General features: G+C 46.0%; 5 protein-coding genes and 1 non-coding gene across 8 annotated transcripts; 2 read left to right on the forward strand and 4 right to left on the reverse strand.

Moving 5' to 3' along the window:
* Positions 1 to 4,848: 4,848 nt before the first annotated feature.
* On the reverse strand, positions 4,849 to 4,920 carry TRNAG-UCC (transfer RNA glycine (anticodon UCC)). The gene has a single exon. It is a non-coding gene; the product is annotated as a tRNA-Gly (tRNA).
* Positions 4,921 to 6,738: 1,818 nt separating this feature from the next.
* On the reverse strand, positions 6,739 to 9,112 carry LOC127779137 (uncharacterized). The gene is made up of 2 exons (XM_052305840.1): positions 7,189 to 9,112; positions 6,739 to 7,102 (listed from the first exon to the last, which is right to left on the reverse strand). Exons 1-2 carry the CDS (start codon positions 8,832 to 8,834, stop codon positions 6,985 to 6,987), a joined length of 1,764 nt encoding a protein of 587 aa, XP_052161800.1. The 5' UTR covers positions 8,835 to 9,112; the 3' UTR covers positions 6,739 to 6,984.
* Positions 9,113 to 21,149: 12,037 nt separating this feature from the next.
* Positions 21,150 to 23,417, reverse strand: LOC127779139 (uncharacterized). Of its 2 annotated transcripts, none has more exons than XM_052305842.1 (2): positions 22,723 to 23,417; positions 21,150 to 22,279 (listed from the first exon to the last, which is right to left on the reverse strand). In XM_052305842.1, the coding sequence occupies exon 1, from the start codon at positions 23,406 to 23,408 to the stop codon at positions 22,767 to 22,769; it is 642 nt and encodes a 213-aa protein (XP_052161802.1). In that variant the 5' UTR covers positions 23,409 to 23,417; the 3' UTR covers positions 21,150 to 22,279; positions 22,723 to 22,766. The 2 variants fall into 2 exon arrangements, 1 of the variants encoding a protein (XP_052161802.1); XR_008018625.1 differs by having other exon boundaries at positions 21,716 to 22,279; positions 22,465 to 23,417.
* A 21,353-nt stretch (positions 23,418 to 44,770) lies between these two features.
* Positions 44,771 to 46,647, reverse strand: LOC127779140 (F-box protein At4g05010-like). Its single transcript, XM_052305843.1, has 4 exons — positions 46,384 to 46,647; positions 45,597 to 45,915; positions 45,407 to 45,481; positions 44,771 to 45,288 (listed from the first exon to the last, which is right to left on the reverse strand). The coding sequence occupies exons 2-4, from the start codon at positions 45,819 to 45,821 to the stop codon at positions 45,079 to 45,081; spliced, it is 510 nt and encodes a 169-aa protein (XP_052161803.1). The 5' UTR covers positions 45,822 to 45,915; positions 46,384 to 46,647; the 3' UTR covers positions 44,771 to 45,078.
* A 3,017-nt stretch (positions 46,648 to 49,664) lies between these two features.
* LOC127779138 (NADPH-dependent aldehyde reductase-like protein, chloroplastic) lies at positions 49,665 to 50,722 on the forward strand. Its single transcript, XM_052305841.1, has one exon. It carries the CDS (start codon positions 49,836 to 49,838, stop codon positions 50,631 to 50,633), a length of 798 nt encoding a protein of 265 aa, XP_052161801.1. The 5' UTR covers positions 49,665 to 49,835; the 3' UTR covers positions 50,634 to 50,722.
* Positions 50,723 to 60,195: 9,473 nt separating this feature from the next.
* On the forward strand, positions 60,196 to 62,988 carry LOC127778937 (organic cation/carnitine transporter 2-like). Of its 2 annotated transcripts, XR_008018582.1 has the most exons (2): positions 60,196 to 61,953; positions 62,860 to 62,988. XR_008018582.1 is itself a non-coding variant. In XM_052305588.1 (1 exon), the coding sequence occupies exon 1, from the start codon at positions 60,277 to 60,279 to the stop codon at positions 61,873 to 61,875; it is 1,599 nt and encodes a 532-aa protein (XP_052161548.1). In that variant the 5' UTR covers positions 60,196 to 60,276; the 3' UTR covers positions 61,876 to 61,999. The 2 variants fall into 2 exon arrangements, 1 of the variants encoding a protein (XP_052161548.1); XM_052305588.1 differs by lacking the exon at positions 62,860 to 62,988 and having other exon boundaries at positions 60,196 to 61,999.
* Positions 62,989 to 70,972: the final 7,984 nt, after the last annotated feature.

Below are 70,972 nucleotides of genomic sequence, written 5' to 3' on the forward strand. Positions count from 1 at the left end.
GACAAGGAAACAATGCATCACCGTCAACCACAAAAGTGCACGTGCTTTCCCTCTTTTATAATTTGAACCATCGAAAGCATGTGGTTTTAGTGATGCAGCAAAGCCAACTACCGAAAAAGACTTATCAAGTTTTTGGATTTGTTGGAAATTTGGTCATAATTCGGCATATTTTAATCCAAAATATTAAGACAATAAACATGACATTTGCAATATGAGTAGATCTAGTGACAGTGCTAGATGTATACAACTTGAGTATGCTTAATATGAAATAAGCATCAACATTTACATAGTAACGCAATGCTGCCATTGCGAAGAGTATTAACAAAGAAACATCTAATAGAATCGGGAGAATGAAAGTATACCCCGAAAATGTCCCACCGCTGGATTTTGAGGCAGTATTGCCTCCGTTGATGTCGTTCATCTTCTTGTCTCCAATCTCCATTGACATCTTGGTGAAGGCGCCGATGCAGCAGCAGTAGCCGCGAAGAACAAGAGCAGTCGCGCTTGAAGCAGTACCCAAAAACTTGATCGCCCGCCTACCCGTGCAAGTTCTCAAGCGGACGGAGTTCCGGAGGCACCTGCTCGTCCCGTACACCTGTGCGCGCAGGTGAACAGAACCGGGGAAGGATTCTGCAGCTCAGGAACAGAGGAGGAGGAACTCAAAGTGCAAGAGTCGTGAAGAACTTCTCCGTCCTTCTGGTCGCTGCGGAGTATATATATGCGAGTGCGAGAGTAATGTTCGGAGTCATCAACCGCGGTGTTTAATTTCGTAACCGACACGCTCGTTAATACGGAATTAATTCACGGCGTTTAATTCCGTAACCGACGCGCTCATTGATACGAAATTAATTATCTATTGTTTATTACCGACTCCGTCCTTCTGGTCGCTGCGGAGTATATATATGCGAGTGCGAGAGTAATGTTCGAAGTCATCAACCGCGGTGTTTAATTTCGTAACCGACACGCTCGTTAATACGGAATTAATTCACGGCGTTTAATTCCGTAACCGACGCGTTCATTGATACGAAATCAATTATCTGTTGTTTATTACCGACGTTTAATTCCGTAACCGACGCGTTCATTGATACGAAATCAATTCTCTCCGTCCTTCTGGTCGCTGCGGAGTATATATATGCGAGCGTGAGAGTAACGTTCGGAGTCATCAACCGCGGTGTTTAATTTCGTAACCGACGCGCTCGTTAATACGGAATCAATTTCACAGCGTTTAATTCCGTAACCGACGGAATCAATTCACGACGTTTAATTCCTCCGTTGTTTATTACCGACGTGTTCATTGATACGAAATCAATTCTCCGTTGTTTATTACCGTCCGTTACAAAACGAGAGCGTAGCAGCGGCTGTCTACCTCGCCTCGCCCCGCCTGGTTGTCCGCGCACCATCTCAACCGGTCAACTGAGACTCTCCACTAGCTACATATTTAAGTTGAGACCTCTTCACTTAGATTTCCAATGTGGTATTATTACCCATAGCACTTAATGTGGGCCAATAAAATTTATTAGGATTTAATTGGGCCTAGTCTATTAATCTAACATTATTTGCGTGGTCAAGTGGCAAGAAAGTTGTACGTAGCTCGGTAGCTGTACTTTCTTTTGAGGCGTGAACCGTGTTTACCCTTTTGTATAGTCCCAATGGAATTTAAACTAACCTTATCCATTCACGAAATGTTTACTCCAGTCTTCGTTCGTCCCAGCAGAGTCGTCCCAGTCAACATTCCCGCTTCAAAATATCCTTCAAGTCAGTTGTTCAGATAAATGAAGAAGCAAAGACCACATCTACCTGACAGCAGTGTAAATTTTCTTCCTTCAGAGTTCAAAAAGAACAAGTCAAGAGGAATTCGTGCACTTCCAGCTGTTAAACTGTCATTTTTTGTACTGTCGTACTCATGCAGAGACACCACAGCTAGCTATGGCTACCGCCAAGTAAAGAATATCCACCGTAAGAAGAGATTATACTAATACCACTAGTTATCGCGCGCGTGCATATCTCTGTCACTCGCGTCGCTCCAAAAACCTAACAAAAATCACAGCCAACGAGAGAGCTAGCCCTCGTGTGGCTGGAGGTTGGAAAAGACGATTGAGTCAAGCAGATTCCATTCTGATCACATCAAGGAGAGTGACCCCGACCAGTGAAGCGCGCAGCAGCATGCAGTAAGATAAAATAAAGCAAAAGGTAAGGAGAATATAGTGGAGTAAACATTATTGTTAATATTGGCTAGAAATTGACATGTGCAGAGCAGGGCACTGAGAGCAAGTTTAATAGTATAGCCCACTATTGGCTCCAATTCATCTATAACTAATGTAATAGCCAATTCATACAATAGTTGCTTACTATATTATTAATATCTGGTCTCACATGTCATACATACATTACGTCTTGAAGTCTGTGCTGCAGCTGGCTATAGATCTGTAGCCCGCTGCTCTTATCTCTTTTTCTTTATTTATTTAAAATATGTTTATAGCTGGCTTATAGCCTGCTATTGTACCTGCTCTCATGGAGAGAGATGTAGTAATTAAAACACTTCCATCTTCTTAATTTGAGTTGGGGCCTTGTGGGTTGGTAAATAACCATGTTCTGTGGCTGATTCCTCCCACAGTCCCCAGCCAGAATTATTAGTTTCTAATTATTTTTCAGTGCATTCCTAGTCATAATCATGTTTATGTAGAATCCTGCCTTGTCATAATCATGTTTATGTAGAATCCTGCCAGGGTTTATTTGAGAATGACGTGAATTCCTAATCTTCATGATTACGAGAATGACATACATTTTGTACATGCAAAGAGGGCATTGGACGAGGAAGCAAGGCCACCAACTGACGACCACGGGTACATACATGTAGTGCTATAGTGGCTGGTCAGTTATCACCATTTCGCGTTCTGAGAGAAAAACGTTTGTCACTAGGTAGGTATAGTACTTTCATCGTCTCTCCGAGTGAATAGGAATATGGGATTCCATTTGAGTGGTTAGGCCACCTGCAAATCTTGCCAATATTGCATTTTTGTGGGAGTGGGACATGATATGCAAGATGCATGGAATGACCTTGAGGTGATCATGTCATTTTAGCATCAAACTTTTGCCCAGTCTTGCTGGTACTGGTAGCAGTGATGTGTATATAAACACATGAGTTTGTATTATGTTTTTGTCAAAAAAAAAGTATAGTAAGAAGAAGGCTACAGCCCCATCGTTTGGTTTATTCGAGCGGCATATTTGCAATTGGATAGTTGATAATGAGCTGACAAAAAGAAAGAAATGAGAGCAGAAGAAGCCGAGACGTTTGAGAGCCCCAGAAGAGGAAGACCAGACATTGCACGATTTTGCCATTTTGGGCTTTGGCCCATCTCAACTGACCAGATGTGAACTACTCAGGGAAAAAGTACACGCAAGGTCCCTCAACTTGTTAGCCAGATACATCCCTCAACCACAAAACCGGACATCCGGTGTCCCCCAACTTACAAAACGGTCACAATAGGACCCTCGGCGGTTTTGACCCTGGTTTTGTCCCACGTGACGGCTGACTCAGCGTGGGACCCACATGGACCCCACATGTTATGGAGACCACGTCAGCACCCTCTCTCTCTCTTTCTCTTTTTCTCTCCTTCCTCTCGCTCTTTGCTCTCGCAAAGTCGGCGGCGCGCGCGGCCGAAGGGTGGTGCAGCCAGCGACGGCGGCTCCTGGGTGGCGGCACACGGGCTTAGCGCGGTGCGAGCTCGCCGGCCTCCCCGTCCCCCTCGTGCGGTCGGCGACGGCGGCGCGCGGCTGCGGCCATCATAACTGATGCGGAGAGGAGGGCCGATGCGGCAGCGGCAGCAGCGGCGTCACTGACGCAGTGCGGAAGAGGGTCGGTGGCATCATCGACGCGGTGTGGAAGAGGGTCGGCACGGCCGATGGGGAAGGAGCGGCGGAGAGGAGATCGACCGGCCGGCTTTTCTTGAGGTAGCGCCCGATACGGCTGACGGGCAACTGGAGCCCGGCCTTGACGGAGCGCGTCACCGCCTTCTTCCTTGGCCCGCCGGCCTTCCTCCCGCCCGCCGCCTTCTTCACCTTCCCACCGCCAACGTCGTCCATCTCAACTCAAATGGTGCTCTCTCACTATCTCAAATCTCAATTCGATTTGGATGCAGCGCGGGAGTGGGGGAGAGCCGACCGCATTGGCGGGAGAGGTGGGAGAGGAGGCCGGAGGGAGACGGGGAGATGAGGAGGGCGAGTCGTCGTCATCGCCGCCCAGTCCGCACCCGTTGTGCGGGGAGTAGGAGGCAAAGCCAGAGGAGGGCGGCCGCCCACACCCACAAGTCGTTGCGCCCCCAGTGATGCGGCGCGCACGGAGTGACCTGGAGCTCGCCCGCCGCCCGCCCATCGCCGCTCTCGCCCGCAGCCCGGCGTCGTCTCCGCGTGGAGTTGTCCGGAGAACCACGTCTTGAGCTCGCACGTCGCCTCTCCTGTCTTGCCCCGGCGAGCTCTGGGCCGGCCACCGCCCTTCACCGCCGGAGTCGCGACCACCGTCGCCTCGCCGTGCCGAGCAACAGATTGAAGAGAGAGACGAGAAAAGAGGGGACATAGAGAAGATGACATGTCATACTGACATGTGGGGGCCCACGCTGAGTCAACCGCCACGTGGGACAAAACCGCCGAGGGGCCTACTGTGACCGGTTTTGTAAGTTGGGGGACACCGATATCCGGTTTTGCGGTTGAGGGACGATTTTGTATCTGGCTAATAAGTTGAGGGACCTAGCGTGTACTTTTTCCAACTACTCAGTCCTAGTTTGAATGGGCTGAAATCCCGGCCCATTTTGCAGAAAGGAAAATGGTTTTAGCCCATTCCGCCAAAAAATTTGCGTTTGCCGGGAGTCGAACCCGGGTCTATTGCTTGGAAGGCAATTATCCTAACCGTTGGACTACAAACGCTTTCGCTGATATTGGGAATCGTAATTTTTTAAAATTTTATAATTACGGCGCGTTGCACAACAGTACAAGTCCTTCTCTAAGGTGAAACACCTGGTTGATTTTTCCAAGCCCAAATGCCAAACTACCGCTGACTTTTATATTATCCTAGTTTTGGTCTTCGTTGAGGTCGTCAAGCGACTAAAGCAGACATAAACAGAAGACAAGAAAAGAAAAATAAACACTCCAGCAAATAACCTTGTCAATGAGGTAGGCAACCTAACTCAACAATCATCTCACTGTCTTCCATGACATCTTTTTTGTGGTTAATCTATACATAAAACACATACAGAATCCTGCATTGACGTTTTAAACAAAACAATATTGGTTGCTTCAGAAAAAGGCCCCTCAAATGCAACTTCCTTGGGAGACATCTTGCTTATCATCAGGACCAAAGCCACAATGCAACTGACGAGGCAATGGAAAAGTACAAGACAGTCTAGTTTACCATTAGCATTCACCAAGGATGTTCCCATTGTTACTACACTAAACCTCTTTGTTTTGCTTAGTAATGGCTGCATAAAAAAAAGGTAGCGCGCTTTGTGTTATCTGCTTGAAAAGGTAGCTCATCTGACTGATGACCAACGAACAAACTAACCACAGTCAAAAAAGAAGAAAAAAAAGAGTCTTGGCTACACAAATATGCCATGTATCTTTGCTTCATTTGTCCATCACTCTACCACTATAATGTCAGAAGCGATGTGATAAAAGTTTAAAGAGGTTGGGCAGCTGCTATCTCGGCTCACATCCGTCATGCTGAATGATCTTGTCCGAAGCTTGAAGCAAGTGAATGCCACTACAGTGTTTTTAGTTGACTTGTTGGGTTCAGAGGGGGACAGGATCCGGGAAATGCAGCGATCATACTAATGAGATGGTCTAGTACGTGCTTAACTGTGTCTCATCCGTTCAGTTAGTCCCTGACAGCGAACTACGAGCAACTCAAGAAAAAAAAGGATTGGTTACTTCAGCGAATCGATAAATGCTGGAAGCCTGGAACAGTTCGGATTCTGAAGAGAAACTGACGACAAGATCTTTCACTTCACCGCGTCAGTTTCCTTCCCTGCCTTTTGCCAGCATAAAGGAACAATAGAAAATGACTCATCAAGCCTTGCAGAATTGCAGGCTTGCAGCATCTTCCAAGATCAGGCAGGGAATCTGGAATCTGCAACCTGCCTTCCTTTGACCAGAAATGCAGTAGCACAACACACTCGATTACGGTTACATTTAAGCTGTGTTTTTCAGCGCAAACTTTGGATTTTGGTTAAAATTGGAGATGATGTGACTGAAAAGTTGTGTGTGTATGACAGGTTGTTGTGATGGAAAATGACTGAAGTTTGGATCCAAACTTTGAATCTAAACACAGCCTTAACAAGCTGCAGTTCAGCCTTCAGGAGCATATGGCAACGGAGTTCGTCAGAGAAAAGAAGGCCAGATGCCGATCGATGAAGCGTGCAATAAGTATATCTGCATGTTGGGTGAAGAAAGCGGCCAAGTTATTGAGATCATAACGCATCGGCACTGTGCCCAGTGGTACTGCAAAAAAGATCATAACGCCGAGTCGACCCTACAACTGCAATTGTGCAAGCTCTGAATGAATGATCGATCGAGTTCGCCATCCTACATCCACAGTGTTTTGGTTTTCCCATCATCAATCGAGCTCATGACGACCCATCCTGCCCCCTCCTCAAATCATACTGCAGGGAATATGCTCAGGAAAATCATCATCTTATGCATAATGAGAAATTACTTTCTTGAATTGCAGATGCCATTCACAGCATGAAATTGCTTTCTCGAATGGATTTTTTTTTTGTACTTTTATTTGACACGGATGAGATGAGCTAGTATACACAGAGGATGAGTGATGAGTTCTCTGAGTATCAAGAATTCATCATCGAGTGGAGTAGTAGAATACACTTGGGATTGATTCGTCCATTCACGGTTACAAAAAAACATGAGGCGAACATGTGTGTTAGCTAAGGCCATACGAGCAGTAGTATAGTACTAGCGGTGAGCTGGTTCTTGTCGTCGTCAAGCTTTCTGCAGGCTCCAGATGCCATGGAAGATGTTCCTGAGCTTGCTCCCGCCAAGCTTCTTCACGATCTTCTTGGCGTCCGTCACGTTCGTCTCTGCTAGCCTCTCGAGATTCCTGCCATTTTCGGACCCAATTTGATGACCATTAGTGTTTGAAAACGAGGAATTTGGCGAGAATTTGTTTGAGGATTTGTTGGTTGCCTGAGATGCTCCGATGACATGATCTTCCGGCGGCCGGAGGTGCTGTCGCTGAGGTGCATCAGGGTGGAGAGCAAGAAGCGCTTCGCCGGCGAGAGCTTCTCGTCGTCGGGGCCGAGCAGCTGCAGTACCTGCGCCACGTTGCGGTCTTCCTGGACGAACCGCTTCCGGTTGCGGTGCACGGACACCATGGCGCAGAGCGCCTCCGCCGCCATGTCCCGCGCCTCGAGCGACTTGGCGGCGTGGAGGATGCTCACGAGCTCCGGCATGAACCCGGCGTCGCCCATGGCCTTCTTGGTGTCCTCCGAGGCGTGGCACAGCCGGTGCGCCGCCTTCAGGGCGCAGTGCTGCAGCGTGGCGTCGCCGCTGCGGAGGAAAACGAGGACGCGGTCGAGGAAGCCGGCGGCGACGAGCCGGGATGTCGAGGGTGGGGAGGAGAGGCAGAGCGCGTCGATGGCGCGGAGCGCGACCTCCCGCGCCTTGGAGGAGCGCGGGGAGGCCGGGTCGAGCACGCTGACCAGGGACTCGACGGCGCCTTCCTGGAGCACGGCCTCCCTGACGGAGCTGTCGCCGGAGGCGATGGCGGCGAGGAGCTCCATCGCCTGGATTTGCGCCGCCTCGTCCGCGGCGCCCCGGCAGAGCGACACGAGCACCGGCGCCGCGCCGGCCTCGGCCACCATGTACTTTCTGATCTCGTCGACGCCGGCGAGGCTCCTCAGCACACGGCAAGCCGCGCACACGAGCTCGCCGCCGCTGGCGGTGTAGTCGGCGCAGACGTTGAGCAATGCCGTGACGCCGCCGTGCGCGGCGACGGCCCACGCGTTGTCGGAGTTCTCGGTGAGCTTGCACAGCAACCGCGCCGCCCGCTCCTTCGCCGAGGGCCTGCCCCCGGCGCTGTCGAGGACACGGATCACCGGAGCGATGACGCCGCCGACGACAAGGTCGCCTCTGTAAGCCTCAAACCCGGCGATCACGGAGACGGCCTCCAGGACCTCCTCCTGGACGCAGGCGTCGGGGCACTCGAGCAGCCAGACGAGGACGCCGACGCCGTCGGCGACGTCGGACACGACGACGCGGACGCACTTCTCGTCGTCGTGCAGCACCTCGGCGAGCGCGGCGGCGGCCTCCCCCCGCATCTCGGCGCCGCCCACCCTGAGCCTCGCGAACAGGTCCCGCACGTAGAACCGCACGTCGTCGCGGCTGGCGCCGGCGCAGGGCCTCGACACGACGAGCGCCCGCGCCCGCGTCAGCGCGCCCGACGCGTACACCTCGTCCACCCGCGCCACGAGCGCGTCGAGCGTGCCCGCCACGACGTCGAGGTCGCTCCGCAGCCGCAGCTTCCCTCCCCCGTAGTGCCTCCCCTGGCTCCTCGGCACCAGCTCCGACGCCTCCCTCGCCGTCTCCACCACCGCCCCAAGAACCCCCGCCAACGCCCCATGCCCCTCGCCGCCTTCACCGCCGCCGGTGGCTATGTCGGCGAGGCCGGCGTGGAGCCGGTTGAGCCTGTCCCTGATGAGCTGCCACTTGTACGGGAAGAGCGAAGCGGCCAAGGAGGCAGACACCAAACCGGTAATGGCGTCGAGCGCCGCCGTGACACTCCCCTGCTCATCTCGCTCCGCCGCCGCCGCCGTCGCCGCCTCTTCTCCCATGCCTCCGACCACCTCACCCGCTAAGCTCAACGACGCATTCTTGCAAATGCGCGAAATGGGAGGGAAGAGGAAGAAGCGGCGGAGGTATAAGTACGTGTGATAGCTGTAACTGGCAATGGTGGTGGTGGTGGGTTAATGGAGGTGGGCGGTGGCGCCCACCGTCGTGGGGAGATGCGCCAGCGTGCGAGTGGAGTGAGGACGAAGGAGGAGGAGGCTGACCTGGGGATCGGCGAGGTTTGGTTCGGTGCGGGCGCCGGGCGCGGGAGAAGAAGGAAGCGCGCCACGAGGGAATGAAACAGTGGGGTGGCGTGGCGGGACGCGCGCTGTGCTTGGCGTGGCTCGCCGCCTCGGGTACGGATCGCGTGACACACCCGAAAAAATGCTGCGCGTACGCAGATTGTGTCGTGTGGTGCCAAAGCCATGGGTGTTATGAACGGACGGTGGTAAAATGATCCGAAGGATTGATTTTGGTGGTAGTACTGTGATAGTACTATATACTCCCTCCGTTTCAAAATGTTTGACACCGTTAACTTTTTAGTACGTGTTTGACCATTCGTCTTATTTAAAAAATTGAAGTAATTATTTTTTCTTTTCATATCATTTGATTTATTGTTAAATATACTTTCATGTATACATATAGTTTTGCATATTTCTTAATTTTTTTTTGAATAAGACGAACGGTCAAACATGTGTTAAAAAGTCAACGGTGTAAATATTTTGAAACGGAGGGAGTACGTACTTGTTTGGTAATTGGCAGGTGAAAAAGCACAAAAATAGTTGTCTATATTAATGTCACAACGCTAATATTCTGTCTTAGCGCCGATCAGCACAGTAGCCTTGTTATGGGGAGATTTGTTTTTTATAAAAAGACAGTGGTATCATACTTATATTTCTTATATACTCATAACATATCTAATACTCCCTCCGTCCTATAATATAGCAATCTAATATAAGATTTCATCATAGGACTACGAATCTAAACATGAGACATGTCAGATTCGTAGTCCTAGGATAGGTCTAATCACATCCTATAGTCCTAGGATCTCATCCTATACATTATGGGACGGAGGGAGTATATATTCTATTTGCCTTGTAACGTATAGTTTTTATTGCATAACAAATGATTGATCAATTTACTATGAAGGCAATATTAGCAGTATGAAAAGTTAAGTATTTTACTTTTCTTTTGTTAATTTCAAGCTCCCCAACTTTATCAAAATAGTCAACATTCTCCGGATGAACAGGTTTTTTTGCCACCAATTTTACCGCGCTATGTGATAAATATGTTTATTTGCTATATACCATGGCTTAAAAATAGTTTCATGATACATGTAAAGTTAAATGTGTAATTTAAATTTAAAGTATCATGGCTTATAGTCTATAGTTTTATGATAGTTTTGTCAAGATATTTATAGTTTTTTCTTAAATTACTCTAAGTCTTCATCTCACATTTGCATCTATCTACCTTTCTTTGGCAAAAAAAAAGAGAGAAAGAAATGGGTGTACACACATGTACTGTGTTAGGTCCCTAGTACGTTGTCCCAAACTTTTTTTATCCAATACAGGTCATTTACTCATCTTGCTTGTGTACATAGTACTCTAAGTTACTTTACCCCCACTAACTTTAATTAACAAGAGTCGTTTATATTTCAGAGTTCGAATTTGAATTCTAGCATGGTGTATACATTTCAACATGCTACAATGCTAAGAGGTTTCAAGTTTAATTTGAATTCCAACTTAGAAATCTAAACACGGAAAATTATTATAGCCACCAATCGTACGTTGTTCTAAGGCCTGAGCGAGCCCATGCTCACAGATAATTGGAAGAGTATGTTGAAGTGTGAATTATTATCTTTTATCGTCAGTCAAAACATGTAAAAATGAAATAGACATACTTTAAATGATAAATTTGAAGACTCCTGACCCTACGGCTGTGCTGAGAGAGTTACGGGGAACCAAGGCCCAACTAATCCTTTGCTTCAAAGATCTAGTGCAATAACACCTGCAGGAATACAATGCTGGAGATACCTTAAATTTGTACTTAACCTTTGCTTAAAAACTTGAATTAATCCGATCTAGGACATGGCTTCTCCAATGAGCACTAGTAGCAAGTACGAATGCAAATTCAGCCAAACAATGACATTTTTTTTGAGGGACCATCATTATTATGGTATGGTATTTGACATAAAACCCGACTAAAAATCTTCGAATTTTGAACCATCGAATGATTTAAAGATTCGTGCAATACACATTAAACCTAAGCCTACCCCTCCTCGCTTCAGCTATCCAGCATGGCCACGATGAATTGGGATCGAGTGCTACTTGCTAGATACCCTCGGCTGCCGTCACCATCGCCCCACCATGCCGCCTCTCGGTTGGCCAGAGCCTGGAGGGTATCAACGGCACTAGTGAGCACCCTTCCCCCTATCCATCCTCCCTTCCTCAAGACATGTGAATCCCCATTACCCGATCCGCCTCCTCATCACAAGATTTGCTTTGCCCCACCACCAACGGTGCCCTGCCGCCCTTTTACATCCCTGAGGCTTCGGCACCATCGCCGATGCCTTGCCACCCGTCCATATCCATCACCCGCCGCTGGGCCGTCGCCTCCCACGGTCATCCCTCTAAGCCTAGCCCCTATCTCCCTCCCCCACCCCAACCCGAGACCCTAAACCCTAACTCATCGTCAGAATTGGAGGAGGAGCAGAGGTCGCCGATGCACAAAACGTGAAGCAATTATAAGGTCAGAAATTTACAAGATTTTCTGTAAAATGCTATTTAGCAATTCCTTTTTTAATAGATAAACGACGAGACAATGGAGAAAGCTGGCGATAGAGAAAACTCTTCACATGAGCCGAACCTACTGTAAGATCCACTTGTAAGTAATAGTTCAGTTGATTTATTTTAGTCAAGTGATGTATAATAACACAATCCACCCCCTACAATCATTCTCCCATGTGTCAACAAACAACTAAAAAAAACCAAACCCTGCATGCAAGATCACGGGAAAAAGCGTAACATCATTACAATTTACAACTTGGATGTAGTAATTTCAGATGCAGCTAGCAAGTAGGGCACAGGTTCATCCAGTTTACTCACCACCGAATGGGCATCATGGCAAAGGCGATCAAATAGTGTCACAGGTCAACAGGAGCACAGCCCAGGCCTCAGTCACAGGAATCATGAGCCACTGAGCAAGCATGCAAATGTGCACTGAAAATCTGAAACTTCTGAAGCCTGAAGCTGCATGCCACTCGATGCCAAAGAGGCCAAGTGACTGGAGGATTCATCGGTGAGCTTGCAAACATATATTCTAGAACAACATTTCATATCAATCTCCTCATCTCGGCGTTGGGAATCCATCAGGGTGGTAGCTTAGCTTGTCCTTTTTGGCGCCCATGTGAGCTCTTCATTTGGCTGCACCTCCCATGGGGGCTAGCTGTGCTGTCTCTCACGAGAGAAGCTAACTTTAGTATACTTTAGGTAGCATGGATAGGGTGGATTTGAAGGAAGAAAGAGAGTAGAAGAAGAAAAGATGAACAAAAATTTGCTCATTTGCATGGCAAAGATCACACGAAGCACACAGGAGGCTTGCCCTTGCTGAGAAGAAAAAGGCCCTTTCTTTTTCTTCTTTCTGAAGATCTGAAGAATTTTCAGTCATGTGAGGCAAATAACTAGTAGCTAGCCAATTGGTTTCAGTTCAGTGTTCATGCATCACGCATGCCCAGGTCACTGTGATTTCTGAAGCTGTAGCGAACTGAAGATCAAAACATTCCATCAGAGAGCAGAAATGAGTCCAGCTCGTCATGATTTTGCACTGTCACAGTCGATTCTTCTTGTTGGATTCTATGAGCCCATACAAGCTGGGGTTCTCCCCTCTTCCACATGACTGCAACTGTAGACATGCAGAATATTAGTGATAAAATCAATAATTGTTTCTTCCAATTGCAATTGTAGTGGTCACGTATGCTTGAAATGATATACTAGTACTGTTCTGCCCTTTAGAAGGATAAGAGGCCATATCTCCATATAGAAAAATAAATCAAGTTCAGAATGGGACCACTGGAAATTGGCCAGGAAACAGAAGACCATCAAATTCTAGCCGACACTGTTTTATCTTCAGAATCTTGGATTAATACTTCTACAAATACGTAGTACTACCATTACATGGTTTGGACAAATGGACAAGGCAGTGTAAGGTGGAGTGGAAAAGAGAGTGATTTACTTGCAACACGTGATTGCTGAATTTACTCTTCAATTCTCATCATAGCTAGTGGCTTACAAAGTGCACACCTAAAGTTTTTTGGTCCCAAGAAAAGTAGTTGCATGTGACAAAGTACCAATGTCGCTAGTAAATTAATGTTTAGGAAGAAGAAAAGAAGATCAAGAAAAAGAAAAAGGCTAAGTCATACTAGAATGCAGTATCAAAAGTTTGTTCATGAACAAGAAAAGGCTCCACTTTCTTGAGAAGAATAAAGTTTGTAAGCCAATATCTCCTGCTGAATTGCTGGAATGCATTGACTTGAATTGACATGGATCATCGGAAAAGATTTTGGCCTCTAATTGTCAAACCTAGGGCCTGCTTCTGTAGGTGCTTTGAGTGGCTCAATGCTTTTGTCACAACACTGCTAGAAATGTCTAAAGATGTAATGCAGTTAATGCTGAAACAACCATGATTAGAAAGGACAAACTTTGACAGTTGATGCCATCCAATGGTCCCTATTAATTACTCAAGAATAGGTTAAGAAAAAGGCATGTAATCCAAAGTAACACAAGGGTGTTACTCAAATCTGATCCTTGCATTGCTTTTACCATCTTTAGTAAGATTGTGTGGTAGCTGCCTTTCACTATGAAAAACCAAGAGAGACAGATCGACATAGTTGGGCCAGTACTGCTGAAGTTTAGCAAAAACATTATTGGCAAACTTATGGAGAGTGTTTGTTAGCTTCATTTAACCAACTGAAAGCAAACAGCCACCAACCATTGATCCATCATGCATTCATACATACTTGAGTTGTCGCAGATTGTCCCTGGCTGCTTCATGATCCAATGAACCATGCGTCTTTCGAACCAATGGATTATGAACCATCTTTAGTGTTCATTAGCAGTTTAGCACTCTATCCAACTTTTCATTAGTGTTGCTAGTTCAAGTTAAGGATCGGAGACTTGTGCCTTATCGAGGATTGTCAAGCGAGTACTACTACAGGTAGAAATGGTAGTAGAATTGATCGGAATTCACAAGGGTCCATTTACTACTAGTAATTGAGTTGGCTGTTTATATATCATCAATCAGAGTAAAGAGAAAAAAAAGAGACCGCTATAAAAGACATGAATATTAGGGAAGGACTTAATATCAAATAATTAGAAGGGGTGAGGCTTCGAACCCAGATCATCTAGCACACCACCTTGTGGAGTTAGCCAGAAGACCCCTTGACGTTTCTCAAAACAAAGAAAAAAGAGACCGCTATAGCAATGTCATTCCATCCGGACATGATGATCCTATATACGTGTCATATCTGGTACTCATCGATGCCAGATCTGGTACTTGTTAGTACCAAGCCGATCAATCGGTACCAACTGATACCCATCGGTGTCAGACCTGAGTTAAGAGGGGGAGAGGAGATAGGGCAGCTTGAGGTCCACCACCTCGGCACGTAGAAGGACCTCTTCGTGACATCTGCTCCCATACCACCGTCACTTGTGCCGTTCCTGGTGCGAACAAGCTCGTTATCGGGGAGGAGTGTTGGCTGCGCGCCTCGCGCAGTTACGCATACCACGCGTGGTCACAGGGACTAGCTCCATCCTTTAGTGTTTTCCAAAAATAAAAGATCTATATTATTTCTTCACATGAGTATTAATATTTTTTTAGAAGCTCTAACTAGCATATCTTATATTGATAAAGTCGCCATAGGTGTCTTGATGTCAATGGGTACATTGTCTTCTTTGAAAGAATAATTAGCTTTAAATATAAAATATAAGCACCCATGCATGTCAGCTTAGGACTTGAATCCGGATGAGTAGGTTCTATCACAAGGAAGTGAAGGAATCTAATTAATTGAGTTACGCTCGGTTCACGGGTTGTTTATTGCTATATAGTTGTTTCAAACATATTGTTGTACAATTCTATAACAATAACTACCTCCATTATAAAATAAGTTTACTTTTGTATATGAAGTAACTGAGTTACTATAATTTATAATAAATCAATATAATGCGGCTATGAGTGCTGCCACAATCAACCATGTTGATATTTTTCTTTTCCTCCAATTAACATGATAATTTCTAAAGATTTTCTTATCTGTTGCTAAATACGTAGATAATACTGTAATACGTAGATAAATGTCAATAACTTTTTTAATTCAGATTGCTTGTTTAGCTATTACTTTATTGCAGTTGAAAAAAAGATAATATTCTTGGTGACAACATGCCAGATCATGAAGCAAGATCATGGAATAGAATGAATAATCGAGATCCGAAATTGATGAAACCTAGGCCACACTGTTCTTAGAACAATATTAATTGTGCACAGGATCTTTGGGGTCCAAGTGATGCTACCGTGAACTATAAGCAGGGTTATATAAGTTTTAAATAAACTGTAGTGGGCTGTTTTGATGATTTCTTCACAGCCAATAAACAGCCCAAGGAGTTCAATCAAGTACCTGGTACATTTGGCAATAGAAAAGTGATTAACTTGTTGCATCAAGGCCATTTCACATGCTCTGCTTCAATCCCAACACAAGATCGGTATGCACTCAAGAAAGCGAGGCAGACGAATGGATGAAGCCAAGAATATTTTTTAGGTTTGAGAGTACAAATCATCTAGCAGAAAAGATTAGACAGAAAAATTGGCAATGCCTTACAATGTCCTGATGCAATTGCTTGTTCAGACAAAAACAAAGAAAGATACACATGAGACAATTCTGAATTCAAGTGCACATGCATAGAGAGAATCACAACTCAAAACACATACTACCTCCGTCTCTTGTCCAGAACCATTCCCACAAGTCGTTTTTTTTTTAACGACGGAGATAAATAAGAATATATATACATGCTACAATTTTGGAGGTGAATAGTGAATTTCCATTCCTTAAGGGATATCTCTTCATTTTGCACCTGTTATTTAAACTAGAATGGTAGCCCGCGCAGATGCGCGGGCACCTTCTTATATAATGTGAGAGAAATTTTATTACGAATATTTTTGTGCATGTGGAAACTAAAATTAAACTTATTTTGTGTGCTTTGGACACTGGTTATTCTTTTTATAATTATCCTTGCTATATATAAATTCTAAAATAAAATTACTTGAGATCATGCGGTTTTGAATTGATGAGAAAATATTGTGTCGAAACATTGGAGGTGATTTCTATGAGAAAATTTAGGGTATTTTAACTCGTCAGAAGGATATCTTACAACCCCAAAAGAAATCGAATAATATTTTTTTGTTTGATTGTATTTTAAAATTATATTTTTTTTTCATTCTCACGGTCCTTGTAAAATGTTTGAATTTTTTTATTAAATATGGGTTTTAAATCCAGCGACATTTGTTCAATTTTCAATTTATTTTATGTCCATTTTTATTTTTTATTTTGGATACTTTCATTCTATGAATTATCCTTGAAATGATTTGATCTTTCCAATTTGGGACGAAAATATTAGTGCATATTACTTGGCATGGGGGTAAAGACATACGTTCTAAATTTTCTCTCATGAAATATTGAAGTAATGGTCATAGTATATTTAGCTAATCAAAGTGGATTGTCTTATAACAAATATATGTTTCTAGATTGTTCTACGTCAAAACTTTACAATGTACTGCAGCAAGTTTAACAAAAAAATAAAAAAAATGGACATGGTCTTTAATTCCTATAAGGAACTGACTTGATTTATTGCTAAGGCCGGTTGTTTCGCTGTTAAGATTTCTAGGTACAACCTACATGCTATGTTCAACCAACCACACTTTCCAACATGTTGTCTATATTGCTAGATAAATACCTACTATGATTAGTGACTTCATAGATCATATGTGTAATTCGGATACTATGATCATCTCTCTTAAAAGTATTTATTTATCTCCTAAAAAGACTATTTTAAAAGTATCAAGGTCAATTTGTATAGGTTCGTAGCCTTCATATGCATGTTAAGAGAAATTAATTAAGTTGGTACAAAGTGGTTAGATGCCTAACGGGATATAAGTAATAGATGGAGGTCCATTTGTGTTTTTTTGGCCCATATGGATAATTTTAATTGTCAAGGAGATAAAAATAGAGAGAAGAATGGTGCACGTTGTACACAGGTAGGGAGGGAGGGAGGTTTGGGATGTTTTTCTAAATGATTAATGTAACAACCTAAAATAATGTGTCAGATGTTTATGTCGAAACCGATGGTTGGATGTTTTGTTTTCTTAAGAGCATATAGAAGATGTGTAATGAACTTTTAACACCGTATGCTGAAAAGAAGGAGGGAGCGAAGGAGGTTTAGGGTGTTCTTTTTAAAAAAATATATCTAATGACCTAAAATTATGTGTCCATCGATTTATGTCAAATCCGATTGTTGGAATATTTTTTTCCCCAAAATTTCTAAGATTTTTCTTTAATTTAAGAACGTCATATAGCAGATTAGAAGCATTTATAAGATGTTTAATAGATTTTAACACCGCATGGGGATGGGAGGGAGGGAGGAAGGTTTGGGTTGTCTTCTTATTAGAAAATTAACAAATCGATACAGAATGCTTTGTGTGTTTTTAGGATTTTCTAGTATTTTCTTTAATTTAGTAGTACCATGCAGCAGCTTAGTAGCATTCGTAGTATGTTTAGAGTGACAAAGCGAGAGCTGCTAGACCTAATCGGTGGAGCTCTATTTGTGGTTTTCTTAATGTAAAAATAATTTTGATTTTAATTTGTCATGAAGATAGCTTGTTGGGACCTTCGTGATGGGGAGGTTCCGGATGTGTGCTTTTTTTTTTTCAGAAAAAAATCTAACCTTCTAAAATAAAATAATGGATCACTGATTTAAATAAAAAAACGATGGTCAAATTAGAGTGCCACTTGATAACTTAGGAGCGTTTGTAAGGTGCCACTTGGTGGCTTAGGAGTATTTATAGGATATTTAATGAACTTTTAGTATATAATAGTCTTTTTCTGAAATTTCTAAGATTTTATTTAATTTAAGTATGTTAAATATAGTAGTTAAAGGTGTTTATAAAATGTGTAATGGTTTTTAACACTGCAAGGGGGTGGAGAGAGAGGTTTGGGATTTTTTATTAAAAAAATCTAACAACCTAAATCCATCAATTTAAGTAGAAATTGGATGTTGGCTTCTTTGTATTTTTTAAGATTTTTTAATACTTTCTCTAATTTAATAGCACCATGTAGCGATTTAAAAGCGTTCGTAGGATATTTAAAGTGACGGAGGGAGGACTGCTAGACCTAGTAGTTGGTCTAATTGTAATTTTTTTTGCCTATAAGAATAATTTTGATTTTAGTTTCTCATAAAATAGAAAATAACAAAGGAAAGACAGAAGGGAAGTACGTACAGTACAGTAGATGCGTACGTTTGTACGTTGGTACCGTATATGTTGGTTTCAGATGTTTTTTTTTTTACAAAATAGATCTAACCATCCAAACAATAGATGGTTGGATTTTTATTTATTAGAGTGCCATTTGACAACTTGAGAGCGTGTATAGGGTGCCACTTGGCGGTATGAGAGTGTTTATAGGAAGTTTAATGGACTTTTAGTATATAATAGATAGTCTAAAAAATCTAAAAAGAATAATAAGATGGACCAATATATAACATAAATTCAATATATACAAGTTGTACGAAAACAAATACATGCTTATTTTTTATAATTTATAAATATCAAATTTGAACTTGTTTGCTGTGAAGCGATATATTACATATTAATCTACTCCCTCCGTCAAAAAAAAGACAAACCCTGGTTTCCGTGCCCAACGTTTGACCGTCCGTCTTATTTAAAAAAATTGTGAAAAAAAATTAAAAAGACAAGTCACACATAAAATATTAATCATATTTTATCATCTAACGACAATGAAAATACGAATTATAAAAAAATTTCATATAAGACGGACAGTCAAAGTTGAATACAGAAATCCAGGGTTTGCCTTTTTTTTGGACGGAGGGAGTATGTTGTAAAAATAATTCATATTTTTTATTTTACTTTATTTTATTTTATAGCATGGAAAAACAAGAGTATTTTCTCTTTAAGAGATGGAATTATTTCCCCTTCAACTTTCGTAAGAATCCTTCATCCTTGTATCTGACGCAACCCAACATTTTGCAAAGAAAGGGCAGATCCTCTTTCCACGTGAATTGTAGTTGATGCGATGAAAAGCTGAAAATTCGAAGGGGAAATAACTCCCATCTTCCTCAAAGGGAATTCAGTTTGGATGCTGCTAAAAAGTTGTCGAGGATTTGTTCTGAAAATGACATCCTGCCACGGCATGATAATTTGGCCGTAATATGCAAGAAGTACACCATATCTGACTCCGCCATGAACGATCAAGCGATCAACTCCAGTTTCTGGTAGCACTTCCTCTGAGCTTTGAGACACACTATCGCCTGGTTTAGTTCTCAACTTTTTTTTCAAACTTTCAACTTTTTCATCACATCAAAACTTTTCTACACACATAAACTTCTAATTTTAGTCAAACTTCTAATTTTAGCGTAGAACTAAATACAGCTTAAGTCTTTGTTTAGTTCCACGCCAAAATTGAAAGTTTGACGAAATTGGAACGATGTGACGGAAAAGTTATAAGTTTATATGTGTAGAAAAGTTTAATGTGATGAAAAAGTTGAAAGTTTGAAGATAAAAGTTAGAAACTAAGAAAAGGCCTAACACAAGGTTCAGGATAGACCCATGCTAGAATTAGGGGGTGTTTGGGTGAGAGGGGCGGCTAAATATAAGTCCCTCCCCCTAAGACTTACGATCCTCTCTCCCAAACACCCCCTGTTCTAGACTTCAGACTTGTCAGTGCAGAACGGCGACAAAAAATGCAGTAAAAGCAAACGAGACAAAACTGTCGGCTGTGCAAAGCTGACAGCGTCAGCCGCTCGACGACGCGGCGCACGATATTCACACCGGGCCACCGCCGCTGGCCACCAACGCCGGTGCGCCACCGTGCTGTACAGCCGAAGCCGACGACGACGCTTCTGCAGCTCATCACTGCACCGTGCTCTGCTCTTCTCCCGTGTGATGGAAATGCGAACCGAAGATTCTGAACCCCGTGGCATTGAAGAGTCTGCTGGAAATAGGTGCAGATATTCAGACATGGCCTCTAAAATCTGTCATACAAAACCTTTCAAATAAAAAGAACGAAAAACTGTAATATAACCAGAGTGACTGACAGTCTCATACAGTACAATTCAGGGGTAGAATAATACAGGCTCAAGGATGATAAATTCAGTCATCAGTACAGTACTAGATTGGAAACTAAACTTTTGGTAAAGTAGTACGTGGCCGCCTGGGCGGGCGCGACCCTCTAGGATGAGCACGCGGATGCCGAAGCGGAGCAGCTGGCGGGAGGTGCGGCGAGGCTGGCGCCGACGACGAGCACGGATGCGGCGAGGCGCTACAGCGCATTGGAGGAGAGAGAGAAGGGAGAGAGGCAGGAGGAAGAAGGAAGGAGACAGGGGAGGTCCCATATGTCAGTAGGCTCAATTTTTTATTGTGTGAATGACTAATGGGTCCCACGTATTTTTTTAATTCTAATGCCACATAATTGCCACGTGGAACAAAGACTCAGTCAATATCGCTATGTAGGCGCCACGTCAGTAAAATCACCCTCCAAAACCGCTGAGGGAGTCAAATTTCACCGGTTTTAACAGTTTAGGGGTTTAGGGTTATGAATTAGATTCGGGTCACATTTAAGGGAGTCAAAGTGAACTTATTCCTTAATGTAGTAGTAGCATCCAACACCAACAATGGGCTGAATGCCTGAACCCACCAACCGAGGCAAAACATCTCATGGGCCAAAACCTGACATGGATGCCCAATCTCCGAATCAGGCGAAGCAGTTCGGTGGACGGTGGACCTAACCACGGACCACCCAACCTCCAACCGGGGCCAAGCTGCAAGCTCACTGCCATGTTCCAATCTCACTTTTTCCATTCTCTTTTTCTGCACAGGTCATTGTGAAAGTCTATAATGCATGTACTCGTACTCCCTCCGATCCACACTATAAGAGATTTTGATCCCTTCATCCCTCATATAAATTTATTAACATCCGTATAAATTTAAACATATATATAAATTTATCCATGCATAAATATATTCAGAAAAAAACATCTTATAATATAAAAGAGAGGAAGTACTCGACAAGAGGACGCTGTTTATGCAGTCAGTGACAAGAATCCAGTTAGGTGTGACACAGGATATGCGCAGCTGCTCTACCTACGAAATTCTATGCGGATATGCTGCCAAAAGAAATATCTGAATTTTTGGATGCCGTCGAGATCAAGGGTCGCTGAATCGATGCAGTGCATGCTCATGTGCGGCTTGACAGGGACGGCGCTTGATCTTTAGCTGTCGGTTCGGTATGCTTGAGCTTCAGATTCTTCCACAAAAACAGCGCATCAAAGCAATGCATCCTGTGCTAGGTTGTGAGGATGCTAGATACAACGAAAGAGAAAGACCTGTTTGACTCAAATTTACTTCGAATTCACCACAGAAATGACAGAAAGCAGAAACTTCAAGTTCACAGCAGAACAACAGAAAGCTGAAACTATGCGAAATGGCAATATTTTACTTCCTCCGTCCTAAAATATAGCCATTTTTAAGGTTGACAAAAGTAAGTAAAAATGATTAGAGAAATTATGTGACTGGTTGAAAAGAGAAAGTAGGTGAAGAAGAATGGTTGTGATTGGTTAAGAGAAGAAGGTAGGTGAAGAAATAGCTTTATTTTGGAACAAGACACTGTGCTAGAAATAGCTATATTTTAGAATGGAGGTAGTACAGCAGTATTAAGTAGAAGCCAAAAATAAACTGAAAAACAAAAATTACTATGCAACCAACTGCTTGTCTGCTTTTGTGCCTGTTTGGAGAGCTTCTGGTAGAAGCAAATTCTTTCATAATCAAAAGCTTCTCCAATCAGGCAATTAGTGCAGCTAGATTCTAAGAAGCTACAGATACAATCTAGAAAATGAACCTAGAATTCAGAAGCCGAATTCCCATCAGCTGCTTCTCGAGCTGGATTCTGCAGAAGGGGCATGCACATACTCCTGCTAGTAGGTCGATGACTGTGTAGCATTGGGTTATGAAGTCTGAACAAATGTGGCAAGCCAACTTCCACGCCAATACATCCACCTACCAAGTAGGCTACCACAAATGCAATCAGTCACGAATAATTTCTGGGGCTCTTTTTCTCCAGATGGGATCGACGCAGCATCATCAAGACTCCGAACAATTGCAAAATCAGTCCATAAATTTGCTGCAGACATTACAACTTTCTCAGAGAAAAAGGGATTCCAATCTTGTAATGTTAAGTGGGACTCAAAGATTGCATCATGAAAAAAAAAATGGGTCACAGTGCTTGGTTTCACAGATAAAATGGGGGACAAATGCAATCATCAAGACTTGATTTCAAGTGACGAACATAGCACAAGAAGTACTTACTGAAGTAGGATCTGAATTCTGAAGTTATCATAATCTCAGATGAACCAAACAAACATTTTTTTTTTCTTCCCACTCTCAGTATCTCGCCATCCTATATGTACATTGCAGCAATCCAGTAATTCAAGCCGTCTAATTAACTTCAAGAACTCCAATTCACACGCCGAATCAGCACACTTTTTTTAATTTGTTTGTCAGAAATCAAATTACCAAACCCAAAGGACCAAGAAATACCCAAGGAAAAAAAAAAGAGAAGAAGACCTGATAATAAGATTGTCCGGGCAAAATAGGTAGGCAATCCATCATCACCGGCACTTGGAGATGTCGATCTCGATGAGGTTGTCCTCCTCCAGCTCGATCTCGATCATCCCGTCGCCGTCGCCGTCGCGGTAGTCGTCGACGTCGTCGTCGTCGCTGCCGCTGTAGCTGTCCGAGTCGGAGTCGGAGGTCCACGTGAGGCCCATCTCCTCCGGGCCCCACTCCGCCTCGAACTCCTCGTGGATCACCTCCAGCGCGCGCCCTTTCGCCGCCCACGACGACGCGAACTCCGTCTCCACGAACACGCTCGGGAGCTCGGGCGGCGTCGCCGTCGGCGCCGTCGGCGGCGGTGGGGGAGGAGGAGTATCGGCGGCCTCCGGGACGGCTCGCTCCCGCGGAGAAGGCGGAGGAGGAGGGGTGGCCTCCGCGGGGGGAGGCGGCGGGGAGCCGAGGCGGAGGAGGGAGAGGAGGACGAGGAGGGAGGAGAGGGAGGCGGGGGAGAGGAGGAGCGGGAGGAGCGGCCGCGGGAGGTAGAGGAAAGCGAGGAGGGAGGCGGCGGCGGCAGCCGCGAGGAGCGGGTGGTGGTGCTGCTGCTGCTGCGGCCGCCGCTGCTCGCCGCCGGCGCCGGCGAGCTCCTGCGGCGGCGGCGGAGGGGGAGACGAGGAGGTGGAGGAGGAGGTGGTGGCCATTTATGGCGGGAGAAGTGGGCAGTTAAAGCCACGCCCCGCCAAGCCGGGTTTTTATATAGAAATCATAGAGAAGAACGGAAGAAGAGAGAATCAGACAAGCCACACGCAATGGAGTAGACTAGGAGTACTCACAAGAAGCTGATACGGTGAGTACTCATTTTGTTGCAATCTATAGAAAGTGACAATTCACTCTCATTTTTAGCGTTATAGTCCTAAAAACAGGGTTCACAGTTCGAATTCCGCGAAATTTTGAGGTTTCGACGAGACTCGAAGTAGAAGTCATATGAGATTTCGATAAGTTTCTTTTAAATTTAAATTTGAATCGATAAAAAAGGAAAAAAAATCAAATCAAAACTTACAAATAGTATGATATTCTTAGAACCTATTGGATATAAATTTTCGAAAAAATTGATGTATTCCGTGTATTTACTGAAATTTAAAGTAGGAAAGAAAAGAATAACAAATTAAAAAAGGGAAAAAAATTTAGCTTACCTCGCTCAGAATTTCGCCAAAGCTGACCGGTTTTCGCGAGTTTATCGGTAAACTCAGGGAATTTGTATTCAAATTTTGGTTTATGAAATTTGTTCGAAATCTACCGGATTTCACGAAACCATCGTTCCGCTAGTGCCCGAAACGAAAACCAATCTCGGAATCGTAAACCTTGCCTAAAACATGAGAACTTAAAATAAGACGAGACATATTTGCGAGATTTATAGTTTTGAAAAATATCATATCTGATAATATTTTTTTATATTTTAGACAAAAGGAGTAGTTAGGTCCATCGTCTATAATATAGTATTCTAAAATTAGATAGCGCATATCGTAGTATAACTAATCTAAATAGGAGACGTATTTAATTTGGTCATAACTTGCTATATTATCGAGCGAAGGGAGTATTAACTAGGGTTCATCAAACCATTTTGGGTAAGATTACCATCACCACACAGTAAGATGGTTATCGTGATAACCACACGGTTAGTGTGGTTTCAACAACTAAGAAAGTTACCACACGCGATAGCCGTATGATTTTGTAAAGCTAGATACTAACTAGCCATTGAAGTATTTGAACTCTGAACTCCCCATTTCATAGTACTTTTCTCTCTCTTGTGAAGTGCGACCGTGTGAGATGCCTTGCGATCAATCATTTTCCATCATCCGAGGCAGTAATTAACCCCCTTGATAAGTTGATATCATGGACCAATGTCAAAGAGCCCCAAAGGCAACAGGTCAAACGGCGTGGGCAGGGCAGCGGAGCTCGATGGCCGTACTAGCCGGCGTGCGGCGCGCGGCCACAGGAAAACGGAGCACCGGCCGGCAAAATCGCCCGGTACGAAAGGCTGCACCGCCGGTTGCGTTGCGCGCGCGGAAAAGCGAAAAAAAACGGGGCAAAGCAGCGGGTGGGCGAGGCACAGAGGCAAGGGGGGGTCCGAATCCGCTGCAACGGCAAAGCTCTTCCTTCTTCCTACTTCTGCCATATGCATGTTCGTGTGTCGGGGTAGGCATGGCATGCTACCGTCTCCTTTTGAGTCATTTCTTGCTTTCCTCGCTTGCTTTTCCTAGCGTCTAGGGGATCTCTCGGTCCCAAAGAGAGATTAATATATACCTTCCGCTTAATTGAAGGTTAGGATGACAATGACATGGCTATAGTGCTACAAACACTTGCCCACATTTTAATTTTTTTTCCCCCCGAACGAACCAGCTAGTAGTAGCTAGGATGGTCACACACACGCCACTTGAAGCTGGTTGCATGTGCATTTTTCATGTATCACACGCTGCACAACTTGTTATGGAATTGAGGAGCTAGCTGGCTGTTTGTTGTTACTCTGGCCCAAACTATACCTAAGATCCTAGCTCTTCCTTCGACAAAAGATTAGGTTCCTGATTCTTGTATGTAGCCGGAGCCTACAGTGAGGGGGTTTATTGTGCATTGGAGTTTGCAGGAAAATGGAAGCTTTCGAGTGAATTCAGGCCAAAATTGAAAGTTTGAAGAAAAAAATTGGAAGTTTATGTGTATATGAAAGTTTTGATGTGATGGAAAAGTTGGAAATTTGAAGAAAAAGTTAGGAACTAAACAAGGGCTAACACCGAACTGCACGAACGCCGTGTTTAGTTCTAAAATATTTCTTCAAACTTTCAACTTTTCCAACACATCAAAACTTTCCTACACACATAAACTTCCAACTTTTCCATCACATCGTTTTAATTTCAACCAAACTTTTAATTTTGGTGTGAATTAAACACAGCCGAAGTTTTGCTTTTCTTGTCGAATCGTATACAAATTCTTAAAACTTGATATCATTTTACCGGTACCAGTTAGAGTTACTCAGATGCCTTAATACTGGCACGGTACTAAAAACCTGCATGTTTATATGTACCGGTGGTACGGGCTGCGAGTGCAAACAGAGATGCTATACAATTTTGTGTACAATATGCTCTGGCGATAATATATATGGTGCTACAAGCTAGTACTAATATCTTGGATGTCAGACAATTATGCTACGCGTCGCCAAGTTTGTACTGCAAGTGTACACACCGAATGTCCCCACGAGATCCATACAGGAATACAGAATTGGAGAAATCGCTATCTACTCCTACGCACTCGTGCAATCCAACAACACCAACTTTGCAAGAAGACGACGGTAGGATAGTCATCATAGGATGCGACGATCGCCTGCCCCTTTTTGCGAGTAAAAGTTGGAATCTAGCGAATCTCCTAGCCTTTTCCTTTTCATTATTCAGACATCGTTTGGTTGAGAGACAGAGAGTAGAGGGGGGGGGGGGGGGGGGGGGGGGGGATGGGACATTATGCCACTCTCAAGAGTGGGTTTCGCTGTAATGCCACTCCGCAAAGTTGCTTCGCTAAAATGCCATCGCCAAGGAGTGCCAATCCACTGCTTCGCTGATTCTCCACCTTGACTGGATTAACGCACAAAGTCGGCTGTGTTGTGACCAATGTGCCCCTGGCTCAGAAATTAGGTCACTGAGACAAGAGAAGGGGATTGAGATGCAGCCACTCCTCCCCTCTCATCGTCGACTCTAGCTCATGGTGGCGCCCTAGATCGATCTCGTCGCCATCGCCATTCCACCCGCCGCCGCCACCGCCGCCGCCGCCGCAGTCCCCCTCCTCCCTTGCCCTCACCCCTTCTCGCTGACGCCAAGGGCAACCTTCGGATGCCGTTGTCGTCGACATGAGATAGAAACACGGTGGAATCGATGGATTGTACCTGGCATGAGCTAGTCGTGGGGTAAGAATTTGCTTGCCTCTGTGCTTTCATTTGTCAGCTTGATTTTTTTATTTACTTTGATTGCCGAATGCTGCGAATCCGTTAGAGATTGCCGTAACAATCCGCTACTAATTTTTTTCTTCAGGCTCAAGGAGGAGCATGCGCTTAGTTTAGCTGTGGTCGAACCCGAAATCGACCATGCTATCGAATCTGTCTATATTGTTGCACCGGATGGGATAGTGGAGCCAGTTCCAGTTCCAGTTCCACCTGGTGGTTTTGCCCCAGCTAGTGCCGATATCAATTGGGATAGCCTAGAGATTCTTGCTCGAAATGATGATGAAGGGAGGCTAGATATCGTTGGGGATGAAAAATTCTACGAGCTATTGGGTTTGAGGGCTGAAGATGAGGCTACAGATGAGGCTAGACAAGCTGCTGCTAGAGGTGGAGGTCCTGATGTTGTTGGTGCTGCAGCTCCTAATGGTGTTGCTGCTGGTGGTGTTGGCGGTGCTGCAGCTGCTGCTGCTCCTGGTGCTGCTCCTGTTGCTGATGAGGATGATATATCTGGGGCAGCAATTCCTGTCGATGATCAAGTACCAGGGGAGAGGGTCATGGCCTATGACCCTAATAATCCTTGCATGAAGGCTGGCATAGTGTACCCTAACATGAAGGAATTTAGACTGGCCATGAGACAGTTTGCTATAAATGCTGAGTTTGAGTTGAAGTTGGTGAAAACTGACCGTGAAAGATACATAGGTGGTTGCAAAGTTGAAGGTTGCCCTTGGCATATAGTGGGGCATAAACAACCTAACCAGAAGACAGTGATGGTATTTAATTTCAGTGATTTTTGTTTGATTTTGGCATAATGGTTGCAGAATTGATGAATTGTTGCATTTAATTTGCAGGTGACAGTGTTACAAGAGTTGCACACATGCACTTCTAGCAGCAAGAGAAAGACTACCACACCAACAGCTAAATGGGTGGCAAGTAAGGCAATTCCTGTTCTTAAAAAGAATCCAGGTATGGGCCCTAAAGCCTTGCAGACCCAACTAATAGAAGATCACAAGTGCACAATTAACTATGACACTATATGTAGAGGTAGAGAAAAGGCTATTGTTGAGCTCTATGGGACATGGGAAGAAAGTTTTCACATGCTTTATAGATGGAGAGCTGAGGTTCTAAGAACTTCACTAGGGAGTGTGATAGAGATAGACACTGTAGAGGTTGGTGGGAAAGTATTTTTTTCATAACTTTAATGCATTATTTTGTATTGTAATTTGCATGAAGAGGAAGCCAAGGAGGAACACTACAAAATATGGGAACACTTCTAACATTCCTAGTCCCAAAAGATCAGTTGTGCAGACAATACTTGAAGAAAGTCCAGGAAGAATTACAAGAAGGTAATCATCTAAAATACATTCACATTACTTTGGATTTTGTCCTATTTCGGTCTATTCACTCATTTGTTGAAATACCATGGCTTACAGCCGGCTGGCATCATTGATGAAGGGAGGAGCTCAGAACATTCCAGCTTCCAGTTCACAGCCAGCTGACATTCCATCTTCAAGCTCTCAGCCTGCTGACATTAGGGCTTCAAACTCTCAGCCTGCTGCTGACATTGGGGCTTCAAGCTCTCAGGCTACAAGCAATGCAGGACCAAGCTGGCAGCCTAGAAGGTCTCCTAGAAAGAAGCTCACACCAAAGAAGAGACTTAAAACCTGAACTTAGTTTTAGGCTGGTGGAATTTGCCAAAAAACTTCATCTATTAGGCCATTTTGCTCCATGAGGAGTCCAATGTAATATATTTGAACCTATCTGCTATGTGTGAACCTAAATTATGTGCTATTAAAAGTTGCCATTGTCTGAAATTATGTGTGAACCTAAATTATGGATGCTATTGTCTGAAATTATGTGTTGCACTACTATTTCCTACAAAACAACTTCTTGTACTTGTGCTGCACTGATGTTTCATGGAGATCTGTCACCTGGAGATCTGTCACTTGTGCATAAAACATGCCAAAATTGACTCATCTCAAATGGACATGCCCAAATTTTTGTAATTGCACACCGATCGAAAACAACATAATACCATTCCAGATATTTCAGCAAGCAAGCAGGACAATCAAAAGTTGCCATTCATTAGTCTAAATGGATACATTGCAATGCTTACATTCCTGGTACTAATTCTAGGGAAGCCACTTCACTTTAAAATCATCACAAACACGCCAATAAAACAAAGAACTAGCAGGCCTATGTTGATCATCACTAAAACTTGAATCCAATTTATCAACTTATCCATCTTTCCATCATCAACCGACCTCAGCTTCATCTCTACAGGAGCAGCAACCATATGCTCCAATGCAACATCATTGGAAGCTTCATCAACTGCATGTAGACTCATTCCTTCAACCATCTTCTTGTAACTTTCGATCCACTTGAAAAACTTGCAAGAATTTGGCACCTAGTAACAAATGCAAATTAGTAACAAAGACCAAAAGACACCAAATGCAACAAATGGAATACTCACATCTTGTTCGTTTTCCTCACATTTGAAGAAAACCTTTCCACCATGCCTCATCGATCTGCACTCGACTATTGCAGTGCCACACCTAGGGCAACGAACGAGAGGGAGGCCGCTAAATCCTATAGGCAGCCGCGCAGGATATGAGCTACCTTGCAACATTCCCAATTCGTCGCTTCCGGCGGCAAGTCTTCGCTGCATGATGACGACGGCTTCCGGCGGCTGCTCTCGATGTCGGCCACGAGGACGAGAGGGAGGGAGGAGGAGGAGGGCGTCGGCAACGCGGATTTACCGCCGCCGCCGCAGAATGGTCACCGCCGCCGCCGCCTGCAGCCCTCTCGATCCCCTTCTCTTGTCTCAGTGACCTAATTTCTGAGCCAGGGGCACATTAGTCTCAACACAGCCGATTTTGTGTATTAATCTGGTCAAGATGGAGAATCAGTGAAGCAGCAGGTTAGCACTCCTTGGCGATGGCATTTTAGCGAAGCAACTTTGCGGAGTGGCATTACAGCGAAACCCACTCTTGAGAGTGGCATAATGTCCATTTTCTCGAGGGGGGGTTAAGATCTATAGGTATAAAGTTTTCACTTATCATATCGAATATACCGACACATATTTAAAGTATTAAACGTAGAGTAGTAATAAAACAAATTACAGATTCTGCCTGTAAATTGTGAGACGAATTTATTGAGCCTAATTAATTCATCATTAGCAAATGTTTCCTGTAGCAGCACATTGTCAAATCATGGAGCAATTATGCTTAAAATATTCGTCTTGTAATTTACACGCAATCTGTATAATTAGTTATTTTTTAATTTATATTTAATACTCCATACATGTGTGCAAACATTTGATGTGACAGGGTAAAAATTTTTGGCAGGGGATTTTAGGCCCTGTTTAGTTCCCACAACAAAAATTTTCACCATTTCACCTCGAATGTTTGGACATTAAATGTAGACAAAAAACAATTACACAGTTCGTCAGGAAATTACGATATGAATCTTATAAGCCTAATTGCGCCATGATTTGACAATATTATGCTACAGTAAATATTTACTAATAACGGATTAATTAGGCTTAATAAATTCGTCTCGCAATGGCGGAATCTGTAATTTATTTTGTTATTAGACAATGTTTAACATTTCAAATATGTGTTCGTATATACAGCACAAGACAATTTTTTTTAAACTAAACCGGGCCTAAACAGGTGAAAAATTTTGCAAAAAAACACTGTAGAACATCGTTTGGTTGGGAAGAGTGCATCGTTTATCACTTGGCTGCTAGCTGTCGTGTCCATGAATGATGGACGATGATGCCCGCGAGCAGAGGCAATTCCTCGCACGTGAGGTGCTGGGTCGACGGCAAGGTTTGTGCAGCCCGGCCAGACGGTCAAAAAGTCGAGAGACGATCGAGAACAGCACACTGATGACTGATGAGACTTCGAGAGGTGCCCCCCAGAGACAAAATCCACTTTAATTGAGTATCAAGCTAAACCAACACAGTGTTTTCTGGTCAGTGGACTGCTGCAGTACACCGCCACAACTACCACCGGTAGCTTTGTTGCCGAGTGAAAACTCGGAGAGTACTGCAGAATGTAAACAGCTGTTGCAACAAATGTGGATCACCTCACCTGATCGTTAAATGCGGTTAGAAATCCAGGAGGAGCAAGCAAGGACGCTTCGGCCGTGTCACCGTGAGTTTGTGGTGTGACCAGCGTACGTACGCCCGCCCGGGGCTCGGCGAGTTGGCGAACCACAATAATCCCGCGGCCCCCAACCCCACGTGCCGCGCCAACACCACGGAAATCCTCGAATCCCACACACTTTCCCCGTCCATGTCTCCACCCGCACCGCACCGCACCGCACCACCACCGATCGAGCAGCCGGCACACCGCACACCGGGGGCCACGGATGCCGCGCTACGCGGTTGGGGTGGTCAAACGAGTGACGAGACGGGAACCCGTCGTAGGCCGGGGATGGGCACGCGCGTCACGGGACGGAACGCGGCCGTGCGCGGTGTGCGTGCGTGCGACCTGTACCAGCGGTTGGTGGTGCACTTGGGGGGCTGGAGCCACGCGCGCCGCGCAAGCACACATCTGCCTATTCTCAACCCAATGATTAAGATGATCTCTATAGCATTAAATAAACTGCCATATAAGATAAAAAGTGACGTAACGAATAAGAAAAGAGAAGGAAACCATGTCTTGCATAAGATATGGTTTCTACAAAACATCCAAGACATCATGTGAAATAAGTAGCATTAAATTTAAGTATAGAATAATAGTGTTTGCATTGAAAGAGTGGTGTCTAGTACTAGTTTTATTTATGATGTGAAGTTTATAAAAACTATATCTAGTCTTATGGATTGGGAATGGCCTTGGCGGTGGTATGTACGAGCGCCTGAGCTGTGTAGGACACACACCGGTAGCTAGTAGTACTAATGCATGCCATAGGCCACGATCGGATCGGAGTTTTTTCTTTTCAGCTGAGAAAATCGATCGATTGTCAGTAATCGTTTTTCTAAATCATCCCTTCAAAAAGTGCGAAGTTTTATATTGATATGGCATAAAAAATTATAAAATAATAGCCTTAGAAGACTAAATCAAGGAAAAAAAAAGCCATGCTTTATGCCTAGACCTAGATTATTTATTGCTATGTGTTAAATATATGATCCGAATTTCAACTAATAATATGTTCGGATTAGTTTCCAATTAATTCGGAGTAAGGACTCTATATTTTCTCCTTTATATGTTTTTGTAAGCTCACCCTCGCTCTCGGATCTCTTGACCACCATATTAGTGTTATCGGATGTCGCGCCCGTCGTCAGCTCAAGCCACCACATCGAGTCCATTGTCGTTGCCGAGATCCGCCAGCCACCATGGTGAGTTGGGCGGCCACTATGCCGTACCACCGTCACTGCTTTCAGATACCAGTCTTTCTCGCGCCCTCCGTCGCCTTCCTAGAACAGATGCGGCCGTACCCATGCCGCCTCGTCTCTATCACCAGCCTTGGCACACGCAGGGGATCTAGTATCCTTCACCGGGAGGCCAGATCTCGATGGGAGGGGAATAGATCTTGTAAGGGAGACGCCTGATCTAGAGATGCGAGCTAGCCTTCGCGTGCTGCCTCCATTTGCGCATCGTCTCCGCACCCAGTACCCCACTGTCACGTGTCGTCTCCACCTTGCTTTGCCTCCACGCCCTCTACCCCACCGTCACCGCCTCCTCCGCTAGCATCCCGTCGTTTGTCAGCTGAGGAGCGGCTGGATCTGGGCGACGCTGCCTCACGAGCCGTCTCGGTATCCAACTTGAAACGAAAACTTCGGGGGAGAGAAAGCCCCGCTACCGTTGACCTTGTAGCCTGCTAGCTTTGCCGGTAAGCTGCTCAGGCGGCATGAGGAGGGAGGGCGCGACAACGACAAAAGTTTCCGTCGTACGGATCATCTCTAGGGTGGGAGTGATGCCCAACAAAGTGAAGTATACATTGAATGCCATTTGTCACTTGTCACAAAGGGTGCCGTGAGCTTGTAATTTGCCTAGATCTCAAGTACTACTCCATCCGTCTCATTTTAAATGCAGTTTTGAATTTCCGTATCCAACATTTGATCATCTGCCTTATTTGAAAAATTTATGAAAAAATAAAAAAACAAGTTACGCATAAAGTATTATTCATGTTTTATCATATAAGAACAATAAAAATACTAATCATAAAAAAATAAATAAGACAAATAAATAAGACGGACGGTTAAACGTTGGACACGAAAACCCACTATCGCACTTAAAATGGGACTGAGGGAGTAGAATATAGGATTTTTGACGAGGTGATTGAATTTAATCACTCGCTACACGTCTTTCTCTGTACTAACTTGTTGCTAACTCATACTGTATGTTGTACGCAGTATTTACTCTCACAATTGGGTCAAATTTACGGCGCATTTACGAATTGACGGCAGTTAGGGGCTGAATTTTTGTACCCATTCTTCGACCGAATTAGGGGGCACCTTCAGACCGAATTGAATCGCAGTTGTGGGTCGGATTTATGACCACATTTGGGCCAATTTTACGCACAATCAGTCAGTGTTTACACAATCTAAGAATAAGTTCACTTTAGGTTCCTCTCTGCTGCCGACTCTAAAATTCACCTTGAACCATAATACCAGATATAACGTATTCCTCAAATCCCAAAACCAGTACTAACAAGGTCCCAAAACAGTTTGAATGATGGTTTCGGCCTACATGTTCGGTTAAAACATATAGTTTTCTGAAATTTACTCTTAAGGGTAGGCTTGAGCTAAAAGAACTAAGTTAATTTATGGGTTTGTATTAATTTCTTAAAAAGAAAACAATAGAAACAAAACGCAGCGTCTTTTTCAACACTAGGTTCTAAGTCGTTCGCCTTCTCCAGCAACTCGATCGGGCACAGCGACGTGATCACACGCTTGCACGCAACGCACACAGAATCAAAAGCAATACAGAAATCATGCATGCATGGCACCATCTCCACTTGTCTTAGCTGCAATCAATGTACCAAATTAATTCAGTAATTCTGTACTGTTCAGTATTCATGAGTGTAAGAGGCTAAGAGCGATCAGAGTTCAGAGATATGTCTCAAAAAAGATTTTGTTGATGGTAAGTATTATCAGTGTTTTGATGTGAAAGCTCTAAAATAGAAACGAGCGGCGGAGAGAGAGAGAGAGAGCAAGATTGAAAAGGCTGTTAGTGGAAGAAGATGAACACGAGCATGTCGGAATCGATCATGTGGAAGTTTTCAGCCGGGAAGCAGCGCAGCTGCGACATCGATGGTGACGAGGGAGCCAGCGCGGTGTTGTGGTCGCAGGTTGAGCCGTCCTTGGTGTCCTCGGCGCCGTAGTCGTCGATCCCGCAAGCTCGGTGCTCGTCGTCCTCTCCCCATCTGCTGCCCACGCGCGCTCGTCCTCGCCGGAGAATAATCATTGGGAGGGGTTCTGGTTCTCCTCCTCCACCACGACGGCTAGCGGGACATGAGGAGGAGAAGGCCAACTCGCCGGCGGCCGCCCCGGGGGGCGTCGTCTCCCGGTGCATCGTGCCGCATCTCCTCAACATGTACATCGCCTATTTGTTGCTCTGCTCCGCTCTGCTTGATTCGGCAAGGTCGGCGTCAGTGGCCGCGTGCGCGGACGACGAGGAGCAAAGGCAGACAAAACGGGAAAGAGATGGGGTGATCAAGGAAATCAAGTGGGTCTCACTGTTTTTTCTTTATTTCGAACCGGATACTCGTTAAAATGTGGGTCCTACTATTTTTTTATAAAACTTAAAGTGCCATATCAACGACACGTAGGTATCACGTTATACGAAACCACCTTCCAAACCACATTGAGATATTATTTGTACTGGATTTAGGAGTTGATAGGGAACGCTCCATATCTGATATTGCGGTTCATGGACGAATTTTAGACCCGGTGATAAATTAAGATACTAAAGTCTAAAGTGAAGTTCTTCCCACAATTTATGACCTTATGAGTTCTTCCCACAATTTATGACCTTATGAGCAGTACTGGGCCCAATGGACGCACACAACTGATCCAAATTGTCATATATACTTGGACTGAATTTAACTTCTGCCAAATTGACATGCAATTATTGGCCGAATTTATGTCCACCTTCGGGCCAAATTTACATTCATCTATCTATGGGCTGAACTTACGGTCATTTAAATGGGAATTCAATTACCTGCCTGATTTTTTTTGTTTGGGTGTTTATTCTTGTTTCCTCTCTATTCAGCTAAGAGCAGGTGCAATAGCAGACTATAAGCCAGCTATAAACATATTTTAAAGAGATAAAAGAGGAGAGAGAAGAGTAGCGGGCTACAGATCTGTAGCCAGCTGTAGCACGAACTTCAAGATCTAATGTGTGTATGATAGGTGTGACCTGGTATTAATAGTATAGTAAGCAACTATTATATGAATTGGCTATAGATATTTTGGAGCTTGTAGTCGGCTATACTATTAAACTTGCTCTAATGATGCAGCTTATTGTCGGTAAACACACGAAATGCATGGTTTGGAGTGCTGAGCTACCCGACTTTCTCATTTATTTCATTGAGTTAATGGATTCTCCCACTTATTATAGCCTTAGCTTAGATGGAATCATGGAATGCTTGATCACGGGAGCGGGGAGCGAGACCAAGAGTGGCCTGTGCCGGCCTGGGAGTGGGAATCAGAGGTTGGAAAATTGAACCCACTTTATAACCCACGTCAACATAGCCACATAGATCCATTGTTACAACAAAACACATACACCAGGCCTCCGCGTCGCTCTCGTGTGGGCGGCTCGGAGGTGAAACCCTAGCCGCCCGCGCCGCCACCCCCGCCCACTCACGCCACCTTGCCACCGCCGGAGCTCGCCGCTGGAAAGCCACGTGGCCAGCCGGGAAGGCGGCGGCGGGGCCATGAGAACCGGCAAAGCTCATCCTCGGCGCGGGAGGACGGAGCGGCGCGCGATGGTGGGGGGCTCCGGCGGCCGGCGACGGCAGGGGCGCGGCGGATGCGCAGGCGGCAGTGGAGGATGGCCGTGGGAGGGAGGTGGTGGCGACGGTGGCGATGGGGCGGCGCGTCGTCTTCGGCTAGGACGCGGTGGCGGTGACTCCTCCCGGTGTAGAGGTGGCGGATCTGGCGCCGCCTCCGCTGGATCCGGCCGGAGAGCGTAGATGGAGGGGTGGCCGGCAGCTGTGGACGCCGGTGCTCGCGGAGGTGCGACCGCGGCGGTGGAGGCCGGCTCTCACGGAGGCACGGCCACGGCAGCGGGGGAGGCTGCGTTTCGTGGAGGCACGACTGTGGCTGTGGACGCCGGCGCTCGTGGAAGCGCGGCCGCGGCGGTGGAGGCCAGCGCTCATGGAAGCGCGACCGGCAACGGCGGAGGCCGGCCCGCGCCCGAGGGGCAGCCGGCGACGGCGAAGTGCGGTGCAGCGCGACGAGGAGCAGCGGAGGACAGCACCGGTGAGGTTGCTGTGGTTGGAGGATGGAGGCGACGGCGATGCGACCAGGCGGCCCGTTCGTACACGGGGTAGCTTGGTTGAGGCGGCGACGATGGTAACGCCATGAGGGGGCGTTGAAGCCTGCGGTGAGCTTTCTTTCAGGCGTATGTCCTCTTGTGGCCGTAAGATGGCTACGCTGGACAGGCTAGTGCGGGGGAGAGGGGATCCATCCTTCTCTCTCACCCTCTTCCTCTCCAACCCAACCACGTGGATGGAGTGGAAGCGCAACAGAGGTCGAGACTCTTCTTTGATGGCCGGCCGGCGGCGAGGCGTCGGTGCGGCGGCTGCATGTTGAAGGGGATTTGCTGGTGGTTCCGCTGAAGCTGACATGCATTCTTTGGCGCGGGAGAGCAGAACAACGGGCGAAGACCTAGCCTTCGGGCTGGCAGCGGTGACGCCTGTGGGCGCCACTTTCCTCTTGGGACGTTGCTTTGTTTTTCCTCTCTCGATGGGTTCTTCGGGTGAAAACCACGTCCTGTTAGGACGAGCGGCGCCGGTGCTACTGGCGTCGTTTCCTCCTTGGAGGCGTTGTTTTAGAAGACCCATTCCTTAGGGGTGTTGCGTGCGTGTTATGTTTTAGCGGTAGGATCAGACGTAGACGTGTGGTGTGGTTGTATTTTTTTCTTTTTCCTGTTTATAGTCTCCCAGGACTATAGGCTTGTATTTTATTCATGCTCTATCAATAGAAACGTCGCACTATCTTGTGCGGGTTGTTTCAAAAAATAAACATGGCCACATGGGCCCTAGCTTGCACATGTAGTGAGGAGAAGACGAGGAAATTATACACGCGAGCAAAAAGAAATAGTAAGAGTATACTCGATCTAGTTTTCGTGGTACTCCCTTCATTCGAAAGTCTAAGTTGTATTTTCTCCGGTTCCATAAATTTTAACGTTTTGGATAATAACATTGTTCCCAAAATATATCTTTGACTACTTTTTATTATAATATATATAATATAATAAATAAATGCATTTTTAGTTTTATTATAATAATACTTTATGAAACAAATATACGTATCTTTCTCTAATGCCTTTAAACTAAATGTTTTATAGTCATTGATAGACAAAGTTATATAAGATTATCGTCAACCTTGTCTAAAACGTCAAGAATTATCAAACCGGTGGAAATATTTCTTTTGTCACCAAGGTTAAGAAGGAATTGTTGTCACTTCAATTATTCGCTTTGGATTTATCGCTTCTGGAATTCCCATCTCATGCATACGCATTGCATATGAAGAATATAATTAATCAACTTTTCATTATGCAACGAATCTAAGATGTTTCTTGAAGGATATAACTAAATCTGATGTCAGACCAAAAGATTGCTAGATCAATGTGAACAGGTAAATCATCATGAGATAGTAACACACCTGGTAAACATGCATGGTAATATCATAGATATATTTTAATTTTGTAGGCATGCATACAAAGAGTACACATGATCGAGCCACACATATGTTGACATGCGGCATAATCATAGAGGTTGTAACTTATTCTGAGACACCATACGCCGTAGGATATATAGGTAATTGAGACCCCGCCTCCATCAAACACAGCACATACGCATACTCGTGTTGCTAGCAAGCATATCGGATCCAAATCTAAGTAGAAAACAACACACGAATGGATGTATGCATGCCTATACCCTAGGCAATCGCACAATCCGTCTAGCTAGGCCTAGAGCCGACCCTGCATACATCGCATGTATCCCAATCAGCGGAGACAAACCACGGTGGAGTCACCAGCCTTGCTGCAGAGCTTAAGGATTTTGTCTATCATGACATTGATATCGACATCCACATTGACACGGAGATCAATCTTCATGGCGTCACATAGACAAGCAGCAGCAGTGTCATATTGGAGGTTGTACAATTGTGAGCAGCATGGGTACTTCATTAAGCTATTGCCTATCCCCAAGCTAATGCACCCTCCGAGATTAGTTAACAACAATGGGCACTTAGGTAGCGGCTTAGGTTTTGGCGGGTTCACAGACGGAGGTAGCGACGATGGTGGTGGACTGGCCGGAGTAATAGTGGGCGGAGGTTTGGTTGGGGGTTTGGCCGGAGCAATAGTGGGTGGAGGTTTGGTTGGGGGCTTGGCCGGAGCAATAGTGGGTGGAGGTTTGGTTGGTGGTTTGGCTGGAGCAATAGTGGACGGAGGTTTCGCTGGGGCAATAGTTGGTGGAGGTTTGGTTGGGGGTTTGGCTGGAGCAATAGTGGACGGAGGTATGGCGGGGGCAATAGTGGGAGGAGATTTGATTGGGGGTTTGGTTGGAGCAATAGTGGATGGAGGTTTAGCCGGGGTAATAGTGGACGGAGGTTTGGCTGGGGCAATAGGTGGTGGAGGTTTGGTTGGGGGTTTGGCTGGAGTAATAGTGGGCGGAGGTTTGGTTGGGGGTTTGGCTGGAGCAATAGTGGACGGAGGTATGGCAGGGCCAATAGTGGGAGGGGATTTGATTGGGGGTTTGGTTGGAGCAATAGTGGATGGAGGTTTAGCCGGGGTAATAGTGGACGGAGGTTTGGCTGGGGTTGGCACTGGGGCTAGGCATGGGTTAGGGGGCTCTTTCCCAAGCACAGTCGAACCTAAGATCAAAAGAACTATCATGAAGAACATTGTAGAGTTGCTTGTCTGTTTGGTTGCCATAGTTACCTATGTCTATGGATGCTTTTAGAGCATGCATCATTCCTGGTATTTATAGGCATCTAGCATGAGTTAGTGTAGCTCAAGTCAATGAAATTATAATCTTTTCTAATATTGCACCCTAATTGATAGGTACATTGCCAGTGTCTAGTTTAGCTTCCTTCCACACCCTTTTTCAAGTAGTACAACTGGTGTCACACACATTGTAGTCTCGCCACAACCACAAATTGCACATAAGCACATGTGGCCAATAATCTTGATTATCAAGAACTCACTTTTTCACTATGTATGTACTCTAAACAAATGTGACACCATACCAATCATAGGGTTGGTGAAAAAGAATGCCCTTAATGTTCCCTACTAGGATATTAGGCCGTCTTTGACTTCTCCCATCATTCCATCAGAATGATTGCCTTTATAGGTCTAAAATTTATATCATGTAGGAGTAATAAACATGGACATTGTCCCCGCAAAAAGAAAGATAGAAATAATTAGTTTTATCCAAAAATATTAAAATTCCTTCTGTTATAGTACATATGAAAGTTCAAAAGGTAATTGGCTAATATTTAGATTGTGCCTTTTGTTTTTGTAGTTGTTGTTTGCTTGATCAACTAAGAGGCACTATCATGATCTTTTTAAAAGTGGATTTTAAGCTCCGGACATCTATCTATGTTTCTTGCATACAATAGATAGTTACTCCCTCTATCCTATAAGGTGCAACCACCACTAACAAACACTGCTAGATAGTATATTTTTAGACAAAGAGAGTGTACCATCTATCACTAGCAACATGGATGAAAAGTTGAATTGGATCTCCATGGAACACATGCTATTTGGATCCAAATAGTCATGAAATAATTCCACTCAGTCTTCCACTCTCAAGAAACATTCAATCCTAAACTCGATCTTCGTATCTGACAAGAAAGAACCAAATTTGGTGTTTAATAATGTAAATACTATTCGTAACAGATTATTTTTTTCTCGTCATTGTGTCAATTGACTTTAAACTTAAAATTTTGTATGATAATACAAGTTTATTATGCATATTTTACAACTGTTTAGGAATTTGTTTTTCAATTATATGACTAATATTTTATAATTGAGAAGCAATGAACGCACGTACACTACTAGGGTTGAAAAATCGAACTCACAAACCTCCATGTATGGATTGTTTTTTTCCAACATGTGTAGGTCATTTTTTACTAAAAAATGTATATTAAAAATAGGTGATTACAACCTTGTTCTTATAATGACAAGAAGACATGTGAGCACATAAGCACAGACATAAAGTTCATCTCCGGCACGCACAAAAGATTACGTATGTATATTAGCAACCATTTGATTACTTCGTTTGGTAACTGGTAATCCCACAAACATCTTTTATGTGTCTTGCATGGATAGCCACTAACAAAGAACTGCTCCCTCCATCACAAAATAAAACAACGAAGGATAGGATATGATATAACCTAATATGATATCTCATCTCTATTTTGAGATGAAGAGAACACATAAATACTTTGGAAGGCAAAACCTAAACTACCTTGTAGATATAAGTTTATGTAGAAGAAACATAAGTTTTACTAGATGTGTCAATTGATTAGTTTGACTCAATACACAAGTCCGAGTCGCGAATAGCCTTGTAGTTGATTTGACATTACAAGTTTATATGTTACTCCCTCTCTCTTTTTATATTACTAGAAAAATACCCGTGCGTTGCAACGGATGAAGTCTATTTTAATCTTATTATTGTTATATGATTTAGTTAAGATGAAATTCACTATGGGAGTACGCTTGGATATATATTTTTTTAGAAAATCATGAGTTGTAGTTAGGAGACCGATCGTCTCAAGTTAGCATGTGAGTTTTTTTTTAAACAGATTTCTTATATGATTCCTTCTGTATTACTAAAAGTGAACGATCTTACAAACTGACTCAAATACGGATATGTATTTCCAAAAGCAAAACGAACTTAAAAACCGACTCATACACAGATGACGTACCAAAATACCAGTAAAAACATCTTCAATTTTTATAATAGTAGAGATAAAGATAGAGAAGAGATATAGATTAAAACCAAAACATAAAATTAAAACCGACTCAAACACGGATAACGAACCATGGAAACATCTTCAATTTTTATAACCGACTCAAATACAGATGACGGACCGCGGAAACATCTTTAATATTTATAATAGTAGAGATGCCCGTTCATTGCAACGGGTGAAGTCTATTTTAATCTTATTATTAATATATGGTTTAGTTAAGATGAAATTCACTGTGTGAGTTCGCTTGGATATATATATATATATATATATAGAAAATCATGAGCTGCAGTTAGGAGTTCGATCGTCTTAAGTTAGCATGCGAGTTTTTTTAAACAGATTTCTTATATGATTCCTTCTGTATTACCAAAAGCAAACGAACTTAAAAACCGACTCATACATGGATGACGTACCAAAATACCGGCAAAAATATCTTCAATTTTTATAATAGTAGAGATAAGACATAAGTCGTTTTGATTTTTTTTTCTAATCAACTTTGTGAAGCAACATCTAAAACACCAAATTAGTTTCATTAAATTTAACATTGTATATATTTTGATAATATATTTTTTTGTTGAAAAATGCTACTATGTTTTTCTATAAACTTAATCAAACTTATCAAACTTAAAGAAGTTTGACTAGAAAAAAGTCAAAACAATTTATAATATAAAACGGAGGGAGTATATTACAAAACAATTCACAATGTCAAAATATTTTACAGCCACTCTTGTTGCTTCCTAGGAATGAGGATATATGGAAACATATCTTATGCATAAATATCACGAAAATTGATATAAAGAAATGGACATGTACTCCTAAAAGTATTACACATATATGCAAAGTCTCATATTCAAATTCTTTGTATTTTAGCCGTAGCAAAAAAAAGTGAAAAATCTGATAATTTTAAGAGTAAAAGTGTGTTACGGTTAAAATATAAAGAATTTGAAGATAAAATTTCACGCATAGGTGTAGTACTTTTAAATTTACGTGTCTAATTTTTTTAAAAAATTTTTATGGTATTTGTTAGTTGGTGTGTACGGAAATTTTGTTTGCATAGGATATTTTTCCAAGGATAAATTTTTCCCGTTTGTTTTAGTTTTTTTCCTGTTATTTTAATAAGATAACCGATCGATTATTGGACTTTGCTTTAAACAAAAATTGCGTGGGCTGGTGACCACGTGGTTTGTACAAAAACAATAACGGAAACACGGAGGGATCTGCCTAACTAGTATCCATAAATTCAATAACTGAACGTGTGCTCAGAGACATTTTCGGATGATCCTAGGACTTGCTGGCTCCAAATTAGGCCAATGACGTCGTTCGTGATTAGGTTTTGGAGGAGGTACGTCATTTACGACTCGTGAGTCGTGACAAACGTGCGCACTGTCACGGTGATGGATCATCATTGGTCTACAGCCTTTTTAATCGAGGCCGAAAGACAAAGCCCATATCAAACATCACTGGAATTATGTCCACTGAAATTAGGCCGTTGTGGCCTCGTTTGGTTACAACGACAGTAAAGACATGTTTGGTCAGCTTTTACTTTGAAGCTACGCCTTAAGAGCAAGTATAATAGTGAGCTATAAATTTATTATAAACTTATGTGAAGAAGATAGAAAACAAAAAATTAAGGGGATTGGCTCTCATGCAAGAGCTAGCTTAACACAATCTCTAAGACAAATACATTAAATATATAAGTGAGAGATAGAGAGAGGAGAAGAAAATTACAGCCAGCCTTATAGCTAATCTATTATATATATTGGTTTTAAGGTAAACTAATAGTAGGAAGTGAGCTATACTATTATCCTTGCTCTAAGGATGATGAGGTAGAGCTGAGGAGTGGTGGTACCTTCGTAGTGTATTATGTAGGATCTGCGAAGTGTTTGATATATCTCCAACTTCACGAGATAAAAATCTCGAAGCAGGAGCATCGAACGGGACCAAAATTGTAAAATTCGCGTTGATGTTTGACGCTAAATAATGTGCCGATTCGGCCTGAACAGTTGGCCTAAAATACGGTGAAATTACGGGGCAATAAGTTCACTTTTACTCCCTTAACTAGTTACCGAATCTGATTCGTATCCCTTAACCATAATACCGGATATCTTGACCCCCTCGACTATTAAACCGATGCAATTTAAATCCCACGGTAGTTTTGGAGAACGGTTTTGCTAACGTGACGGTATTGACCTATCTTCATTCCACGTTGCGCTTAGGTGGCATTAAATTAAAGCATATGTGTGGGACCATTTGTCATTCACACAAAAAAATATTGTAGAACCCACTGACATGTGGGGCCTTCTCTCTCCCTTATCTCTCTTTCTCTCCCCTCCCTCCGGTCCCTTCTCCCTCCTCGCCACTCCCTTCTCTCTCCCGCAGTGGGCGGCAAGGGCCGGAGCGGCACGGGCAAGCGGAGACAGTGGCGGAGCCCCTCTCTTTCTACTGCAGCGTGCGGTGAGGTCCGGAGCAGCGCGTGCAAGCGAAGACGACGTTGAGTAGCGGAGCCACCTCCCTCCTCCCCCTCTCTCTCTCCCGTGGCGTGTGGTGAGGGCCGGAGCGGTGGTAGGCAAGCGGAGACGGCGGCGAGCGACGGAGATGCGGGCGTGGCACTGCGGCCCGCCGTTATCCTACGGTGGCCGCCATGGACAGGGTGAGGTGGGGGCCAGGGATCTCCCTAACAACATCCTCCTTGGCGTCATCGCCCGCCTCCCTTGCTATGTCGACCTCGCCTGTGTGTCAACAACCGATGGCATGCCGCCGTGTCCCCTGCCGCCAATTGAGCTAGACCAGCGTCGTGATCACCTCTGGGATGTGGCTGATCTCCTCAGTGGAGTCTGGGTTGTCCGGTGGCAATGACGATGCTCGGCTCTGGAAGGGTGATGACATTTCTCAGCCCCTCGCTGGTGACCAAGCATGTGCGGCACCCGGCCTTGATCTTCGCTGGCGGCCAAGGTGAAGAGAAAGGGAAAGAGAGATAAGAGAGAGGGGGAGGAGAAAGAGGGGAAGGAGAGAGGATAACACGTGGTTCCCATATGTTAGTGGGTCCCACAATATATTTTGTGTAAATGACAGATGGGTCGCACACGTATTGTAATTCTAATGCACCTAAGTGCCACATCAACGCCACGTGGAACGAAGACCAGGTCAATACCGTCACGTAGGCACCACAAGCCGCTCTCCAAAACCACAAAGGGAACCAAATTGCACCGGTTTAAATAGTTGTGAGTTCAAAATATCCGGTATTTTTGGTTATGGGATATGAATCAGATTTGGTGAGTAGAACTTGTTTTGGGCCAAATACGACTTTCGGGCTGAATTGAAATGCAACTACAGGCCGAAGTTATGCGGACCTACGGGCTGAATTTACGCACTGTTTTGGGCTAAATTAACTAGCAACTGTTGGGCCTGGTTGACGCGCATGGTCGGTCCCAATTGTCCCATGCATATTGACATCACTTCTGGGCCAATTATATGCTTACGTCATTTACGTTTCTTTAACTGGGAGTTCGATGGATTTCTTTACCCTGATTTGTCTGTGTAGACTCCTGTTCTCTCTCCATGCAGTTAAAAGTTTTATTTCCTTTTTTTATATTTTTCGGGGATGCTAATGATGTTGCTTATTGTTGATGGCAGGTAACCTCATAGGAAATGCATAGTTGGAGTAGATGGGAGTGTTTTAGGTAGCCCATGATCAAATTCAAGCCTGATTGGATTGGGTTGGCTATGAGTTCACCTAATTCAACTACCGAGTGATCAAATTCTTCTACAAGGCTACAAGATGACTGACTCGCTAGACTGAACTTGTTCTGCTGAAATGTACTCCTTTCAAAATCCATTCCTCAACCACAACACGTCAGGAATGCAAGTAACAAGAGAGACTGCTAGTACACAGATATCATACACAAACAGCATATGTTACACATAAAAAAGAAGAGAGATCTCCTGATAATTCATGCATTCGATGCTTATATGAAACTTATTACACAAGGCGTCGTGTTCTCTTCAATCACAGCATTGAAGAACGACCATTTATAGCTACTCCTAACACATGCTACTAGTATGAGATTAATAACAGTATCACTACCTAAGTTTTTTTTCTCCTCTGTTTGACGTGAGCTACAAAATGCACTCCTAACATTTTATAACCTAACACTAAGAACACTAAAAGGATGAAAATATACACGAGCAAAGTATAAGCTGAATTGCTGAAACTGAAGCGCGTGTCCTGTAATAATATTTACATCTCTACAACCTCCGATTCGAACGCCTCGAACAGGTTGACGCTGATGCTGGCAAGGTTCTTGCCCCAGACGGGCGACGACCTCGCAACCCTGCGTTGCAGCTTGGGCGCCCCGGGAGCTTCTTCTTCCTCCTCCTCGCCGCCTCTCAAGGCGGCCTTCGAGGATGGCGTCGCAAACGCGAAATGCTGCTCTCTCGCAACCACCGTCTGCACGGAGAGCAACACAGAACACATAATGCAATTTTTAGTCCACATGCAAAGAATTCATCTAACCATGATTCGTATTTGGAGGAGTTAAGGGATCAAAAGAATCCAAGATACGTACTGCTTCGCTAACTTGTTTTGACACTAGGAGCAGCGCCCTCAGGTCACTGTGGTTCACCTTGCACAAGACCTTAATCTGCACGAATATTTCGACGGAAATCGAGGTTAAGTACTAGCGCAACTCATAGAATAATCAGCAACAGAATTGAACAACAAAATCTGAGTAACTAATTGATTCGGTGCTTAATTACCAAGACATCTTGAGGCAGTGATTCGAGCAGGCTGACGGCGTCGTCCATGTGGAGCCTGGTGCTCCGCTGCTTGCGGAGAGTCCGCACCGGCGAGTGCGGGCCGCCGGAGGGGGGCGGAGCCGGCGAGACGGCGACCCTCTTCCTCCCCAGGATCCTCGTGCTGCTGCAAGAGAAGCTCAAGCTCGTGGAGAGAGAGCTCTTCGTCTTCGCCTGTCCAATTGCCATTTTTGTTTCCCCTTCCGATGTCAAATCCTACTCTACTCTGTTTCGTGGTAGAAATTAGTGGAGTAACCTGACCTCAGATCTTCTAAACGCAAATCTGCATTGAAATAGATGGGGATAATGAATAAATGATCGCGCAGAACAGAATTGAAGACCTAGATTTGCAAAATCTCTCGAAGATCGCATTTCAAAACAGTGGAGATAACTCAGCTATAGTCAGATTTCATTTTTTTTTTTTGGGGGGGGGGGGGGGGGGGGGGGAATCGGAACAGTTGAACACAGACCAGCTGTTCAACAGAAATCTCCAATTTTAAACGAGGGGGAAACCACAGCACAAATTCCTAAAAAAGCCACAAACCAAAACAAATCCCAATTAAGCAAATCTTCACTTCTTCAGCACAGAGCAATTCGCGAGAAAGCCATCCGCCAAAACACAACGAATTAGAACAGCTCCGCAACAAAAACAATTCGGACCAAAAATCAGAAATCCCAACCTCCAATTAATCTCCATCAGAACTAATCAAATAGAGATGAAAAAAAAACAGAGATCGCGAGGAATGTGTACCTTTCTCTGCTCCTTCCAAGTCGGAGAAAATCCCCCCTGTAATCTCTCACCCACCCCTCGCAAGAACGAAAACGAAAACAAAAAACCTCGGGTAAATCACTACAATAACAGACTTGGGTAAATCAATCAATCACTCGAGTTCGTCGGATGATCCAAGAAAACCTCGTAGCTTTTTTTCCCCCTAACTCGCTAAGCAAACTGAATGGAGAATGAAGTGGTAAAAATGGAAACAGCTGGCCACCTCTACCGCTTGTTTATATAGGAGCTCCCATTTTTTTCTGCTGCTGCTGCTCGCGAGGCGAACCTGCCTAGAAAAATCTCGCCGCGAGGGGGGTTTCTAGAAAATCGTAGCAACCGCCGGTATCCAAAGCTTTCTGGGTCGCCGGAATCTTCCGCACCAAGCAGCCCACGTCCTAGGTGGAGGGCGTTTTCTTCTCGCTGACGTGTGGGGCCCGGTCAAAGGAGGGCCCACATGTCGGTGGGGTGGGTTGGGCGGAGTGGGGGTGAGTCGAGGGGATTTGATATTTTTTTGTTCTTTTTTGAAATCGAGGTGGGTTGGCGCCCAACCGCGTGCGTGGGGTTAACGCGTGGATCGGACGGTGCGGGAGGGGGTGGTGCGCGTGGCGGATCGGGGTACGTGGCGGGATCTGGTTGCGCGGGGAACTAGCCGTTGGGGGCGGCGGGAGTAGGAGAGAGGGGTATGGACGTTTTGGTGATGTGGCGGCTGAGATCGCCACGCGCGAAAGTCGGTGGAGGTCGGTCATCCAACACCGTTTTTTTTTTTTTAATGCCTCCAACACCGTATTTTACTCGTGTTTTTCCCTCTTTTTGTCGTAGCTGTGGTAGCTGGAGTATTTTGCAAATGGAAAATCTTTTTTTTTAAAACCGTAAATGGAAAATCTTGTGTCCAACTCATAATGCGTTGCGAGTAGTAGTATAATCAGTTGGCGTAATTTGAATTTAGGAGAAACCAGGAAATGCAAAACTTATCGTTTGTTTTTCATTCATTTTAAGTTTTTTTTTTGAGGGAACACCGGGTGATTCATTTTAAGTTCAATAGTAACTAGGTGAAAACCCAGTTTCTTTATTACTAAGAAAACGTGTTTGTTTCGGAGAAGCAACATCAGTCAAAGACAGTAGTTAGTTGCTTCCTACTAATTCAAATTAGTTGGCCACATGTTCAACAAACAGCGCACGGGAGAAACGCCCTCGTTTTTCGCTAGTTTTTTCGATTTCAAACATTGTAATACAACCATTTTTCCAGGGGACAAATTGCATTGCAACTGTTCAGTCATGGGGTAGTATCCGTCCAACAAGGGTGCCGTCAAACGAGTAGAACGAGTCCTCTTCGCCGGCCGGAATGCACGCTCCCTCCACGCGGCAAAAACCCGCCTCCGCCGCTGCGCCTTCCCCTGTTCGCGCGCAGCAACGTGGGATGGGCCTCCGGCCTCCGCGGTTCCGGCTCACCTCGCCTTCTCGTGGGCTACGAGATTAGCGTGGATTTGGGCCCATGGGCCGTTCTCTAGACTGTTCATCTTATTCGAACGGGAAAAGTACACCGAAGGTCCCTCAACTTGTCATCGAGTTACAAAATCGTCCCCCAACCACAAAACCAGATATCGGAGGTCCCTTAACTAACAAAACCGTTCGCTTGAGGTCTTCTGGTGGTTTTGGATCCGGTTTTGTCTAACGTGGCGAGTGAGTCAGCGTGGGCCCCACGTGGATCCCACGTGTCAGGTGTCCACCTCACCCTATCTCTTTCCCCTTTCTCTTTCCTTCCTCATCTCTCTCTAGCGGATGGGGAGCGGTGGTGGCGGCAGGCAAGGGCGACAGGGTCGACGGCGGTGACGTTGAGGAGGTTGGAGATGAAGACGGCGGAGGCGTAGAGCGGTGGGGAGGAGCGGAACGATGGCCCTCGCCCGCGCCACGCCGCGATGACGAGGAGGATGAGGAGGAGGGCGAGCGCGAGCACGACGCCGCCGCCTCAGATTCGCCGTAGCCTCTCCGTCATCGGCGAGGTCGTCAGCCGCTGCCGCCACCACCACCACCAGACGCCGCCACCGCCACCACCACCACTCAGCCCCGCCGCCGACGCCGTTGTTTCCGCGTCGGGAGGAGCGGGCGCGGGGCACGCCGACGACCGGCGGCCGGCGAATAGGGAGCGGCGGCCAGTAGGCGGTGGTGGCGGAGGCGGAGGCTGTGGAGGTGGCAGCCCCCTAGCAGTGGGCATGGTGGTCGTCGGCGTCGGCATCGGCGTGCCCCGCGCTCGCTCCTCCCGACGGGATCCTCTCCTCCTCGTCGGCGTCGTCGTCCCCCTTTTCCCTACCGGATCCCGCCGCGGCGCGGTGGCCGACGTTCTCCTCCTCCTCCGCTGCCGCATCGACGGTGCGTCCATGGCGCGCCCCGCGCTGAAATTGGCGCTCCCAGCTATGCCCCCTAAGCGGCTGACATCGGCGAGCGCCACCGCGCTTGTCGACGGCGTGGTGGGGGTGGTGGCGGACAGGCCGTCGGCGAAGGCGGTCAAGGTGGCGCTCCACGTGCTCTACCGGCTCTGCCCTTGGAGCCAGAACCACGTCAAGGCGGTCGATGCCGGCGGCGTGTCGGCGCTCGTGCGTCTCCTTCTCGACGAGGGCTGCAGCGGCGATTGGCGCGCCTGCGAGCTCGCCGTCATGGCAACGACCACATCTGTGGCTACGCGGAGGGGCGCATGGTGCTGGTGGCACACCCGACGGGGCTCGCGGCGGTGGCGTGCGTGGCGACGCGGCTGTCCGCCGCGGGCACCGAGAGCGCCGTGCGCACGCTACATGCCATGGCGAGGCACTCGGCGACGCCGGCGGTGCTGCAGGAGGTGCAGGTCGGCGCCTCCGGCGAGCGGACGAGGGCGAGGGCGAGATGGCCCGCCTGCCGCCACCGCCGCTCCCTATCCGCTAGAGAGAGATGAGGAAGGAAAGAGAAAGAGGAAAGAGATAGGGTGAGGTGGACACCTGACACGTGGGACCCACATGGGGCCCACGCTGACTCACCCGCCACATTAGATAAAACCGGGTCCAAAACCACCAGAGGACCTCAAGCGAACGGTTTTGTTAGTTTAGGGACCTTCGATATCTGGTTTTACGGTTGGGGGACGATTTTGTAACTCGATAACAAGTTGAGGGACCTTCGGTGTACTTTTCCCTATTCGAACCGTAGTACAGGAGTTTGTTGGAGTCGCAATCAAAAGGTGGTACTAGAAAATCGGGGACCATTTCGTTTTTGAAGAGGAGAGGCGGAATCGTAGCGAAATCGAATGAAAAATGGTCCACGGGGCATCAGTCCATCACGCGGACGCAAAGCGAGCCGCGAGGCTCAACCATGGCCAGTCACGGATGAGCAAATCCAGTCCAATCGATTCCAACTCTCTCTAGTGACCACTCGACGCGAACACCGCACGCTACACTCGCTCGAGCGAAGAAATGGACGCCGCCGCCGTCGCAGCTGCCGCGTCGTCGCAGCAGCCGGCGGCCGCCCCGCCCCTTGCCGGGCGTGTGGCCATCGTGACCGGCGCGTCGCGCGGCATCGGGCGCGCCATCGCGGCCCACCTCTCCGCGCTCGGCGCCAGCGTCGTGGTCGGGTACGCGTCCAGCGCCGCGGAGGCCGACGCGCTCGCCGCGGGGCTTCCCCGCGCCGTGGCGGTGAGGGCCGACGTGGCCGACGAGGCCGGCGTGCGGTCGCTCTTCGACGCCGCCGAGTCCGCCTTCGGCGCCGGTGCGCCGCACATCGTGGTGGCGAACGCGGCGGTGCTCGACGACAAGTATCCCACCCTGGTGGACACCTCGACGGCGGACTTCGACCGCACCTTCGCCGTCAACACGCGCGGCGCGTTCCTGTGCCTCCGCGAGGCGGCCCACCGGCTGCCCCGCGGCGGCGGCGGCCGCATCGTGGCGATCACCTCGTCGGTGGTCGGGTCGCATCCGACGGGGTACTCCGCGTACACGGCGTCGAAGGCGGCCGTGGAGGCGATGATGCGGACGATGGCGAAGGAGCTCAAGGGCACCCGCATCACGGCCAACTGCGTCGCGCCGGGGGCCACGGCGACGGACATGTTCTTCGCCGGGAAGAGCGAGGAGCGCGTCGACGAGATCAAGGCCACGAACCCGATGGGGCGGCTCGGCGAGGCCGGCGACATCGCGCCAGTGGTCGGGTTCCTCTGCACCGACGCCGCCGAGTGGGTCAACGGCCAGGTCATCCGGGTCAACGGCGGGTACGTGTGATGCATAGCTCGTGGATTTATTGGCGGGAATAAAGTTCGAGTGTTCGCATGTTGAAAAAAACTGAATAAAATTTGGGATAGTGAGCAGCAGCACTGACTTGCTAAAACATCACGCACAGCGAACAAATTATACATACACAATGCTCTTCTATTTATTTTGATATTTTTAGTCACAAACGTCAGCGGGTGCCGTTCGTGGCGAGCGTGCACCGCGTCGGTGGACTTCGATTACATGCATGTCAGCATTTACGTACACCGGTGGCGCGTTCCTTCTCCTCGTCGTTAAGCACCATCGCTCGCCCGCGCTCTGCTGCTGCGTCACGTCTGCGTGGGCTCGGTTAATCAGCTGGACCGGGCAACAGCGAAACGCAGTGTCGCACCGGCCCATAACGCTAACGCGCCTCATTTGGGCCGAAACGGGGTTGCCACGAACGTGACAGGTTGAGGGAGTTGGTTTTAGGAGAAATTTGCTACAGGACATTAAAAAACGTGTAATTAGCTCGTGGACACCGCAAGAATAAGAATTTGCTATTGGGCAAAAAAAAAAACCCGTGTAATTAGCTCCTGGACACTTAGAGCCTTATTTTAATATTTTCTGTGAATTTGGAGAGAGAAACACTGGTGAGAGTACGATTTTGCCCCTACCCTCACAAGTCACACTGGCCAGAGCACGGCGCCGCCACCACCTCCACCGCGGTCACGCGCCCACGCAGGCCGCCATCGCACGCGCATCTACGCCGCCGCTGCCGCTGCAGCCAGCCAACGAACGGGCATGCCGCTGCCGCCGCCGGCAGCCGACGCGTGCGTCGGCTGCCTTTTCCCCCATCTGCGCCGCCGCGCTGGAAGACAGCGACATGGTTGACAGGAAGGAGGAGGCCGTGGACTTGGAGATGCTGCGCATCGACCGCATGTGGAAGTCCGTGAAGCCGACGAGCATCCCCGCCGTGTGCGTCCACCGCTAGAAGCTCTACGCCAACACGCGGTACGGGATGGTGTATGCGTTCTCCGAGCTGCATACGTGGAGCGCAGCTTCCTGGTGGAGTCCCCACCAGGCTCTCCACCGGGCACCGGCGACCGCCGCGGGCTGATGTAGGTGGAGCTGCTCCGGCCCGTGGCCGCAGCTGAGGAGGGGTTCAAGGTGCGCGTGCTGGACGAGTGCGGCGAGACGTGGGAGGAGGCGGACGACATCGGCGACGTGGCGGTGGTCGTGGACGCGTCCGGTGCGGGGGCGGCATCCACGCGGGAGTGCCCCAGGCAGAGGCTGAGCACCATGTACTTCGCCGTCGACCCCGCCGGCAAGACGCGTGTGTGCACGTACAGCCTCGCCGTGGCGGGCAGCTCCATGCCGCCCACCTCTCCCGTTGTCACGAGCGGTCACGCTGGCCGCCTCTCACCCCTTTCCCACAGACATCGTCACGCCCGTTCTGCGCCGCTCGCTGCCACGCCCGCGTCGCCTCGCCTCTCCCGTCGTCGCGACCTAGCGCCAGCCTGTCGCCGCGCCGCCGGCGCATGCAAGCCAAGCCGCCCCTACGGTCCCCAAATCCAAGGGCAAACTTGTCTTTATTTAGTGTTCTCTCTCCAAATCCACAAGAAATAATAAAATAACGCCCCGAGTGTACAGAAGCTAATTACACGTTTTTTGTGATGCCCGGCAGCAAATTCTCGTTTTGCGATGTCCACGAGCTAATTACACGTTTTTTCGATGCCCTGTAGCAAATTTTGTCTTGGTTTTATTAGCAGGAGAACAAACTGTAAATTGAGATTTATCAAGGTACGAGTTCCTTGAATACAATGGGATCGTAAAGTTGATCGGGACGCCAACGCTAAAATCTGGGGCTCGCTGTTTTTTAATTAATTGGAAATGCAGGAAATATATTTTTAAAACATAACGGGAAAATATGAGTCAACTTTTTAACGTGTACAGATGGTTTAGATCCATGCAGCCCCTAACCTACCTCCCTATTTCAATTTTACTCGTTGACACCAACACATTCCTTGATTTTCTTTTCGCCACCACAAGCGCTACCGTTAACAAGGCTTGCCATACCACTTCCTCCCCCACCCTTCCTACTCCTCCAAAGTCGAGCGGAAGGTACCACAGTTCTTTCCCTATCTACGGTGGCTCGCACAACTGAGATGCCATATTGTCCATGTCTCCTAAGTCCTAACAGGTGCAGGTATGATGCCCTCTCCTCTAACGTCTCCCCATCGTCTTTTTCCATTTTTGTTGCTCTGTTTCCTTGTCGCCCACCTATGTCTGTTGTCCACCGTTGGTTTTCTACCGCTTTGGCCATCTCTCTAATGTTATCCTCGCTACACCCTATTCCCACCCATCATAATCTTGAAAAACATAATTTGAAGCTTCTCTATCAGAGTTGGGGGGTCACAGGCACCAAGCCTCACTATTGTCGGTTAGTTCGCAATCTCCGTCCCTCTACTCTCTTCCTTCCTCCTCCGGTTTAGGGGTGAAGGACAATGCCTTGGCCATTGGATCTTGATTTAGTGGTCATGGCTAGACGATTGAAATTTTGTTTAATTTCAGTGACCCGATGAATAACTAAGCGTAAAAACCGTTGCTATCCAAACTTGCCGACATCTACGGTAGTAGTTGCCTTGCCGTCACATGGTAAGACAAAATGACAGTCATCCCGGTGAGGTTGCAATCAGCCAATCACTGAACACTAAAAAAACATGATGTTACCGCAAGATAAGGCATGCAATTGACCCCGGTGTTTCGTAAAAATAAAAAAAAAGAAAGAAAGATTCCAGTGGCAGATTCTAACAGAAATTACCCAGCTACAAAACAAAACTTGACAGCTTAGTCGTCAGCTCCCAATATCTCCGGTGAACCGGGAGCACACGTTTCTTTCACACAGCTATAAAACTAACCAATTACCAGTCCAGACTCCACACAATCGTATTCCAAGTTCCAACTTTCCAAGAGAAATCCGCAGGGAAGCTACAAGGCGATCGAAGGAGCCCCAGAAGAAGTCAAGCAGATAATGAGTCCGCTTCAGGATAAGATCTCAGGTCCCAAGGGACGAGCCATTCCAAGTGCAATGACGCACAGCCTCTCGTCGACAAAAGACGATCGAATCGGACGCACGCACAAAGAGCTTCGAGTGACCGAGTCTCCTCCATGGCAGGCCAATCATGCGATCCGCCCAGTGCTCCTTCGACACGGCTACCTACGTGCCTACGTACACCACCTGCTCCTTTCCACACGACGAGACACATGACGTTGCAAGTGCTGGCTGGCAGCGGCAAGAGGCAAGAGCTATAGGAGTAACAAAACACGCAATTGCATGATCGATGATAGTAATCATATCGCTCGTGATTAGACAAACAGTTGGAATAGCCCAGCACTAAGATTCTGCTCTGCAGGCTGCAGCAGTTACCTACTAAAAACAGCCTTAGCTGTGATGATGTGGAGCCTATTTAATTCGCGAAATAAAAATTTTTAGGTGTCACATTAGATGTTTGACTGGATGTCGGAAGGGGTTTTTGGACATGAATAACGAAACTAATTTTATAACTCGCCTGGAAACCACGAGATAAATCTTTTGAGTCTAATTAATTCGTCATTAGCACATGTGAGTTACTGTAGCATTTATGGTTAATCATGGACTAATTAGGCTCAAAAGATTTGTCTCGCGATTTTTCCCCTAACTACGTAATTAGTTTTTTTAATTTATATTTAATGCTCTATGCATGTGTCAAAAAAATTATGTAATGTTTTTAGGAAAAACATTTGGGGAAATAAAAGGGCCGTGATGATCGCAGTGATGATCCTCGTCCTCTGCTCGCATGTGGATGTTGGAACCGATGATCATTCGCGATACAGTCAGCCATACGGGGGGGGGGGGGGGGGGGGGGGGAGAAACTACTATTCGCAAGGCCAACGAAGCCGCAGTTTAGAAGACTTGGCTAATTGACAGTACAGAGCAATCAATCAGAATCGATCGACGATCGGCATCTGGATCGGTGGTGGTCGGCCGCGAGCAACAAGACAAAGCCGCGAGCCGGGCGATTAGTATCGCGAGTCGGGCCCAGCTGCTGCGTCAGTGCGTGATCCGAGCCACCAGCCGCCGCCGCCGCGCGCAGCGACGCGAGCGCGCGGACACGCACGCACGCGTGACCGGCGGAAGGCGAACCCGGTATGGAGCAAAACCAAGCGGCGCGGCGTGGCAAGGCGACAAGGATCAAATGGCCGCCGGGCTGAGCTGGATTCCAAACCGCGGCACGGGTCGTAGTAGACTAGTAGTAATGCTGCGCGCGCTCAGGCTTGGTTGGTTGGTTGCCTGGTGCTTGCCTCCGATGAGCCATGTGTGCCACGCATGCCACGCGGCGTGTTTGGTTATACTTTAGTTTTAGTTTTAAGATGATGACGCGGCTCGTACTGCTCCCTCGAAAAAAAAAGACAACTATTAGAATAAACTTGGATATAAATTTGTCTAAATTTATCCTCAGAAGTTGGTTTTTACAAGAGACGGAGAATATACATGTTTAGAAATAGAACAGTGGTATGATTACATGATATTTGTGCTTTTCTTTTTTTAGCCGCAACAGTTAGGGGAGTGGACGTGTGGTAGCGCGAATATGCATAGCCAAGTACTCCATCTATTTAAGATAAAACACATCTAAAATAGAATAAGTAAGAGTATTTCTAGTAATAGCTTCTATTTTAGAGTCCCTAAAGATTAAATGGGGGCTACCCCCATTTCTCCAGGACTTTAAAAATGGTTCTAACTCTAGCAACAACCCCTATTTATTAGCCGCTATTACATTTTCTCCTCTATTTCATCATATAATCTATCTATTTGTCTAGTTTAACATCACAACAATGTAAATATTAATATTTCCAACGCATTGAATTTAATCATATTTAAATTAATAATTTCAAACAATTCAGATTGAAATTCGATCTTTTTAAAACATTGAAATGGCAATCCTAGTGATATTACATTGACCTGTGCATGTATATACACACACACATTAGTGTGAGTGCATGAATGACTCGCTACAATGCTCGATCAGTGCATCTGCTGCAGCTGCTAGCATTAGCAGTTCATCATCCCATCATCAATATCCAATAATATATATACATGTATATATGGATGCATATATATAATCATATATGATGGATTGATGGGCTGGACGAGATTCAGATATAATTATCTAGTGCGTACACAGTACTGTAGGCATATATGCAAGGAAATGGTAGTAGTAACTCCTAGATCAGCCAGATCAAATCTCAGTTGGCCACTGGCGGCAGATGATTGTTGACAATTGACAGGAACCAAACTACGTCTCATCGATACGCAGAAACATCCATGCATGCGTGCATTCATACAGGTGACCAATACCATATCATGGCGATGGCTGGATCAGAGCAGTCACTTGCAAGATGACCGACGGCGTGCTGTGATCGCGCGGGAGGGAGCGCGTCGTGTAAATATTCCTCGCGCCAAAAAGAAAAAAGTTCGATAGGGGCTGTGGTGTAGAGCCCCCAGGGTAGGGGCTGAGGGAGTGAATTTGAGAGCCTTCCTATTATGGGGTCTAAAGTAGCGGCTCTGCTAGAGTTTATTTTTTGGCCTCAATCTCTTAAAGTTGTTTAGGATCTGTGTTTAGGGTTTTTACTGGAGATGCTCTAATAATATAGTACATTCTATCCAGATTTTTTTTTACTTTTATGTAATATCATATCATATGTTTATTTTTAGAACGGAGGTAGCATATATCTAGATATAAGCTTAATTATTGCTTTACTAGTACGCCCAATCCAGACCGACGTGTGCTTAATTAATTCCTGGCCAGGTTCAACTTGGTTGAATAAACAATTGTGATTTAGCTAACAGAACATTACTAACAAAAAAAATGTATCGTATTATAAGGTACAAGGTGTTTTGATTTTTTTTTCTAAATACTTTTATAAGCTTGACCGAGTTTATAAAGAAATATAGTAACTCTTATAACACCAAATCAATTTTATTAAATTTTACTTTAAATATATTTTAATAGTATGTTTGTTTGATATAAAAAAAATATGATACTATGTTTTTCTATCAATATGGTTAAACTTTTAAAAAAAGATTGACTTAGAAAAAAAATCAAAGTGTGTTACGATATGAAATGAAGGGAGTACTATTCTCAGTTCAGGATGTAAGTACACTATATCGGACGATACATACATGATGTTCTTTCACTACTAGAGAAGTGATCTTTGCTAGGTCAGCTGATTTCCACAATAGTCCCGGTTAAAAAATTCAACCCGACGTATATAATCCCTAGGACTAGGACTTATCCTCGAATCCTCTATCGCAAAGTTTTTCTCTCCATCTTCCTCCTCTCTCCCTCTCCTATCTCTCTTATCCTCTCATCTTTTCTTGCTCTTATCCACTCTTTCCTTGCAGAGACAGTAGCGAAGCGGCAGAACCGGCCTGGTGCGGGCGGAGGCAGCGGCGGCCTGGCACGGTGCGGGGGCGGCGGCGGCCTGGCACGGTGCGGGGGCGGTGACCTGGCGCAAAGGCAGCCGGCGCGGCACGGCGGCGGCCGGCGTGGCAGGCGGGCAACGCCTCTGAGATTTTTTTTTGAGAATTTATGATTTGGATCTGAGATGTATTTGATTTGTATGTGATGTGAATATATGATGTATTTGTGATGAATTTTTTAGAACTTGTGATGTAATTTTTTTAAGAATTTGTGATGTATTTGGAGATGATCGATTTGAGGATTTGGAGAGGATCCTTTTGATATGTGATGTGATGATCAATTTGGGATTTTACAATTTGGGGATGATTTGGGAATAGAGTGAAATCAATATTTATTGTTAAAAAACAATAAAAAAAGAGCAACTGGACCTAGCCTGGCTCAAAAAATAGATTTTTACTCACGGTTATTTTACCCGGGACTAAAGATGGACATCTTTAGTACTGGATTCCTAGTCCCGGTTGTATAACCGGGGGTATAGGGAGTTCCCAACCGGGACTAAAGCCTCCTTTTTCCAGCAGTATTTGTTGGCTTGAGTCTAGAAGAGGGTCGAATCACTAACCCACTTCACATGATTGCTGGGTTCTGTTTTTAAAGATAGGAGTGGATGGATCACTGATTTAGGCTCCCATCGGATGGCCTAATCAACCAAAGAAAAAACCAAATTTTGAATTTTCAAGCTTAATTTGAGATTGATTTTGAGATATTTTCAACGTAGTTTCTTTTTTTAACATTGGCTTTTAAGTCACCAAGAACACATTTATAAAAGTTTCACCTACAAATTTATTTTTATTTCTTAATAAGCCGTTTTGGCTTATTAGGAAATAAGCTAAACGATGGGGACCTTAATTGTAATCAAAATGATGTTTCTATCGTTTGAAGCCAAATTTATGCTCTTATGAAAAATAAAATAAAGTTTCTCGCAAAAGAAAAAAAAAAGGATCCATTTTACACCCTACTGGCTACTGCCCACACTTACATCCGTCTTATTTTTCCAACTATTTCTAAAAAAAAAAGAAGAAGCTATTTTTCCAACTGTATTTAATTTGGTCGATTTCTTCAACTGCTTCTCCTGCAACACATTATATTGATTCACCTGCCAAGATTGTGTATAAGAAGAAGCGTGTAGGCGCATCTACGTCGTCGCCACAACCCACAATGCCTGTAGGACGAGCTACACGTGGTTACTAATTTAACTTATCACCCTGCACGCATGTCCGGCCCGCCGGATTAACGAAACGTACGACCAAGAGGCTAGTTAGAGAGACTTCTCTGGTTAATTAATCTGTTGCAGTGATCAGTAACACGGTAATATAACAGTACCATTAACGAACAGAGCTGATCAGCCATATGTACCAAAACAAACCAATCCCTTGCATACCATGAAACATTTAGTAGCTAGCGACGATAAAAGATTAAAGTGCTCCTTGTCAATAGAAAAATAGTATTGATGGATGAGTTGTAAGATAACCTGAAATTAAATGTTTCAATTTACGGATCGAAGTAGGAAAGATTATGAATTTTTAAGAGAAAAGATTATTATACTGACAACGGATTAATGATCTATTAATTTATTTTTTAAATATATTTTGGAACGAAGTAAGAGTAGTGCATACACGTTGCCACAATGGTGGTAGGACAAGCTACACATGACAATTAATTAAATAAAATGTCACCCTTCACCTCCTGTCTGCCTCATTAACAAAACGTAACTACCTCGAGCGACATCTCTGTTATACTACTAAGGTACTTCCTATGGCCAAGTTTTAGAGGTGAACACGGTTATTAAGAAAATAGGTAGAAGTGAGTAGTTGATGGTTGTAATTTGATGAGTAGTGAAGGTAGATGAAAAAAGTGAATGATAGAGGGTTGTGATTGGTTGGTAAGAGAATGTTGGTAGAGAAGTTATATACTTTGGAACAAATCTTAATTGGTAGAAGTTGTTTTATTTTAGGACGGAGGGAGAGTATGTCCTTTGATAATACATATTTTAGATACCATCTTCCTAGAGTAATTAAGATATCCAAACCACTTAACTATTAATTAATATACTAAAATATTTTTTATTACCTTTGTTTCCTTTTCTTCTCCTCAATGCAATAACTTTTTAATAAATGCTAGGAGTTAACTTTAAGCTGTTGTCATACGTAGCAACGATGTTTGTCTTTCCTCCCCCTCTCTCTTCCACAACACCAAATTTACTTGCATGCTAACCTAAAGAGTCCGTTAATAAACACCGTTGTACATTAGCTCAAGCAAAACTCAACCACCTACCTAAAACCAAGATTGTTAATTTCAAGCCGAAGCTAAACTGAGTTGCTCTTCAAGACTTCAAGCTCGTGCACTTGAATTTCAACAGGACATACAAAATTAGTTTCAACCATGCAGGAATGACACATGAAACAACACCAAAATGGTTATGATATTTTAAATTTGTTGTTCCGGTCGGCCGTTGCTGTAATATTACCGGTCTTTGCCGCCGGTGTGCTAGTACCTCGATGGAGGAGAGTCAAGGAGAGTTGAGGAACGATACCAGAAGGGAACGCAGACGCCATCCTAGGATGAATATTCATTAGACATACAATTGATGATTGTGAAGAAAAAAAAAGTAAAAACAAAAGATCTATAATCCGATCGTAATTGTTTGTTTAACTCCCGTTACGACAACTCGACGAGAGGATTTAGAAGTACATGTACGTTTAATTTGAGCTAGAACCAAATACAACCATAGAGATAAGATACAATTATAACGATAAAAATTTTAGAGATAAAATAAAATCTTAGAGATAAAATGTACTGTAACTTGTCTTATATCTCCTATACATTGTTCCAAAAAAACTAAATGTACTGGAGTACAAGAGAATACAATAGAATAGAACAAATCATTATTGTTATGTTACTCCCGGCATTTGAACGCGATAATCCACCGAAACCACCTCTGTTTTCCAGCGTGCAGATTGCACCGGCGATGGGATACGAACACTGCAAATTTGCCCCTGCGAGCCGCAGAAATTCACGTGTTTGCCCCTCGGCTGCTGGTGGCTGCGGCTCGGTATAAAAATCGCGGCAAGCGTCGTCTCCAGGTGCATCTCGCGAAAGCAGCCAAGAAGAGAGAGAGAGATAGAGAGAGAGTAGAGAGACACTCCACTGCGGCAATGGCCGACGAGGCCACCACCACCCCGCTGCTGGCGAGCTACAAAGCCAAGCCGGCGAAGGCGCCGTCCATCGACGACGCCATCGAGACCTACATCGGCGCCACCGGCGCCGGGCAGCTGTTCAAGGCGATCCTGCTGGCCTTCGCGTGGGCCTTCGACGCGCAGCAGGTGTTCATCTCCGTGTTCACGGACGCCGAGCCGCGCTGGCACTGCACCGCCGGCGCCGACCCGTCCTGCTCGCCGGGCGCGGCCTCGCCGTGCGCGCTCCCTCCCGGCGCGTGGGCGTGGGACCGCCCGGCCGAGACGTCGGTGGTCTCCGAGTGGGCGCTCAAGTGCGCCGGCCCGGCGCTCGTCTCGCTCCCGGCGTCGTCGTTCTTCGCCGGATGCCTCGCCGGCGGGTTTCTGCTGACGACGCTCGCCGACTCCCTCCTCGGCCGCAGAAAGATGCTCCTGGTGTCGCTGGCGTCCATGTCGGTCGCCGGCGTGCTCACGGCCTTCTCGCCGAACGTGTGGGCGTACGCGGCGCTGCGGTTCGTGTGCGGGTTCGGGAGGTCCATGGTGGGCACGTGCGCGCTGGTCCTGTCCACGGAGCTCGTCGGCAAGCGGTGGCGCGACACGGTGAGCGTGGCCGGGTTCGTCTGCTTCACCGTTGGGTTCCTGTCGCTCCCGGCGCTCGCGTACACGTTCCGGGAGGCGTCGTGGCGGAGCATGTACCTGTGGACGTCGCTCCCGTCCCTCGGCTACGCCATCCTCCTCTACTTCCTCGTCCAGGAGTCGCCGCGGTGGCTGCTGGTGCGCGGCCGGAAGCACGACGCCATCGAGACGGTCCGCCAGATCGCGGCGCTCAACGGCGGCGGCGGCATCACGTGCAGCTTCTCCATGCTGCACGCGTGCGCTACGGAGCGCGAGGACGACGCCGCCGGCGGGGCCGGCGGCGGCGGCGGCGGCGTGTTCGCGACGCTGCGGTCGATGTGGGAGCGGCGGTGGGCGCTGCGGAGGCTGGTGGCGATCATGACGGCGAGCTTCGGCGTCGGCATGGTCTACTACGGGATGCCGCTCAACGTCGGCAACCTGGGCTCCAACCTCTACCTCAGCGTGACGTACAACGCGCTGGCCGAGTTCCCGTCGTCCGTCCTCTCGTGGCTCCTCATGGGCAGGATCAACCGGCGGAGCTCGGTGGTCGCGCTCACCGCGGCGGCGGGGGTGTGCAGCCTCGCGTGCGTGGCCATCCCGGAGGGCACCGGCGGGCGGATGGCCGCCGAGGTGCTCTCCTTCTTCGCGACGTGCACGGCGTTCAACATCATCCTCATGTACTCCATCGAGCTGTTCCCGACGTCGGTGCGCAACTCGGCGGTGGGGATGGTGCGCCAGGCGCTCGTGCTCGGCGGCGTGGCGGCGCCCATGCTCGTGGCGCTCGGCCGGGAGCGGAGCTTCTGGTCGTTCGGGGTGTTCGGGCTCGCCGTCGGCTGCCTCGGGCTGTTCGCCGTCTGCCTGCCGGAGACGAGGGGGAGGAGCATGTCGGACACCATGGAGGAGGAGGAGCACAAGGAGGCCGCCGCCGCCATTGGCGACATGGATAGCAATGCCGACCTCGTGTAGATCGATCGCCTCCAACTCGCATCTTGGCGCCGGATATTTGCTCGATCGTGCTGGTCCATGCGAAGCTGTCGCTCGCGTGTAAGCTACTGTCCACTTGCACAATATAAACAATCAATTCATGTCCACTGGTGCATGCATGAACCATGAGAAAAACTAGTAGTAGTACCTCCGTACTAGTAACGTTTAGGACAATATTTAAGTCAAACGTTAAGAATATAAATCATGAATAATTCTCAAGTTATTGAGTTTGAAAATGTAAAAAATTATATGAATAGATTTGTCTTGAAAAATACTTTTATAAAAGTATACATATATCACTTTTCGATAAATATTTTTATATAAACGAGAAGTCAAAGTTGTGTTTTGAAGACCGTGTCGCTGTCCAAAACGACCTTCTTTATTAGTATAGACTGGGGAAGTACAGACTGGGGAAGTACGCTGCTAGTAGTAGTACGGAGGGAGTATTTGCATTACCTGGAAGTCCACATAGCGACCAATTCTTGTCTGCATTGACTTAGATCTGATCTGATCCCAAAATATGCTGGGAACATCTCTCCAGGATTAAAATCCATATTCTCTAGCGCATAGTACTGATCATATCTATTTGATAGTAGTGGAATATTCATTTAGGCTGAGTTTTTTATGACTTTCCCAACTCATCTATATTTGTTTTTCACACAAACGCTTTCGAATCTGCTCAATGATGTGTTTTTTTTTAAAAAAAAATCTACATAAAAGTTGCTTTGAAAACATATTGATTCTTTTTTTTATAAAATAAACTAGTTCTTAACTAATTTATCATGTGCTAGTGAGTCGTTTCGCTTTGCAGACACGAGTGATTAGTTCCCAATCCCAAATGCATGCAGTAAGATTAGATAATTTATAGTATCCAACCCTGCAAGTAAAATGTGCTTTGCGTGAAAGACTATCGGTTTAAGTCAGCTATGTTGCTGCGTTAATTTATTTTAGGTCCTGAACTTTCAGGGGGAAAAAAAGGGAGAAACTACCCCAAAAAGGTCATGTATCTGCCGACTGGTGATCACAGTTGTTGGCTTTGTTGCTATGCAAGGTTTATTTAGTTCTGTATGACAGCCAATTTGGAATATGCTCAAACCATTTGTTTAACATCAATGATAAGCAAGTTGCTTCAACCGCGCTTTTCTTTTCTTTATTTGGAGAACGGTGAACACGCATGGTACACTGGGGACATTTCAATAGTGAGATTCTTTCGTTAGACCTTCATCCGTTGTCTAATTCTGTCAAAATTAATATTGTAACCAAGTTTATTGTGCAAAAATGGTCATCTTTACCGCTAAAAATAACAAAATCTAATGTTGACTTCAGGCCGGTGTCCAGCCTCTAATCAGCCTCTCAGTCCGGCGCATGTCTTATGAGCAGCTTGTGAATTACCTTGCTCGATCCACTACTATACTTCTTTGATTAGTTCCGACTCTATGTTAAACTATTGTTGTGGAAGCCATTTCATTATTAATTTGTAATATAGATGGAAAAATATAAAATTTCTTTCCACCCACCGAAAAAAAAAGAATCCATATATTTTTTCTTTCATAAATTGTTGGATAGTATTGGAGAAATATACTGTGTAACGTGGATTGATTGTATTGAGCCTCAGGGGGGCGGTATATATAGGAGTACATGGGGAGGAGATAAGGAAGAATTATAGATATGGAATGAGTCCACACAAATCAATCCTATCCTAATATGACTCAAACATCCCCCCGTATTCCAAGCGTGAGCAACGCGGACACTTGGACTGGAGAAGAAACCGGCAAGAGTGCTCAACACAGATGATAGCCCTTTGTGCCATTGTCGACGTAGCCAAAATGAAGGAGCCGAAAAAGCCGTGGTCGATGAAGCCGTACGTAGAGTAGCCGTGGTCGATGTAGCCGATGTCAGGAAGCTGATGTCGAGGTAGCCGAGCCGCAGGACGCGCATGGGGCGCTGTAGAGTGGTAGTGGACCAAGGTGCGTGAGGATGTGCAGGGAGATGATGACGATGACGCGATCGCGGCAGTCGTTGAGGAAGTTGATGCCGAAGAGCCGATGTAGTCGAACCGTGAAGGACGAGACGTCACACAGGGTTTGCCAGACCCCGGGACAACTCGGGACGAACGCGCGCGCCGGTGTTGCCAATACCGCGCGGGCGAGACAGGGGACCACCATGAATCATATGCCAATGTCGGAGGAGACTAGCAGAGAAGGCCTCCAAGACGGTCGCGGCGCGAGAACGGCGTAGAGGGAGAATTGCCGGAGTAGCACGCGGTTGTCGGAGAAGAGCAAAGTGTAGTCGAGGAAGATACGGCGACGCTGGCGATAAATCATGTTGGACGAAGTAGAAGGCGATGTAGCGGGACCAATGGCCTGGACAGCGACGTCGGTAGCTATGTAGAGGTAGCTGGACCACCAGCCTAGAGCGACGACAGTGGCAGCTGGGAAACGCGGCGGCGATGCTTGAAGTAGAGGAAGAAGACCCTGAGCGGCTGACGATGACCAATACGGACGACGAGGTTGTTGATGCGCGAACGGTGAGGAAGACGACGAAAGCAGCGAAACTGCGGTCCGAGAGGACAACACAACTGCAGCTCCACGTCGATGCAGCGGCGAGAAGTCCACCGATGATGTAGCCTTGATGAGGAGGGCGCCTCTCAGCATTGCAACAACCAGTGGAGGTGTGAACCACAGGCAGTGGCACTGCGGCCCGAGGGGGCGACGCAGCGGCAACCCGAAGCTTGATGGCGTAGACGCGCAGTTGAAGACGATCGGCGGTAGAAGTCGTCATGTCCGTGCGCTTAATCGGGTGATCAAGCCAAAGTCGCGCTCAACGAGATGAGGAAGTCGAAGCTGTAATCGATGCCGATGTCGGAGACGCGCAGATGTCGACGAGGCGATAGGCGACGCAAACCCGTACTCAGAACGGGAAAAAAAAAGATACAAGCAGCAACACAGTAGTAGGCCAGCAGTCCAGTGCCTCAAACTTCACGGTCGAGTCCAAGCATCACGCCCATCAGCATCAGGCCATCAGCAATCCTTGGATTGTCCAATCTCCACAGTGCGCACGGGCATGATCAAGTCAACGATGCACAGACCACCACCACTATCTCATCTCTCCTGTTCCCTCGTAAAACGCGAGTTCACACCAGAGAAGAGCAGGGAGCGGCAAGCACGTCGTCGGTCGCCATGTCGCAGCGTCCAGCAGGATCCGGGAGGGCGAGGACAGCATGGAGCCGTGGAGGAGGTTGCCGACGGGGTCGGCGACGGGCTGAGGAAGGACGGAGCGCGTCCCCAGGGCGGTGGAGCCACGACCATGTGTAGGGCCACTTCCGGCGGAGCCGAGGACAGCGGAGGGAGCTCGGATGAGATCGGCAGCGGCAGCGTCGGAGGGGAAGCCGGTAGAGTCCGTGGGCGCCCGTCGTCGTGGAGCCAGTTTCCAGATCCGGGCAGGGCGGCGGAGGCGTGTGGAGAGGCGGCCGGAGGGGAGGTCGTCGAGGCGGGCTCGCGAAGGATGACCGGCGGCGGCGCGCAGGCGGAGGGCGGGCCCCGGTCGGCGACGACATGCCCCCGGTCTCCGGCGTCGACGGAGGAGGAGGGCCCGGGAGCCAACGGCGCAACGACGTGGAGAGCCGCGCCGCCGACGCGATCCGTGACATGGAGGTAGCTGCTGTTTGACTCGACGAAAAACGAGCTCCGCCGAGGAGATTGATCTACTCGGTGGCGCGCCTTGACGAAGACGACGCAACGACGAAGACATGCCATCCAAGAAGATCGAGATCGATCATCTCATGACGACGACGAGGAACGGCTGCCGGAGGAGACCGAGATCGATCTCTCTCGGGGCAATCACAATGACCAAAAAAAAAAAAACTAAAACAGGTGGCCGCCCCCGGGAGGGTCCAGGGGCGATGAGCGGAAGCGTGAGCGACGGTGGCCTTAGGTCGTCCGCTCTGATACCATGTTGGATAGTATTAGAGAGATATACTGTGTAACGTGGATTGATTGTATTGAGCCTCAGGGGATGGTATATATAGGAGTACATGGGGAGGAGATAAGGAAGAATTATAGATATGGAAAAAGTCCACACAAATCAATCCTATCCTAATATGACTCTAACATAAATGTTATTTCAATTGATCAAGGGTTATAAATCTTGATGTATCGCAATGGTATACAATAAATTATTCTCTGTTATACAAAACATAGGAAAATGGTGGTGTTTTGTAAGTTTTTGTTATATGGGGGCACAAATTGTTGGGTTTATTACATGTTTTTAATACAAATTTCTATTTTTTTCTCTAATAAATTGCCACTTTTACTACTGATCAGTTGATTGTTTACCAGACTTCTTCAACCTTCAACTGGTGTTAAGCCTTAAGGGTAGGGGTGGACAGAAGTTCTAAACTTGTGGCTTGGATCAACTCAAACTTGTAGACTTAATAAGTCGAGTCAAGCTATACATTTAGCTCGTGAGCTACTCGTTTATCTTGTTAGTAGAACATATCACTATATTTTCACATACATAGTGCTTTGTAACTAGCTAGTGATTAGTCCTTTAATTCCATTCAAACTATTTATATTTAGTGAGTTCTTTATTAGTTAGTGTTTATTATAAAGTTTAGTGTACATTTCACTTTGGGTATATTTATTAGTCAAAGTTGATGTAGACCCCCGTTTTTATAACAGGAATCATTCGTGCAAACAATACCATTTCCCTGGATAAGTAGTCTAGTACACACGAGTTCATAGCTGAAATACCAAAAGCACATACACGAGAGTCTAGTGCTAATTATTACATCATAAGCCTGCAGGCATTGTTTTAAATCATCGAACCGAGCGGTCCGGAATACATCTAAAAGCAGAAATAGATAAGGCAGCGGAATTCAGGCAGCGGCATGCCATTGCCACAGGCAACGACCGTACTAAGACCTACTGAGCGCCATCGTCTTCATCTCCCTCCTGGTAGTAGGCATAGGGATCCTCCGAATCTTCATCTCCCGCTTCTGATTAATTTTATATTTGCAAGGGTGAGTACCAACCGTACTCAGCAAGCCACCACAGCAATAATGCACATGACAAGGGAATCCAAAAGATGGCTATGGTTCTTTTGCGCAAAGCAACTTTTGTAATTCTTTTCACAAGCCTAAGACCTAGCATAAACTGATCAAGTTTTAATACCAGTGTTCACATTAAACAACGACGGTTCTGTCCACCATCCATTGTGATCCCAAGAATAGCTTCCCGCCATTGAGTCATCATGGTTTTCTGAGGACGTCCATATTCCTGCCTCTCAGGAAGTGGCTCCATCAGCATAATAAAAAAAAATCATCATGCAATATCCCATCCCTCACAAGTTAAAGAATTTAGAGTCTAGCCAAGTGTAATACATGTCCCGGTGCTCAATAACCGCGAGCACGGCTATTCGAATAGATTTGGTTTACTCACACTGCAGTGGATGTACACTTTACCAGCACTCCGCAACTGCCCAACACATGAGCCTCGTCCCAACACATGAGACGCGTCACGGCAAAGCTTTTCGATAACCTCGCATTGGCAGTACCCGCTCCATGAACTTTACATCCTCATACACTCTAGGCGTACACGGTTTCTAGCAGTGAGAGGAGTTTTGGCGCTCCAGGGAAGGGAAGACTCACACATGCATTAAGTTATAATTATGTTTAGATTCTCACATGGCAATCCTACCGATGGCGACACCACTGTAGACATCCGCCCCGCGGTCCTACCAATGGCTGCCCCACCATAGAGCCCCTGCCTCACACATCAAGAAACCACTATGCATGGATACTGCCTCCGCTCAGCTATCTACTCCGCTAGGTCTATACCCATTCGAGAAGTACGGTTGTACGGGGGTCGTTTCATGCTTAACTTCATGGCTCAGTCCTTAATTGACCAGGGACGGCACTAGCCTTCTTCCGGATACCACCCAAATCCTCCATCCGCCCCAGTCGAAAACATTTGTTTAGTTTCATTTTCCTTTCACAAATCATGTCATCAATATCATGGCAATGTGGCGCTCATGTCTCCACATGCCGTATCTCAATTACCTTCCCAAAGGTAATTGCCCAAGCATATAGCATTTGATAAATATGAGTATGCATAAATCTAGAGTAGCATTTCTAAGCATTTGTCATAGTTGACTAGGGACTCATACGTAAACATGGTTACGAAGGCATAAGGGGTAAACAATAATCAAAGCATGGCATAATCACAAGTAGGATGTTCATCATTGCATGTAATTTATTTGTAAACAAAATAATTTCGCAATTGGGACCAACATGTTCAAAGAATAGTAATGACTTGCCTTGCTCAAGGTCTTGCGGGTCTTGGTCCTCGCTTGGATCCGCAACTACCTCGGGCTCTACAAGTACGTGCGAAGAATCGATTTTGAATTCGGTTAGAATTCAAGTAAAATCCAAATAAATCCAAATGGGAGTCGAATGCGAAGGTCAATTCTTTTATATTAACTTTATTATTTGCGAACTAAGGCAAACCTAATTTCGATTTTTATATCCTAAACTATTTTGCGGTATAAATATTTTGTTATCATAAGTTTTTAATTTAATCTACCCGAGCATTATATCCATATAATAGGTTGGAAATTTCTATCGCAAGCTAAATATCGGACGGAATCCTAAAATTATCTTATAATATTATACGATTTAATTTTAGTCTAGGACTAAACGATTAAATATAATATACGACTAAAATTCCTAGTGATTAAATCCGAATTTATACCGTGAGTCGATTAGTTCTAGAGATTATTCAAAAATAATCTATAATAGTCTATAAGAATTCAGCTAATTGTTTAGTTATTAATTACGTCTAAATTACTACCGCGGATTGATTTCTTATAAAGATTACCAAGAATAACCCATAATAATCTACGATTATAGTATTATTTTGCAAATACTACCCTTTAGTTAATCCTATAATTAATTCCTAATATTTTTAAATGTCTTAAATCTCCCCCTAATTTCCTATTTATTTCCCTTTTCTTTTTCTCCTCTTTTTTTTTCTTCTTTTCTTTTCTTTTCCCTTTTCTTTCTCTTTTTCTCTCTTTCCTTTCTTTCCTTTTTCCCTTTTCTTTCTCTTTTTCTCTCTTTCCTTCCTTTTCTTTTTCTCTCCTTCCTCCCGGCTTCTTTCTCTCTTCCTCTCTTCTTTTCTCTTTCTCTCTCTCTCGGCTCCTTCCTCCCTCCCAGCGGCGATGGCGGTGGACGCAAGGGGAAAAAGGCGGCGGCTTACCGACAGCGACGGTCGGCGGCGACGACGGTGACGGCAGCGCACGGCGCGGCGGCTCCGGGGCGACGGCGCGGCGGCTTCGAAGGTGGCGGCGCGGCGGCACGACGACGGCGGCGCGTGGGGGAGGGGAAGAGGGAGAGGAGGAGGGAATGGAGTGGGGGAGAATGGAGAGAGGGGGGGTACTTATAGAGAGGAGGGGGAGAAGGAGAGGGGGAGGGGCGGCGGCTTGACGTGACGGCGGCGCATGGGCGGGACGACGGCGACGCGCGGGCGGCGACATGATGGCGGCGCGGGGCTCGACGCGGCGACAGCGACGGCGCGCGGCGATGGGACGGCGACGCGGTGCTCGAGATGACGGCGACGCGCGGGCGGCGAGCGAGCGGCGTGACGGAAGGGCGACACGACGCGCGCGGCGGCACGGGGCTCGGCGCGATGAACGGGCGGCGTGGCAGCGGCGCAAGGCGATGGCGACGGCGACGGTGACGGTGGCACGGGGCTCGGGGCGGCCGGGCGTGATGGCGACGGCGGTGCGGCGACGCGACGGCAGCGCGGCGATGGCGACGGCGCGGCAGCGGCGGCACGGGGCGCGAGACGGCGCGCAGGCGGCGGCGCGCGCGGTTAGGGCCAGGGCGCAGAGGTGGGAGAGGAGGGGAAAGGCTAGGGACTGCATCGAACACCTTCGCCACGATGAACAGTGCATTTTTTTTATTTATTCCGATTTTAGTTTATTTCCCGTATAAATTTGATTCTATAATTCCTAATCTTTGCATCCATGAATTTTACTCAACATTTGTGTTATTCCAACTAATGAATTCACTCAAAATTAATATTACCCATTTTTATTTTTATATAATTTATTTGAATTTTTAATTAGGTTATTTGAATTTTTAATTAGGGTTAATTCTTATTCCATCGCATTTAAATTTAATTGATACAAATATGGTGGCGATAATATTTTATTTATTCCTGTCCACACCTAATCTTTATTTTAATTTATATTTATTTTACGAATGTGTTTTTTTAAGGTTTATTCCTAATTAACTATTCTTTACTCGCGATTAATAAACTTCGAGGTCAAATCCAAATAAAATAGGCGAATAAGATCGGCATGATGCAATTAATTTAAAAAGTTTTTGAAAGTCCGCATTTTTTAGAGTTTTGATTTTGTCGGTCGAATTTTCAGGGTGTTACAGTTGAGTAAACCTAACTTTCTTCGTAACACCACATATAATTACTATTGTTGCACTTTAGACTAGGGCCGACAATTTGGGACTTTATTCTTGCTTTACCCAAGCCATGAAGCAGCAGTCGACTGGAGCATCGTGCGAGATAAAAGATCGGTATGGCAGCAATTGGGTATTGCATCATGCTAAATAAAAGATCAGTGCGATGATTTGTTCTTGCGTTTTGGTATTTTACAAGTGTGAGTTAAAAAAAGAAATAATTTCGTATTTTCATATTTGGTGGCAAGGGCTTAAGTGGTGGTGGAAGCCCTAAGAGCAATTCGACATCTCCTACTTTATGGTAGCAAATATGCAAAATTTTTAGCCAACCCACATTGTTCTTGGGTCAAAGCCATCATGGCAGCTCAGGTTGTTTAGCCCCGGTACAAAGTGCCAAGAATGATAAGCATACGTGGTGTTAAGTGAAAAGATTGGCTTACCCCTAATTCATTGTAAAACTTTGACTAATAAAGATGGCCGAAAGTGAAATATACTCTTATATTTATATATGATAAAATAATAAATTATAAATGTGGCTTGAGCTATTTCGCGAGCCAAGTCGAGCTAAGCTTTTTTCTCGTTAACTTTAACGAGCCAAGCCAA

The sequence above is a fragment of the Oryza glaberrima genome, chromosome 7 (genome assembly GCF_000147395.1).
Source record: "Oryza glaberrima chromosome 7, OglaRS2, whole genome shotgun sequence".
Taxonomy (NCBI): Eukaryota; Viridiplantae; Streptophyta; class Magnoliopsida; order Poales; family Poaceae; genus Oryza; species Oryza glaberrima.

Bases quoted from the DNA above. Each gene is read 5' to 3' on its own strand.
- LOC127779137 (XM_052305840.1), bottom strand. From the start codon at position 8,834: ATGGGAGAAGAGGCGGCGACGGCGGCGGCGGCGGAGCGAGATGAGCAG. The intron at 7,103-7,188 runs GCAACCAACAAA...CGAAAATGGCAG, and splicing joins ATGTCATCGGAGCATCTCAG to GAATCTCGAGAGGCTAGCAG.
- LOC127779139 (XM_052305842.1), bottom strand. From the start codon at position 23,408: ATGGCCACCACCTCCTCCTCCACCTCCTCGTCTCCCCCTCCGCCGCCG.
- LOC127779140 (XM_052305843.1), bottom strand. From the start codon at position 45,821: ATGGCAATTGGACAGGCGAAGACGAAGAGCTCTCTCTCCACGAGCTTG. The intron at 45,482-45,596 runs GTAATTAAGCAC...ATATTCGTGCAG, and splicing joins CACTGCCTCAAGATGTCTTG to ATTAAGGTCTTGTGCAAGGT. The intron at 45,289-45,406 runs GTACGTATCTTG...CTCTCCGTGCAG, and splicing joins CAAAACAAGTTAGCGAAGCA to ACGGTGGTTGCGAGAGAGCA.
- LOC127779138 (XM_052305841.1), top strand. From the start codon at position 49,836: ATGGACGCCGCCGCCGTCGCAGCTGCCGCGTCGTCGCAGCAGCCGGCG.
- LOC127778937 (XM_052305588.1), top strand. From the start codon at position 60,277: ATGGCCGACGAGGCCACCACCACCCCGCTGCTGGCGAGCTACAAAGCC.